The 72,089-nt window shown below is 35.0% G+C and overlaps 1 protein-coding gene across 2 annotated transcripts; it reads left to right on the top strand.

Annotated features, from left to right (window-relative positions):
• The first annotated feature begins 28,467 nt into the window (after window positions 1-28,467).
• Window positions 28,468-31,070, top strand: LOC139904011 (endo-1,3;1,4-beta-D-glucanase). Of its 2 annotated transcripts, XM_071885944.1 has the most exons (7): window positions 28,475-28,662; window positions 28,945-28,966; window positions 29,246-29,363; window positions 29,564-29,654; window positions 30,055-30,144; window positions 30,453-30,553; window positions 30,663-31,070. In XM_071885944.1, the coding sequence occupies exons 1-7, from the start codon at window positions 28,515-28,517 to the stop codon at window positions 30,798-30,800; spliced, it is 708 nt and encodes a 235-aa protein (XP_071742045.1). In that variant the 5' UTR covers window positions 28,475-28,514; the 3' UTR covers window positions 30,801-31,070. The 2 variants fall into 2 exon arrangements, with proteins under 2 accessions (XP_071742046.1, XP_071742045.1); XM_071885945.1 differs by lacking the exon at window positions 30,055-30,144 and having other exon boundaries at window positions 28,468-28,662.
• Window positions 31,071-72,089: the final 41,019 nt, after the last annotated feature.

Below are 72,089 nucleotides of genomic sequence, written 5' to 3' on the forward strand. Positions count from 1 at the left end.
ATGATATTATCATGTATGAATATCTCTTAATATGATATATATACATTAAATGTCTTTACAACGATAATCGTTACATATATGTCTCGTTTAAAAATCATTAAGTTAGTAGTCTTGTTTTTACATATGTAGTTCATTGTTAATATACTTTATGATATGTTTTCTTATCATAGTATCATGTTAACTATATATATATATATATCCATATATATGTCATCATATAGTTTTTACAAGTTTTAACGTTCGTGAATCACCGATCAACTTGGGTGGTCAATTGTCTATATGAAACATTTAATATATATAAACATGGAACTATATATATATATATAATCAAGTCTTAACAAGTTTGATTGCTTAACATGTTGGAAACATTTAATCATGTAAATATCAATCTCAATTAATATATATAAACATGGAAAAGTTCGGGTCACTACAGACGGCGCCGTCTACGTAGGTCCCATTACATGGTCATAAGTCTTTAAGACAAAGTTTGACCGAAAAATATGTCGCATTCATTTCATAAGTGGATGTTTCAAAGTTTACAAAAGTAGTTTCCATAACTAGTACATAACGATGTTTAAAGTACAAATGAAACACGTGCGACACAGTCTAAAGTAGTCAAAAGACGCTCCGCATATGCAAGTATACTCGACATCCAATGCAAGTATCAAAATAATGAGCGAAAGCATGTTTCACATATCGTTCAAAGACCTGAGAAAAACATAGAAATCTGTCAACGAAAACGTTGGTGAAATCATAGGTTTAAGTAAGTAAGTGAGTAAAAGTAAGTCGAACCACAAGATTTGCAATATTGATGAAATAGTTGTACATTCTAAAAGTTAATATTCACGAGCACCCAATTATCAAGGCTTAACATTCCGTCCGTTGAACCCCATTAATAGTGCTAGAACAACACTGTTTCTCGAAAATATATTTCATCTGTGGACGGTAGCGAACCGTCCGAGATGAGGGTTTGTCAAACCCATATGGCCATACAACATAAGTTCACGCCTACACTTACACACTGCAAGAGTAACTAATGATAATCGAATTGAGGATTTTGTTCTAAACTCGTATGTAGAATGTTTGTTTTCCTCTACTTGTGTTCACTTAGTTAAAAAGAAATGTTTATGTTTTCTCATCCCAAATGTAAGTTCAAAAGAGTAAAAGTGGGACTATGATCTCACCTTGAGCGCAAGAGCAAATAAGTACTTCGACAAGTAACATGTGCAAAGAACAATGCTAGTCTTGACCTAAACAAATAGGTTGTATCAATAACGATAGTCACGATTGGTCAAAAATGTTCAATTAGTCCTATGGCTCGTTACGACTCGATTATGTAGCATGTGAAACAATTTGTCAAGTTTCATGCAAGATACAAGTATAGAAACAAGTTAGGAAGGTTGCATAATCATTTGGTTAAGTTTGACAAAAAGTCAAACTTTGGTCGGTCAAAGTCAACGAAAAAGTCAACACGTTCGGGTCGGGTCCCGAACTATTTTTCTGAGGTTTTTATTCATATATAAGCATGTTAGAACAAGTCTCATGTGAATCGGAGGTCCATAGCATGCCAAACATTTTTCGTATTTTGACCAAGGAGGTCAGAAACTGGACACGGCTTATGCCGCGCCGCGGCCCCAAATTGTCGCGCCGCGACAATACACGGGAGCTGGTACCTGGCCAGTTTCAGTTTTTCTAAGTCCAAACCAAAATCTTTTCATGCACAAAACACAAACCGTAACCACTTAGAACTCGCACCTTATATCGTTGGAAAGCTCTTTTGACAAGGAATACAACTAAATACATTTCACCAACCGAAAACATTAATTGCAACAATCGACTTTTCAAATCAAATGATCAATCAATGCACACATTTAATGCTTCAAATTTTATAGGTGCACATTTATGATTTGGGCATTTAATGAATACATACAATACGCCGTTTTGTAGGTAATCGAGCATAAAATACAACTAACTACTTACCAATGACAATTCATGGCATTCAATGCATCAAATATTCATTTCAAGTTTATCAAACCCTAACCTAATTTCACCAAAATCACTAATCAAGTTTATGGAGTTTTCTCGAGCAACCTACCCATCAAATTGAAGTTAGTGATACTAGGAACACATTTAATACATGCATTTATAACATTTAACAACATTCACGCAACCAAATCACCAAATCAAACACACCAAAGTTCATATTCAAGCTAGTTACTTCAAATAACGAAATCAAGCATATAAATCATATAATCATGTTAGACTTGAGCCATAGACACTAATTAACAACTTTATAACTTAAAAACATCAAGAACACAAAATCTAGTGATTTTAAAAAGTTACCCAAACTTGATGAAATCGGTATGGAATCGAAGAGGAAGTTGCAAGGATTCCAAATATGTAATTTGTTTTGATTGAAGCTTGCTTGAACGAATTTAGATGATGATTCTTGAAGATGAAGATTGAGAGAAAAGTTGAAAGTATTAAATGAAAAGTGAAAATGAAAATGGAAAAATAATGGGTGGAGGAGATGGAGTGTTGACCATTTGACCTAGTCAAATGTTTGGCACTTGGGCAAGTTTGGTCCCTCTAGTTCCATTCGGGTGCGTGAATTACCTAACGAGATAATTTAAAACGCATGTTAACGGGAGATGTCATAAACATATAACGAAGTTTAAAATAGTATAACGAAAAGGTAAACGGAAAAAGGCGGGATGTTACAGAGTTCGTCTTTTTAAATTTTAATTTGATTTTGCTGTCTTCCTCTCGAATTGTAGTATTAGAGGATTATATAAAGGTTAACAGATAATATTCCATCTTAATATAACTCTATTTACATTTGTTTTGTAGCTTGATTGGCTGGACAAAGAAAATATTCTGTCAGAACGAAAGAAAAAAAAGTCAATTTAACAGATTTTGTTTGTTAATATGACTTAATTGAACTCATTCGTACCAGTTTGTAGGCAGAGAACAAATTACAACATAGTTTGATAATGATAGGGAACTGAATACTTAATTTTATATATATACATGTATTTAATCATATTTATATATTTATAAAAATATATATATATATATATATATATATATATATATATATATATATATATATATATATATACATGTATTTTGTATATGTATCTCTATTTGATCATAATCTGTATATAACAATATTCACATATCTGTATCTATATCTATATTAGTATTTTTATATCTCTTTTATTTATAATACTATATTATAATTAATCTTATTAATAAATATAACCATAATAATAATACTCTTAATATTATAAATAATAGTAATACAAATTTATAATATAATAATAATAATAATAATAATAATAATAATAATAATAATAATAATAATAATAATAATAATATTGATAATAATTACATCTAACACTGATTTTAATAATAATATTAAATAAAAATATTAATATTATTAAGGGTACTATTAATATTATTAGTTATAATAATACAAGTTTTATTAATGATAATAATAATATTAATAATAATAATAATAATAATAATAATAATAATAATAATAATAATATAACAACTTATATTTATCGAAATTCATATATATATATATATATATATATATATATATATACTTTATGTAATGATACTAATGATACAAATATTAATATTAATATTAATAATAATAATAATTAATGTTAATATAAAAATTATTCCTTATCTTGTATTTACATATAATATATTACTATTTATTATCTCATATCTACCAATACTATAATTCATCGATTCTTTAATATTTATATATTACAATATATAATATTATCTATGTAAAGAATTTATATATATCTATATTTTTATAGTAACTTAATTAATCTGTATATTTTTATATTTTTATTTCTATTGATTAAATTGTATCTTATTATTTAAAATTATTATATATATACCCTTTTGTTTATATATATATATATATATATATATACACACACACACACACATATATATATACATTTAATTACACACAATTGTTTGTGAATCGTCGAAGTTTGGTCGAGGTTAAATGAATACATAAATACAGTTCAACATTTTTGGAATTCAACTTTATAGACTTTGCTTATCGTGTCGAGATCATATAAAGATCAAGTTTAAATTTGGCCGGAAATTTTCGGGTCGTCACAGAGGGTATTGTTATGCCGAGTTGAAATGCCGAACCGAGAAGTGGTGACGGTACCAGCAGCATTCGGTTCCGGCTAAGGTGTCAGAGCTCTTAGCCTAATCCGGGAAGGTTTTGCTCTTCACTTGTCGCCATGACTGGCTACGTGATGCCAGTTATAGCTATCATGACCGGCTACAAGATGCCGGTTATATATGTGTTATCCGAGATCTAGATCTAGCCGTTCGTCCAGCGTGGTAAAGTTGCTGAGATGACATCGGATGGATGTTGGGAAAGGGTTCGTGTTCCGGGACAGACAATGCCGGGTAAAATCCTTGTCGGGACGCTTGCTTGTTTTGAGACGGATCGTTATGCGTATCATTAAGTCCCCCCAGTTTGGTGGTGGTAGCCAGAACGGTTACCGTCGTCAAACTTCCGAGACGAAGCCATGCTTCCGATTTGATGCGCATTTAATGTTTGTCAGCGTGAAAGGACAGTTACTTAGATGCCCTTTTCGTGTTTTTTCATTTTTCAACTTTTTGGAACGGCGTTCGAGAGATTTCTTTTTGCGATTTCAATCATTGCTTTTGTTGATCCATCTTTTGATCTGAGCCGTTGGATCAATTTTCTTAAAACCTATAAATAGCTTCCCTTTTCCAATATTTGCACTTTTTACATCCTTCGTGCCCTAAAAGTTTCTTCTTCAAAAAAACCAATAGTTTTTTTACGAACAAAGGTACCTTTTCTTGTTTCCTTCTTCTTTATTACTTTGCTTTTTGTATTTCCGTACATATGGCGGATCAGCGTTCCATCGGACCTTAACAATCGGAATTCGGCTTTGTTTCAATGTCTTGACGGAGGTGTCCACAATTTCAACCGGTTCCTCCACAAAATAAAGTTTGTCATCAATAGTAAGTTCCTCAAGAGGGATGACGATATCGGGTTCGGCAAGACACTTTTTCAAGTTAGATACATGGAAGGTAGGATGAGCGGAGTTCAATTGAGGCGGAAGATCTAAACGATAAGCAACGGTTCCAATACGCTCCAAGATTTCGAAAGGACCAATATATCGAGGATTTAGCTTCCTGCGTTTCCCAAAATGGATTACACTTTTCCAAGGTGCGACTTTTAACATTACTCGGTCACCGACTTGAAATTCGAGGTCGTTGCGTCTTTTGTCGGTGTAGCACTTTTGACGACTCCGGGCCATCCGAAGCCTATCTCGGATTTGTACGATCTTCTCGGTGGTTTCGTGAATGAGTTCGGGTCCGATGATTTGCACGTCGCCTACCTCGGCCCAACAAAGAGGTGAACGACATTTTCAACCATATAGCGCTTCAAAAGGTGCGGCTTTTATACTCGCGTGATAACTATTATTGTAAGAGAACTCGGCGAGAGGTAAGTGCTTGTCCCAAGCTTTTCCAAAATCGACAACACAAGCTCGTAACATATCCTCCAAGGTTTGTATTGTACGTTCACTTTGCCCATCGATTTGTGGATGATAGGCGGTGCTCATGTCTAAACGTGTTCCCAACGCTTCTTGCAAGGTACGCCAAAATCTAGAAACAAAACGGCCATCTCGGTCGGAGATAATCGATAAAGGTATACCGTGTCGGGCTACGATCTCTTTGATGTAAAGTTGTGCAAGTTTCTCCATTTTGTCGGTCTCCTTCATGGCGAGAAAGTGTGCGGATTTGGTGAGACGGTCAACAATAACCCAAATGGTATCATAACCGCCCGTTGTCTTTGGTAACTTGGTGATGAAGTCCATCGTTATTCTTTCCCACTTCCATTGCGGGATTTCGGGTTGTTGAAGTAACCCGAACGGTCTTTGGTGTTCCGCTTTGACTTTGGAACATGTTAAACACTTGGCAACATAAGTAGCTACGTCCCTTTTGATGTTCGGCCACCAATATTGTTCTTTAAGGTCGTGGTACATCTTATTGGCACCGGGGTGAATCGAGTATCGTGGCTTATGGGCTTCATCTAAAATAAGGTTTCGTAGGTCCCCATAACTAGGCACCCAAATCCTTTCGGCGAAATATCGGAGTCCGATCTCCCTAATTTCGAATCGAGAGACGAGAATGTTCAAGAGCTCATGTGAAACATTTTCATCCTTGAGAGCCTCATCTTGGGCTACCCGAATTTGGCTATTAAGGTTGGTGTGGATGGTGATGTTTAAAGCTCGGACACGAAGAGGCACCGCTCTTTCTTTTCGACTTAAGGCATCGGCTACTACGTTTGCCTTCCCGGGATGGTAACGAAGCTCGCAATCGTAATCGTTTAAGGTTTCAATCCACCTTCGTTTTCTCATGTTTAGTTGCTTTTGATCAAAGATATGTTGGAGGCTTTTGTGATCGGTGAAGATAGTACTATTGGTTCCATAAAGATAGTGTCTCCACATTTTAAGTGCGAAGACAACGGCTCCGAGTTCAAGATCATGTGTCGGGTAGTTTCGTTCATGAATTTTGAGTTGTCGAGAAGCATAAGAAATGACTTTCGTTCGTTGCATCAACACACACCCAAAACCATGTTTTGAGGCGTCGCAATACACAACAAAATCATCATTGCCTTCGGGAAGTGACAAGATAGGAGCGGTGGTTAGCTTCGTTTTCAAGATTTGAAATGCGGATTCTTGTTCGGTCGCCCAAACAAATTTCTTTCCTTTGTGAGTTAACGCGGTTAGAGGACGAGCGACCAAAGAGAAATCTTTGATGAATCTACGATAGTATCCGGCGAGACCCAAGAATTGACGAATGTGAGTAGGAGTAGTAGGAGTCTCCCATTTACTAATGGCTTTGATTTTTGATGGATCGACTTTAATACCTTGATCACTTACAACATGACCAAGAAATTGAACTTCCTTCAACCAAAATTCACACTTGGAGAATTTGGCATAGAGTCGTTCTTGTCTTAAAAGTTCAAGCACAAGTCGGAGATGTTCCTCGTGCTCTTCTTCGCTTTTAGAATAGACCAAGATGTCATCGATGAACACGATAACGAATTTGTCAAGATACGGTTTGCACACGCGGTTCATAAGATCCATGAACACCGCCGGTGCGTTAGTGAGACCAAATGGCATGACAAGGAATTCATAACTACCATAACGAGTTCGGAAAGCGGTTTTGGAGACATCTTCCCCCTTAACCCTTAATTGATGGTAACCCGAGCGGAGATCGATTTTCGAATATACACAAGACCCTTGTAGTTGATCAAAGAGGTCATCGATGCGAGGAAGAGGATATCAGTTCTTAACCGTCAATTTGTTTAGTTCACGATAATCAATGCACATTCGTAGGGATCCGTCTTTCTTTTTAACAAACAAAATCGGAGCGCCCCAAGGTGAATGGCTAGGTTGGATAAAACCACGATCAAGTAGTTCTTCGATTTGACTTTGCAATTCTTGCATTTCGGATGGAGCGAGTCTATATGGTGCACGTGCTATGGGTGCAGCTCCCGGAATAAGATCGATTTGGAATTCAACCGGTCGATGAGGTGGAAGACCCGGCAATTCGTCGGGAAATACATCGGAAAAGTCACTAACAATTGGCACATCATCGATATGCTTCTCATCGGACTCGACTTTCTTAACGTGAGCAAGGATCGCAAAATAACCCTTACGGAGTAGTTTTCTAACTTTAATGCATGAAACGAGGTTGAGTCCGGTGCAACTCTTATCGCCATAGACGATCAAAGTTTCGCCGTTCTCGATAGGAATTCAGATTGCGTTAAGATCACAAAGGATGTGAGATTTCATTTTGGCTAGCCAATTCATACCGATTATTACATCGAAGCTTCCTAATTCCATGGGTATCAAGTCAATTTCAAACTCATTACCCAAAATGTTTAATGTACACCCCCGGTAATATGTGTCGGCACTCAGTAGTTTTCCGTTGGCTACTTCAATGGTATAAGTGGTATCTAGTGGAAGTGGTGGAGTACTAAAAGAATGAGTCAAAGTCTTTGATACAAAACTCTTATCGGCACCCGAATCGAATAAACAAGTAACATAAGTGTTGTTGAGAAGAAACGTACCCGTGACTAGTTCATTGTCATCATGGGCTTCCTCGGTGTTAATGTTGAAGGCTCGGCCACGTGTGTTGGGGTTGGCCTTCTTCTTCGGGCATTCGTTCCTATAATGGCCCGTTTGGTCACATTCGTAACAAGTGACCGTTTTTGGAGGATTGGGCCCCTTTCGAGCGACGGGGGCAACACTTGTGCAATTGTTGGCCTTATGACCAACTCCTTGGCACCGGTGGCAAATTAGCTTGCCGCATTCACCCGAGTGGTGCTTGTGACATTTGTTGCAAAAAGGTTGAGTTTCGGCATAACCTTTCTTACCATCGTTGGTGAAAGGCTTTTTGGTGAAGGTGTTGTTGTTGTAGTTGCTTGATGGAGTGGCTTCCCATTTCCTTTTGTTGCCACCCGATTTGTCCTCGGCCTTAGAAGCCGGCACTACGATTTCATCAACCGTTTCAATCAATTGGCGGGCCATGTTCAAAGCGGCTTGGTGATTAGCGGGTTTTGATGACATCACTCCTTGTTTGACGCTCTTTGAAAGACCATCCATATAGAGTTTAACCCTTTGAGATTCGGGGTTCACGAGATTATGACACATCAAGGATAGTTCGGCGAAGCGTTGATTACAGGCTTTGAGATGGTTCCCGACCGCCTTTAAAGCTCTTAGCTCTTGTTCGAGCTTTCGAGTTTCTTCGCGAGGGAAATATTCAACAATCATCTTCTCCCTTAAATCGGCCCAAGAGAGGGCATGAGCTTCATCGGTACCCACCGATTGAACATAGGTGTTCCACCACGTGAGGACGACACCGGCGAAAGTGTGAGTGGAGTATTTGACCTTGTCTTGGTCCCGACAACCGCTTATGCTAAAGACGGCCTCCGTTTCTTCGAACCATCGAGTGAGTGTAACCGGTCCCCCGGTTCCATCATAAGTGTGAGGTTTGCACCCCATAAAAGCCTTGTAGGAGCACCCTTCGCTAGAGTTACCGGCTCCTTGGTTGTTGTTGTTGTTGTTATTGTTATTGTTGTTGTTGGAGGAGTGACCGGCCATGGCCGCCTCTACGGCGGTGGCCACCATTCGTTGTAGTGCTTGTTCGGGAGTTTCACGGCGTGGCACACGGCGAGGAGGCATTGTTCCTTCAAAGCAAAAGAATACCGTTGGTTAGTATTCTAAATAATACTAACCGTGATATGGAATAAAGATAGAGAGAAAATTTTCCTTGACTCGCCTTAAATTCTTTATGTCATAATGTCGGAACGTTCATATGAGTCACCGTAATATAATCCTGGAAATTATATTACCCTAATTCATATGTGCATTCGACACTATTTCATATAGTCAAGGTGGCGCATCAATTAAATCAAGTAACGTGAGATTAAGATTGAATAAGAATTAGATATGATAGAGGAGTTCGAGTATAATGCATAAGTAGTCAAGTAATTCCTACTTCAAGTCTATATGCCGGTTGTAGTCTAGACTCACCAATGTACCCTATGACTCGGGGTTGACACCAATGAACTCTAAATCCCAACAACCAATGCTCTGATACCATCTGTAGCGACCCGACCAAATCATGTTTGACGGCGCCGTCTACATAGGTCCCATTACATGGTCATAAGTCTTTAAGACAAAGTTTGACCGAAAAATATGTCGCATTCATTTCATAAGTGGATGTTTCAAAGTTTACAAAATTAGTTTCCATAACTAGTACATAACGATGTTTAAAGTACAAATGAAACACGTGCGACACAGTCTAAAGTAGTCAAAAGATGCTCCACATATGCAAGTATACTCGACATCCAATGCAAGTATCAAAATAATGAGCGGAAGCATGTTTCACATATCGTTCAAAGACCTGAGAAAAACATAGAAATCTGTCAACGAAAAGTTGGTGAAATCATAGGTTTAAGTAAGTAAGTGAGTAAAAGTAAGTCGAACCACAAGATTTGCAACATTGATGAAATAGTAGTACATTCTAAAAGTTAATATTAACGAGCACCCAATTATCAAGGATTAACATTCCGTCCGTTGAACCCCATTAATAGTGCTAGAACAACACTGTTTCTCGAAAATATATTTCATCTGTGGACGGTAGCGAACCGTCCGAGATGAGGGTTTGTCAAACCCATATGGCCATACAACATAAGTTCACGCCTACACTTACACACTGCAAGAGTAACTAATGATAATCGAATTGAGGATTTTGTTCTAAACTCGTATGTAGAATGTTTGTTTTCCTCTACTTGTGTTCACTTAGTTAAAAAGAAATGTTTATGTTTTCTCATCCCAAATGTAAGTTCAAAAGAGTAAAAGTGGGACTATGATCTCACCTTGAGTGCAAGAGAAAATAAGTACTTCGACAAGTAACGTGTGCAAAGAACAATGCTAGTCTTGATCTAAACAAAAAGGTTGTATCAATAACGATAGTCACGATTGGTCAAAAATGTTCAATTAGTCCTATGGCTCGTTACGACTCGATTATGTAGCATGTGAAACAATTTGTCAAGTTTCATGCAAGATACAAGTATAGAAACAAGTTAGGAAGGTTGCATAATCATTTGGTTAAGTTTGACAAAAAGTCAAACTTTGGTCGGTCAAAGTCAACGAAAAAGTCAACACGTTCGGGTCGGGTCCCGAACTATTTTTCTGAGGTTTTTATTCATATATAAGCATGTTAGAACAAGTCTCATGTGAATCGGAGGTCCATAGCGTGCCAAACATTTTTCGTATTTTGACCAAGGAGGTCAGAAACTGGACACGGCTTATGCCGCGCCGCGGCCCCAAATTGTCGCGCCGCGACAATACACGGGAGCTGGTACCTGGCCAGTCTCAGTTTTTCTAAGTCCAAACCAAAATCTTTTCATGCACAAAACACAAACCGTAACCACTTAGAACTCGCACCTTATATCGTTGGAAAGCTCTTTTGACAAGGAATACAACTAAACACATTTCACCAACCGAAAACATTAATTGCAACAATCGACTTTTCAAATCAAATGATCAATCAATGCACACATTTAATGCTTCAAATTTTATAGGTGCACATTTATGATTTGGGCATTTAATGAATACATATAATATGCCGTTTTGTAGGTAATCGAGCATATAATACAACTAACTACTTACCAACGACAATTCATGGCATTCAATGCATCAAATATTCATTTCAAGTTCATCAAACCCTAACCCAATTTCACCAAAATCACTAATCAAGTTTATGGAGTTTTCTCGAGCAACCTACCCATCAAATTGAAGTTAGTGATACTAGGAACACCTTTAATACATGCATTTATAACATTTATAACATTTAACAACATTCGAGCAACCAAATCACCAAATCAAACACACCAAAGTTTATATTCAAGCTAGTTACTTCAAATAACGAAATCGAGCATATAAATCATATAATCATGTTAGCTTGAGCCATAGACACTAATTAACAACTTTATAACTTAAAAACATCAAGAACACAAAATCTAGTGATTTTAGAAAGTTACCCAAACTTGATGAAATCGGTATGGAATCGAAGAGGAAGTTGCAAGGATTCCAAATATGTAATTTGTTTTGATTGAAGCTTGCTTGAACGAATTTAGAGATGATTCTTGAAGATGAAGATTGAGAGAAAAGTTGAAAGTATTAAATGAAAAGTGAAAATGAAAATGGAAAAATAATGGGTGGAGGAGATGGAGTGTTGACCATTTGACCTAGTCAAATGTTTGGCACTTGGGCAAGTTTGGTCCCTCTAGTTCCATTCGGGTGCGTGAATTACCTAACGAGATAATTTAAAACGCATATTAACGGGAGATGTCATAAACATATAACGGAGTTTAAAATAGTATAACGGAAAGGTAAACGGAAAAAGGCGGGATGTTACAGAGTTCGTGTTTTTAAATTTTAATTTGATTTTGCTGTCTTCCTCTCGAATTTTAGTATTAGAGGATTATATAAAGGTTAACAGATAATATTCCAGCTTAATATAACTCTATTTACATTTGTTTTGTAGCTTGATTGGCTGGACAAAGAAAATATTCTGTCAGAACGAAAAAAAGTCGATTTAACAGATTTTGTTTGTTAATATGACTTAATTGAACTCATTCGTACCAGTTTGTAGGCAGAGAACAAATTACAGCATACTTTGATAATGATAGGGAACTGAATACTTAATTTTATATATATACATGTATTTAATCGTATATATATATATATATATATATATATATATATATATATATATATATATATATATACCTGTATTTTGTATATGTATCTCTATTTGATCATAATCTGTATATAACAATATTCACATATCTGTATCTATATTAGTATTTGTATATCTCTTTTATTTATAATACTATATTATAATTAATCTTATTAATAAATATAACCATAATAATAATACTCTTAATATTATAAATAATAGTAATACAAATTTATAATATAATAATAATAATAATAATAATAATAATAATAATAATAATAATAATAATAATAATAATGATAATAATATTACTAATGATATTGATAATAATTACATCTAACGCTGATTTTAATAATAATATTAAATAAAAATATTAATATTATTAAGGGTACTATTAATATTATTAGTTATAATAATACAAGTTTTATTAATGATAATAATAATATTAATAATAATAATAATATAACAACTTATATTTATCGAATTTCATATATATATATATATATATATACTTTATGTAATGATACTAATGATACAAATATTAATATTAATATTAATATTAATAATAATTAATGTTAATATAAAAATTATTCCTTATCTTGTATTTACATATAATATATTGCTATTTATTATATCATATCTACCAATACTATAATTCATCGATTCTTTAATATTTATATATTACAATATATAATATTATCTATGTAAAGAATTTATATATATATCTATATTTTTATAGTAACTTAATTAATCTGTATATTTTTATATTTTTATTTCTATTGATTAAATTGTATCTTATTATTTAAAATTATTATATATATACCCTTTTGTTTATATATATATATATATATATATATATACACACACACACACACACACATATATATACATTTAATTACACACAATTGTTTGTGAATCGTCGAAGTTTGGTCGAGGTTAAATGAATACATAAATACAGTTCAACATTTTTGGAATTCAACTTTATAGACTTTGCTTATCGTGTCGAGATCATATAAAGATCAAGTTTAAATTTGGTAGGAAATTTCCGGGTCGTCACAGAGGGTATTGTTATGCCGAGTTAAAATGCCGAACCGAGAAGTGGTGACGGTACCAGCAGCATTCGGTTCTTGCTAAGGTGTCAGAGCTCTTAGCCTAATCCGGGAAGGTTTTGCTCTCCACTTGTCGCCATGACTGGCTACGTGATGCCGGTTATAGCTATCATGACCGGCTACAAGATGCCGGTTATATGTGTGTCATCCGAGATCTAGATCTAGCCGTTCGTCCAGCGTGGTAAAGTTGCTGAGATGACATCGGATGGATGTTGGGAAAGGGTTCGTGTTCCGGGACAGACAATGCCGGGTAAAATCCTTGTCGGGACGCTTGCTTGTTTTGAGACGGATCGTTATGCGTATCATTAAGTCCCCCCATTTTGGTGGTGGTAGCCAGAACGGTTACCGTCGTCAAACTTCCGAAACGAAGCCATGCTTCCGATTTGATGCGCATTTAATGTTTGTCAGCGTGAAAGGACAGTTACTGAGATGCCCTTTTCGTGTTTTTTCATTTTTCAACTTTTTGGAACGGCGTTCGAGAGATATCTTTTTGCGATTTCAATCATTGCTTTTGTTGATCCATCTTTTGATCTGAGCCGTTGGATCAATTTTCTTAAAACCTATAAATAGCTTCCCTTTTCCAATATTTGCACTTTTTACAGCCTTCGTGCCCTAAACGTTTCTTCTTCAAAAAAACCAATAGTTTTTTTACGAACAAAGGTACCTTTTCTTGTTTCCTTCTTCTTTATTACTTTGCTTTTTGTATTTCCGTACATATGGTGGATCAGTCTTCCACTTCTACCAGTGTAGATGCTCCCGAGACTTCTTCTAGGCCTTCTGTAGATGTTGGTGGTATTATGAGTCAAGTGTGTGTTGGATACCTTGACGAGATGGTACGTAGGTACCCGTTTTTGACCCGTTATACATTGATGGTGCCTGATGCCATCCACAGGGCCCATAAGCCTCCCCCAGGTATGGTTACCTTTTATGGCGTAACCATTAGTGTGGGCAATTTTTGATTGCCCTATTCCGAATTCATGTACCAATTCTTTACGCACTATGAAATAGCGCCTGCTCAGGTACATCCCCATGCGTACCAAAAATTGGTAATGTGGGAGATGTACCTTAATCATTATCATATTCTTCCTACCGTACGAATGTTTTGATTCTGGTTTTCCGTCTCGAGGTCTGAGGTTGGATGGTTTACCATCAAACGAAGAGCGCAATTCAATTTTATTGGAGACATGGACACTTCATTGAAGGAGTGGCGGGAGTCTTTCTTTTTTGTCGATAGCAAAGGGCTACAGCCACGATTTGTTGGGCTCTGCGAATGGGCAATTGACGTGAAGAAGAGAGCCAATAGAGTTCCGAATCTGAATGCTGCCGAGAAGGCGTGTATAGAAGCCATCCGGGAGTTCAAGTTTCCACAATGGCCATACCCGGAGGCCATGCTTGTGTTGGGGAAGTTAGCCGCCAATGGCCAGATCCGAATACCAAGCCTGTTCTTCGTTTTAATGAAGCAGGTGAAGACTGATCCTAGCCAACTGCTATGTCGCCTAGTTTATTAATCGTATACTGACCTTGTTTGTGTATGATGCTTATACAACAGTAATGGAGCTTGCTAGCGCAATGGCTTTTGGTGATCTGGCAGAGATCTGGGTGGAAAGCGTCCCGGTCAATCCGGGAGACGAGCCGGATGTCGCTCCTCAGGACCTGGAGCAAAATGCCGGCGATGGGTCCGAATTGATTCTTCCCGGTCCCGATGTGCCAGAGGGGCACACGATGGTGAAGAGGAGGATTCAGGAAGTTCCTCATCTTCAAAAGAAGGCCAAAGGTGATTCTTGTTTTAGTAAATCAATCTTATCCAAAATTTTGATTTTGTCTCATGCCTATCTTTAATAATTTTTTGTTTTGCAACTGCTGCTGAGCCATCTGTGGGTGGCGGTACGGCCGAGACAGAACCCATAAACTTGGATGAGGGTGCATAATTTACCCTAGAAAGCTTTGATGACCTGCACTTCAATGTCTCTGCATGCGATGTTCTTATCCGTGCCTTCTCTCAGCTGTATTGATTATCCCGGCTGTACGAGTGTTTTGGAGAAGGGGTCATCTTTTTCCCTCCGCCAAGCAGTTTCTGCCCTCCCCCGGGAGAATTCCAAGGCTATTCGAGCCCGGGCACTCATGGCGATGATTACCCTTATTCTGGATGGTTTTGACCGGGAGGGGCAGGTGACGGACCTGGAGCGCCAGCTGAGAACTGCCCAAAATGAGCTGTCTCAGGTACACACGGCCCGAGAAGCTGTTAAGAGCTTGGAGACCCAGCTAAGGGCTGCCAAGGATGAGCTTTCCCGGGTGGTAGAGGAAAAGGATAAGGAGGTTGTTGCCAAGGAGGCCGCCCTGGAAGAGTGTAAATGATTATGGGGTGGTCTTCCTTCTATTTTGAAGAAGGCTATCAATTCTTCCACCGTGAAGTCACCCTTTCAGGTTTATTTGGATAGCTTCGGGTCGGCCAATTTCACCCACACCGTTAGGTTGATGCAGAAGCATCATGTTAGTGGGGTTGTCCCTTTGCATCCGGATATTTCCGAGAAGGTGAATCCAACCGCTGTGCAGGAGGTCAAGGCTGCTGAAAAGGCCTTGGCGGAGATTCGTTTTAGCAGTTTTGAGGATCTTTGCGCCGATGATGGTACAACCGTGCAGCAACTCCTAGATTTTAATTTTTAGAAACTTGTATTGCACAGTTGTATATTTTTGAAGAAACTTGTAATGAAGCCACGTGTAATTAATGAAAGTTTAATTCCAAGTATTTTGTGTTGAATTTTCTTCGGTTGAACTAGTTCATTTCTTCGTATGTATGTCTAGAATAAATTTGTGTTAGTTTTGGCATGTACATCATGCAGTCACGCGTGTTTATGCCATCTACTCATTGGCCGTTTATCAGTATAAACTTGTACCGACGAGGACTAGACAATCACCTCTTAAGGGGGTCAAAATAACGTGCATGAGACTTATGTGGATGCCGGAATCCGTATGCCGCTAGCCAGTTATAATTTTTTGAACATCGTTGTAAATAACGTAATGACAAAGTTATTGTAAACGGTAGAATGCTTTTATTAGTTCCTTAAAAAGGAAAAACATACATGAGTTCTTTATTAAAAAGAAAAAGACAAACATCAAGATAACCATGAGTTGAAGTGATCAGTTTCAATCACGGTATTTATGTAACACCCGTTTTTCAGTTACACGTTATTTCGAGCGTCATTCGAAATACGAGGCATGTAAGTGTATATTTGGATCCCAAATAAAGTTGGAGTTGATGTTCTAAAACCTTACCATTGGATAGTAAATCTCATTACGTTTCCAACGATATTTGATTCGTCGAAAACGGAGTTACGGTTTGAAAGTTACGACCAAAACAAGTTCAGTTTCAGACTCAGTTCATTGGGACTCCATCCAGACTTCAGGACGCCGTCCAACAATGAAGGTTAGGACGCCGTCCAAGTTTTTTGGACGCCGTCCAGAAGGCCTGACGGGCCAGCAGCTCTATTTTACTCAAATTAAAAGGGGTATTTGGGTCTTTTCACTTGGGGTCAGTTTGGAGCCTCTAAAACTGATCCAACCTCATTTATGGATCACATTTCACCCACCAACACTCTCATCTTCAAACTCTAGAGAGAGGAGGTGTTTTTAGTGAGAGAAAGCTTAGTTTGGAGAAGAAGAAGAGCGGTTTGGGTCGGGTCGCTAGAGTTAAAGTTGTTTCTTTCGTTCTCGGCTACATTTTGATTGTTATGGTAAACTCTAACTCCGAATTTTATTGTTAAGATTCTTGTTCATATTTAGGGATTGAACTAGTTTGGATTATAAACTCCATTCCTCATGAATTTGGGGGTTTTGCTTTATGTATTGTGTAAGTAAACCCATTTATTGTGGGTTTAGGGTTTGAGGACAAATTTGGTCATGGTTTGGGTGTTTAACCACTAGATTGTAAATGTGTTAGTGTTTAGATGTTCATAAGAACATGTTTGTATGACAAAATGGGTGTTAACCTTTATTTAGTGTCAAACTAAGTTATGAGGTCAAGATTTAATGAATCAAGTATATAAAAGTTTGATTCATGTGTTAAATGGTATTTTGAAAAGTTAATCACTAGCCGTTAGTGATTAAAGATGTTTTTGGGACTTATGTCAAAATGGGTTGACTTAGATGGGTCAAAATTGATGATGACACTAATTTTGGATTTAATGAATGTTAAACGTTTTTGTTAGGTATTAAATGATGTTTTTGAAGGTAATTACTCGCGAGAAGTAATTTTTGGGTTAAAGTGATACTTTAACATAAGTCAAAGGTAGTCAAAAGCAATATGGGTCAATATTGCACGTGTTGGGGTTTTGGTGTAAGTGACGATTGAAATGATTACTACCTACGTACTAATTTAGTGTTAAGACCTAGGTTTGGTCTACTTGGTGTCGAGTACTATTTGGGCTAAATTGTACTTTGTTGCGTGGGTTTGAATTACCACCCGAAGTGGTAATTGGTTTGTGTCCATTAGGTGTTAAATGGGCGAGTTTTGGCGAGCAAGGTGAGATCCCTCGACTAAGGGATGTGAGTGTCGGGTTCTCTTTCAGAGAATTTCTATTTATGTACATATTGTGCCTATGTGTGATATAGGTGGTTGCTTGCTCGGATATGAGGACGGAGGTCATAATACACTACTTGTGCGGGCATTCCGAGGTGAGTGGAATAATTATGCATGTATGTATATAGTGTATTTATTTGTGAATGTTATGGCATGAACCAACGAGCCGGTAGTACCATAACATGTGTGTGACGAGTGTCATGATGTGAACCACGAGCCGGTAGCATCAAAGTGTGAACCAAGAGCCGGTAGCACTATAAAATGAGATGTGAACCACGAGCCGGTAGCATCAAAGTGTGAACCACGAGCCGGTAGCACTATAAAATGAGATGTGAACCACGAGCCGGTAGCATCAAAGTGTGAACCACGAGCCAGTAGCACTATAAAAGAGTATGACTCAAATGCGTAGTGGCGTGAACCAAGGAGCCGGTAGCATAATAGCATTGCGTACGGTGTGAACCACGAGCCGGTAGCACCATAGCGTTTATGGTTAACCATATGGTATTGTGTATGTGTTGTAGTGTAGCATGTTATATTGTTTGAGTATATGCTATTGGTTATGCTAGCTTGCGATATTGGAGGTTATTAGCTTGATACTTAAGATGGTTTGCTAATTATGTTGCTAGCATGTATGCGGTATGTGAGTAAGTGTATGCAAGTAGGTACATTATATATGTATATGTATAATTATTGCATTCACTAAGCGTTAAGCTTACCCCTCTCGTTGTTTACCTTTTACAGGTATTGTGTTATTGATGCTAGCTAGTTGTTAGACTAGACGTGCAGGAGCGGTTGGGCTTGATGGGGTAGCTTTCGGATAATTGGACGCGGATGGGGGTTTTGGTAGTCCCCGGGATTATGCTCTTGGTATCGGGTTGGGTTGTAGAGTTCTAATCCGTCTAAAGAGATAAATGGGTCGAAACTGCTACTTTATTTGTAAAACGGGTCATTGTGAGCCCGGAGTTGTAAAACTTGTTTTTATGGTGGCAATATCTTAGTTTTACTTAATATGTCATATTGTGAAAATGGTTTCGTTGAAAAGTGTCGGGGAGCGAGTTTTTTCGCTAGCGTGTAAACAAAAAAAACTGATCAGTACTTTTTAGTTCATTGGGACGCCGTCCCAAATCCTTGGACGCCGTCCCAGTTGTAAAGGCTGGACGCCGTCCCGATTTCTGGATGCCGTCCAGATGGGCAGTCACAGAATTTTTTTTTTTTTTTTTGTCGTGTTTTTGGTAAATCAATGTTGGGTTGTTACAATTTATCTAAATCTCAGTTGCTCCATTCTCTCACTTTCATTTTCTTCAACCGCTATCCTGTCTCGGTTGGAGCTTTCACAACTTTCAGTCCTTGAACGCTTGAGTGTCGGATTAAGGAGTTCAGCCTTTTCGCGCACACCATTAAATGATTTCTCCCATCCTGACCGGCGACGCCGGCCGGCAACTGCCTTCCCTGCTTCATTAACCATGACTGAATTTTTGCTACCTGGGTGTGCCGGCGGGGAGAAGAAGGTTAGCCTTTTGAGGACAGAAACACGCTTTTCCTCCATGACGTGTGGTGTCCTCCATGATTCAGCGTATTACCTATCTCGAATGCCTTCATTCCCGGGAAAAGGGTGTCGGGTGGATTGAACCATGGCCACGCCTTGCCGGGTTGGTAGCTTGAGTATGCCATGAGCGGTAGATGCTATTGTATCGAGCTTCTTGAAGAATTGTCTTCCTAGTATCACCTTTGTAGCAGTCACAGATTTGACGACATAAAAGTCGATGACTTCGCTACGGAGGTAGGGTTGAATACCCACCATGACCGTTGCCTTTAGTTTACCTGTGGGTTCTTCATTGGAACCCGTGAACCCATAAATGACAGCATTAGATTGTCTCATCTTCCTTCCGACACACTTTAGGAGCCGGAAAAGGCAATGAGCATATAAGACCTCAACTTCGCTTCCTGTGTCAGTGTACATTTCGCTGACCGGGAACCCGTCTATCATGCCGGTAATGACTACCGTTTCATCCCAAGAGTATTGTGGCGGTAGTCCCGGGAATGTGTGCATCTTTCCAGGAGCTCTGCGGGACAAACTCATCCTTCTCGACATTGATCATGTTAATGACAACTTTATCTTTAGCCTTCTCACATTTTTTACCGTCTTCCTTCTGCCAACTGAATGTTTTGTTAGGATCAGCCTTTTTGAACTTCCGTCCTGACAACAAGTGATTGAGTTCACCTACTTTGATTTTGGCAATGATTTCACGTATCAGCGCCTTGCATTCATCGGTGTCATGGCCATTGTCTTCATGGAACTCACAATACTTGTCTGACTTTTGACCGTCCCATTTTTCCAGTGGTGCCGGAGGGGTAAACTTTGCCTTCACGGGTTCCGTTAACAGTATCTCCCTTGGGGTTTTGGAGAGGCTGTCGATTAAGGACCCCTTATCATAAGGTTTCCGGCTGCTCTTGTCATGCCTATGGCTGTCATGGCTTTTGCCGTGGCTGTTGTGATCTTTGTTATAGCTTTCACTGTGTCTGCTGCTGTCGTGGCGGTGCCTGCTGTGATGGCCCCGTCAAAACACTTAACGGCTCCGTCACTTGGTCCCACAGCTTGATCGAACTTAAATTAATTTAGTAAATATCATTGCATTCTTTTATTTCAAAATTTTCCAAAAAGGAAATATACCAAAAATATGTAGTTTAAGTAACCCAACATTATGCTTGAAACTGATAAACGAATCCATCCTAGCTCTAATCTCGTCCATCACCTCGTTATGCGGCAAGGCACGCATACAGTCGCTAAGAGCATCAATACGAGTCTCATTCGTATATGCCATGGTCATGTGAGCGATGGTGGCCATGTAATAGTCAACTGGGTCGTCGATTAACGGCTGACGTGCACGGCGTCTATCCTCAGACGTCGGAGCAGGAGCAGGAGCAGGAATGGAATTGTTGCTGGAAGTCGACATCTGCAAACAGTAAAACCACAAACCACATACAACATAGAAATAACATAAGTAGTAACTTATAATTATTCCTCATGCGAAATGAAATGAAATGCATAATAATGCTATAACAAAAAGGGTCGGGCTGTAGACTAGACTCTAATGCACCCTAAAAACTACGGGTTGACCACATTAAGACTGCCTAGTTCCCTACAACCAGAGCTCTAATACCAACTGTGATGGCCCCGTCAAAACACTTAACGGCTCCGTCACTTGGTCCCACAGCTTGATCTAACTTAAATGAATTTAACAAACGACATTGCATTCTTTTATTTCAAAAGTTTCCCAAAAAGGAAATATACCAAAAATATGTAGTTTAAGTAACTCAACATATTAAATACCAAAGTTGACATAAAACATTGTCAACAAAACACAAGTTTAAATTATCCAAAAATAGAATGCAAGTTCAAAGTTTCATAAATGTTTAACAAAAATCTGCCCAGATGCATGCAGACTCTTCTAACACAGCGGAAGCATCAAACAAACTCAAGTACATGTGAAAACATGCGAGTAAACTGTCAACAAAAATGTTGAGTGAATTATAGGTTTAAATAAACGTATAAGCTTTAGACCACAAGATTTAAAATGTTATAAAACATAAAACATTATTCCATTATCAATGAGCCACCTGGTAACCACTTAACCCTTTATTTACCCTTGCCAAACACAATAATTAATATACACTGAACAAGTGTATCTACAACAAAATACGAAATACTAAACATTCCGATTATAAATTGTTAGCGCGACTAGCTCGAAATGGGGTCGTCAAACCGATAGATCTATCCGTAGGATTCGCGTTCACCAGTAGAAACCAGTGATTACAGTTACCAGACTAGGGAATATTTTTGTTCAACTCACAATGAATAATTTAATTTAATTGCCACTTGTGTCTAAACGTAAAATAAAATGCATGTAATCACATCCCAAAAATATACTTTGAAAAGTATGTAAAAATGGGACTATAACTCACCTTAATAGCAAACGAAGTAACCACACAAATATGCGAACAACAAACGATGTAAAGTGATCAGGAATGATCACAACGCCGACCTATAAATAAAGCATGTCGATATAAATAACTAACTTAGGTCAAGTCTTAGTATGATAGCTATTGTACATGTTGCAAGTATACATAGAACAACACTCAACATGCATCGGTTTGATCAGAACAGCGTACGGATACACACTTTCTATTTTTAGAAAGTTTCTATTTCTAGCAGGTTTCCATTTTTAAAAAGTTTCTATTTTAGGAAAGTTTCTATTTTAGGAAAGTTTCTATTTTAGGAAAGTTTCTATTTTTGAAAAGTTTTCATACTTAGAAAGTTGCTATTTTTGGAAAGTTTCCTTAATTAGAAAGTCAACAAAAGTCAACTGAAAGTCAAAGTCAACCGAAAGTCAACTCAAAAGTCAACCTTGGTCAAACATAGTCAATATTGAATTTTAAAGTATAAGTTATATTAATAATATAAGTTATAATTTTATTTAAAGTCATATATGTATAATTATGTCTTATCATAAGTTTAATTAAATTAAAATGAATTATTAAAGTTAACATAAGTTTAAATGATATAATTAATATATCATAAGTATTTAATTAATTAATTAAATATTAATCATAATATATATATATTATTAATTAATAATAAATTTTAATCATATCATAAGTATTATTAATTAATAATGAATTATTAATCATATCATAAGTTTCTAATTATAATCATTAAATCATAAGTATTTAATAATTAAATTATAATTAAATAATAACTAAGCCTTATAATAATTAAATAATTAATTAATCCTTATTATAAGTCTTATTATCAAGGTTGCAAAAGACGCGAGACGGGGTCGAGACGGTCGGGTCCTAAAAGGGTCGAGACGGTCGAGACGGGGTCGAGACGGAGGTCTAGACGGAGGTCTAGACGGATGTTGACTAACGTTGACTATTAAATAAAAATGTTATATATTATATATATATATATATATATATATATATATATATATATATATATATATTGTACATTACATTATTTCAAACATAAGCATTTCACACATGTTTAAATACTTCAACATTTCAAACATAAAAAAAGAAACCCTAAGTAATAGCACAACGTTTAATTTTTTTTTTTTTTAAAAAAAACTTTAAAAAAATCAGAAAAACCCGTTTTTTGCCGTCTCGGACCGTGTTTGACCGTCTTTTGACCGTTTTTTGGCCGATTTCCGTTTTTTCAAACGTTTTATGTATAAACGGGACGGGGCACTCCAAAATCCGTCTACACCCCCGTTTTTTCCGTTTTTTACAACACTGCTTATTATAATAATCTCATAACATAAGTTTAATACTTACCATAAGTATTTTTCATTAATAATAAAAGTATCATTAATCATAAGTTTAATTAAGTGTTTAATTAAATCATAATGTAATTAATAAATAATATAATAAATATGTATATCATAAGTCTTAAATTAAAATAATTACTTCTTATATCATAAGTAATTTATTAATAATGAAAATCATTATTTATATCACGAGTTAGATGTTATAGCCATAAGTTTTAATTAAAAGTTCACCGGGTCATATCTTGAGTCCCGGGTATCGGTTTTCGGCGAGTCTTATATATATCTTCGCCTAACCAAACCATCCGACATATTAGTACACTCAAGAACACCCCAAGAACAGCCAACAATTCGTGACCAACAGCCACCATTCAACTTGGAGCTTTAATCCGTTCAAAAACATGTTTTAGTCATAACGGGTGATCCGTGGCTCGAATTTCGATGACCCGAACATGAAAGTTCATCCAATCTTCAATACTAACACACTAGTACACCCTAGAGACTCCAAAAATGGTCACAAAGTGGGACCAAACCTGAACACATTCATTTTTATGTTTTAATTCCATGAAAACACCATTTTAATCATATCTTAAGCTCCGGGAATCGAAATAACATGAATCCGGAGCCTAAAATTAATGTCTTGATGAGAGGAACACATCAAAACACTTTAATTTAACATTTAAATCAGTTAATTTTACAGAAAATACCAATTACTCCGCTGTCCAAAATCAATCAAACCGAAATCATGAATTAACGAGTGATTCTACGCATACAATCAACAATACAACAACATACAAGCATCATACTATCATAATAACATATAAATACATAAAAATTAAAGAAAAATCAAAAATTTAGGGTTAGAGTTTATACCCTAATCAAGAATCAAGAAGAAGGATGTTGAAGATCGCGAGATGCAGAACCCGTATTTGCAATTGATCTTTATAGATGATGAATAATTGATATGTTGATGAAGAAAACCTAAAATGATGATGATGTGGCTGTATTGGTCGTTCAAGATGAGAGGAGAGGAGAATGAGCCTTTAGGTTTTGATTAAAATGAATGTATTAGTGAATTTTTGACTAAAAAGCACTAGTATGCAAAAATCACACATTACCCCCCTTTCTAAAGAGGGTTCGGCCAAAAATGGGTAGAGTGGGCCACTTAGTGGGCCAATTTTGTTAAATGACTAATAGCTTTTGGCCCGAATGCCCGAACGAAGCCCGAAATGCGAAAATGCTGTTACGCGATTAAATCTTCGGAGGAATCACGCACACGCGAAAAATAAAATATAGAAATACTTTATATACTCATATGATATAAAAGTATCATAATTAAAATAATTTGGATTTAAAAATCTCAAAAGTCTAACCGTTGATTTGAAAACCGAAATGATTCGCCGGATAGAAATCCACGACACGTAGAAACGTACAATTTAAAATATGAATAAAAATATTCATTTAACACATAAAAATTAATATAGTATTACTAAAATAATAATATAGGTGATAGAAATGACATGGCACGAATAACAATTAATGGGCGTTAAATAATAAACGGTAAAAGATAACGGAAAAGTAGGGTCGTGACACCTGCTGTCGCTTCTCCTCTCCTCTTCTCTTTCCCTCTCTTTCCGATGATACCCAGCCTGTCTCTCCCTCCCCGAGTGTTGGTATTGCCTTGCTACCATCACGACATCTGCAAATGTACCCGGGATGTTCCATCGGAGTTCAGAGACAAGCGACGGGTGTGCATCCTTGTCCAGATATGTTATAAATCCGAAAATCTGCTGTGTTTTCGGGAGTCCAGGGATTTTCTGGCATTCCAGCATATACCTTGTGATGAAGCTTTCAATTTTCTCTCCCCGGTACATTGGGATTTCGTAAGCATACAGGTGTGTATACGTGTGTCGCGGAGGTTATGATATTGCATGAGAAACTTTTCTCGCAAGTCTGCGAAGCATGTGATTCCATTAGGTGGTAACTTTGCAAACCACTCCCTGGCAGCCGACTGTAGTACAGTCGGAAAGAGATGACACGCCACCTCATCACTCCAGTGCTGAGTTTTCATGGCACCCTCAAAGATTTGTAAGAAATTATCCGGGTCAGTGGTGCCATTATACACCCCCAAAGTGACCGGTATGACGATGTTAGCAGGGAGTATGCAGCTAGCGATCCGTTCGCATAGCTTCTGGCTAGTAGCTGACATCTCAACGGGTAACTTTGCTTTGTTACCGGTGATTAGGGTGAACAGATTTTCGAGTGCAGTCCCCTGGACGGCGAGTTGCGACAGGGAGTGTTTGCATGCCGGCGGCGCAGCCTGCACGAGGAGCTCGGTCAGCCATGCGTTCACGGCAGCTTTGGTGACACCCTCGTTTCCTGCACCGACATTTAACATTGGGCTGGTTTTCAGAACGTCTAGAGTTTGTGATTGCTGCTTCTCTACTAGACTGTTATCGTTCAGCATGAACTTTAGCTTTTCGATCACTTGTTTCTCGACGTCGACTGAGATCATTTTGGTGATCATGTCGGTGTCGTTGTGAGACGATCCGATGCCGCTTGAACCACCAGTTTTAAGACCAAGAGTGCCGAGATTCAACCTATCTCCACCGAGTGGTGATCCCTTTTGTGTGTCGTCGTCGGAGACATTCATCTCATCTCCCGACGCGTCACCGGAGTGAATGTGAGTGATTGATTGTTTTTGAGGTTGAGGTGGCTCCACCGGTGGTGAGATTCCTTTATTCACAGGTGGTTGAACATCGTCGTTCGTTCCTTTCTTGCTTTCCGTTTCGCTACTTGGTTTCACTGTGTTGTTCGTACCTTTAGGTGGCGCCATTTGATCAAACCAAAATCGTTATGGTAAATAGATTTCGGGTTTGAGTGCTTGATTTGGGAAAAAAGTGAGTCGAATGTTTTAACTCCAATAATTGTGCGAACCCCGATTTGGAATCTGGATTCCAAGGGCGTAAAACAATCGATTGAATTAACCTTATTCGATCGGAATTGAATAAGTTAATATCTTAGAGTGAAGATTGGCTCTGATGATGATCGGAGCGTTGATCAGAATTGAGTTAACGACTGGAGTAATGCTATCGTGATTAACTTGGGTAGAGTAACATTAATGCATCCAGTGTTGTGTAATAAACGATCTTGTTCATGTATTTATAGATGTTAGGAGGGAATGATGACGTGACACATGTCTCTTTCATGGTTGTAACGAACTTTGCCAATCCCGATGGGTGACGTGGCACCTGTCTTTTTCATGGGAATAATCAAGCAGATCCTAACAAACTTTCCTAGATTCGTGGGCTGAGTGGTATGCAATTTGCTTGCATGCTTGTTCCGGGATGAGGTGTCTGTTCCGGGACAGTGCACTTTCTACGGGACAGCGTGCTTGTCCCGGGAGGGTATTGTTATGCCGGGTTAAAATGCCGAATCGAGAAGTGGTGACGGTACCAGCAGCATGTCGGTTCCGGCTAAGGTGTTAGAGCTCTTAGCCTAATCCGGGAAGGTTTTGCTCTCCACTTGTCGCCATGACTGGCTACGTGATGCCGGTTATAGCTATCATGACCGGCTACAAGATGCCAGTTACATGTGTGTCATCCGAGATCTAGATCTAGCCGTTCGTCCGGCGTGGTAAAGTTGCTGAGATGACGTCGGATGAATGTTGGGAAAGGGTCCGTGTTCCGGGACAGACATTGCTGGGTAAAATCCTTGTCGGGACGCTTGCTTGTTTTGAGACGGATCGTTATGCGTGTCATTAATCAACATACGTTTATTTTGTATTTCTAATTTAAGGAATAAACACGACACATATTGTGACCAAGAAACTTACTAAAAATTATGTCGAGTGTCCAAAGGCCAATTCAAAACATTCATGCGTTAATAAAAGTCACTTATTACACATAACTAGTATTCAATGTTCGTTTATCACATTGATATCTAACGTAACCTCAAACAACTTTTTACAAAATCCTAGCGTTCATCTGTTACTTATAAATTATACGAGTAGTCATTAACCCCAAAACTGACTAAATTATTACCACAACAGTACAACACCAAATCGACACCACCAGAGTGAATTAGAGATGCCAAATTACTATTACTCCCTCCGTCCCAGATTAATTGTCCCCAGACAAAAAACACACAGTTTAAGAAATGTCATTATCACACTGTACTTTTTTTGTACTTTTTTCTTACTTTACTGTTTTACCCTCAACTAATTAATTAGAAATCTCTCTCACCTTTGTAATTTAATTAATTCATTAGGGACAATATTGTAAACTTTATCAAATTTACTTTTCATATTTGGAAGTGGACAATTAATCTGGGACGTCCAAAAAGGAATACTGGACAATTAATCCGGGACGGAGGGAGTACTATATTATCTAAAGTAATTAGGGGCATTTTTGTCCTTTCACTTTTTTTTTATTTTAATTAAATTCCTCTATACTAACAAAGACCCCACACTTTTTCCAAATATCCAAATCGACCCCCAAATAGGAGTTAAAGTGTCAAATAACCATTTTCATAAAAAAAAATCTTAAATAAACTCCACTCAAATATTCAACGGGTCATATCTTCTCGCTCGCAACGAGTTAAATTTTTCCGACACCATCGTTAAACTCGAAATAATTTTAGGAACACAATGTCACTAACTATATGCAAAACAGACGCTTTTTAAAAAACGCTAAATATTTGGGGTACTTTTCATACACGTTGATTTTGCGTTAAATTTTTAAAAGTCGATAATTACATAGCTAAACACGGAGATGGACATATATTGTTAATTTAAAATAACATTTAAATCTTTCACGGGTTATACCTTTTAGTTCGACTCGAGTTGCGCCTCAACGACATCATTCTTTCACCACGAAATAATTTTACAAACTAAACGCAATAAAATACGTTGAAAACCGAACCCCAGCACGAAGCGACGATTCAACAACTAGTTCGTCACTATTTTTGAAAGCCTTAAAAATCACAAAAACTATGCGTATCAATTTAAAAAGTCTAAAACTTATGTGTATGATAGATATAGAAGACTGAAAACCCTGGGGTAGCAGAGTGAATTTATTTACCAAACCTTGCTTTCTCAAAGCCTCTAAAAATGGTTTGACTCGAAAACATACTCCAGAAACCACCCGAAATCCTGAAATGTCTGGCCCAGAATGCTGCGAAAACCCTCCGGCGCTTGCCGTCGGCGAACAAAATGGAGAAGTTAAGCAGATCGCTTCTCTCAATTCTTATGTTTCCGGCGATCCTAATTCGAAAATCGCTGTCGTTCTTATTTCTGATATTTGGGGTAATCTAATAGATTTCGATTGTAGTTACAATAATTAGTTATATTCTAGTGTTAATTTTTTTGATATTTAGGTCTTAATCCAAAAATAGTTGAGATTAGTCATCGTAGCTTGTTCGTTAAAAGTTACTAAAATTAGATAGTACTACTCTATGACGCCTATATTTATTTTATTTATTATCATCATAGATTTTTTGTCGTTTTGGTTACATATAACTTTATTGTATTAGACTTATATGAATATGAATATGAACATGATTGATTGATTGTGGTATTACTGTGCAGGTTATGAAGCTCCAAAGTTGAGGTACTTTTTATAGTCAACTACTTTATCATCATTATTTTTTAGATTAATGTTAGTTTTGAAATGTTATCTTTTCAACAACAAAAGAATAATTATTTATTTGTTGATATTCAACTATTCGATTGTTTATTATAGCTGTAGTTACATACTTACATGTACAAAAGTCTGATTTACTTGTAATTTTGTATAGGTTTTTTTTTTTTTTTTTTTTTTTTAAAAGATCAAAAGTTCATGTTTAGTTCTTGATTTAATGAATATAAAGTGATGAATCTAACTTTGCAGGAACATTGCAGACAAAGTTGCATCTGCTGGATATTATACAGTTGTTCCTGATTTCTTCCATGGTGACCCCATGACTCCTGGAACTCAGATTAGTGATTGGCTAAAAAATCATGCTCCGGTTCGTAATCTTCATAATTCATATCTTGTTACTCTTATGGTCAAATGCTTCTAATTACTTGAAGAGGTGCTGGCTTTTAAGAAGCAAGTGATGTTATGATATACTAATATTTTGGAGTATTCATAAAACTCTGCTCAGATATCTATATAGAAAATTAAGTACCATTATTACTTTTATCTTTGCTCTTTTCTTTACTGTAGGAGCAAGGAGTTGGATTAGCGAAACCGGTTGTTCAAGCTCTCAAAGAGAAGGGTGCATCTAAAGTTGGGGCTGCAGGTTTCTGCTGGGGTGGTAAGACTACCTTCTGAACAAGCCTTAAATTTAGAGGTGGCAAATTCGAGCGTTAGATATCAGTTGGTGGTTTGGTTATACATTATCTTTAATGGGTCAAGTAGATGATATAGATAAAAAAGAAACAAAAAGATAGAAAGACACTACAAGGGATATCTATAACTTTTAATGACTAAAATCTCTTAAATCATTATCATTATATTCATTATTACTGAAATATTTATAATTTGTAATGTTTTTCAAAGAGTAATGAATAAAATTGGACAGAAAGTGTGTCTGGGTTAACACAATGTACCCATGTTGTGGCGTAAGCGTAACCATCCCTAGCCGGCCATTTTGCCACTTTCACTATTACGTTATTTACAATTGTTTGACTCGAGTGCATCTTTCTCTTTAATAGCCAAGGTCGTTGTAGAGCTAGCAAAGGATGCTGATATAGAAGTTGCGGCACTATTGCATCCTTCATTTGTCAGTTTAGATGATATCAAGGGTATGTTTTTTTTTTAGTTTTTTTAAAGGGCTGCATTCTATCCCTTTTAAAAGTACCCTAATTTGATTAAGTAAAAGGTCGGCTGATTTCTGTTAGTATTATTACTATTCTTTGTTGAATCATTTGTTGTTATCCCTATATTTTTAATCTAACTATCATCTTTCCTTTAAGTTGGATGATGTCATTTTAGTTTGAACGTAAAGAATTAGTAATTGACTTTAATTTTTTTTCATTTATGTTTTTGTTCAGTTTGTATCCGCTAATTTTAAACTTTTCTAATTTTTGTCTGATTGATGTGACAATTATAGGAGTTAAGGTCCCTATCGCAATACTAGGTGCCGAGATCGATAAAATGTCTCCGCCAGAGGTCGTGAAAGAATTCGAGGCTGCGCTGAAAGCCAAACCTGAGGTAATTTCCTTTAACCGGTGTGAAATGCACACTTTATTGGTATGCAGGTTGATCCATACATATGGTTAATGTATTTTGACCCATTATGGTGTGATCTATGGGTATGCAGGTTGATCACTTTGTGAAGATATATCCTGGGGTGTCACATGGTTGGACCTGTCGATATAAAGATGAAGATGAAGCAGAAGTGAAAACTGCAGTAGAGGCTCATCATGATCTTGTCGAGTGGTTTGGCAAGCGTTTCTAGACAAACCATTTGACCCTGTATAAACTGTATCGTGTGATGTAATATGCGGTGTCAGATATTTGAGGACCTCCGTTTATTTAGCTAAATAAATAAATCGCATTTGAACTCTTTGTATTTGTGCTTATTAGCTTAATACAAAGTTAAGTTTAGCTCTACTATGAGTTTGTAAGGTGATCATTTTAGCATTATACTGCGCATCAAAGGTTCCAAAATAGTCGTAGTACTGTGTTATTTTTACATTTTTATAAAAAGAATAAATTACTATCCATTTATAGCATTTTTTTTTGAATAATCATTGATTTGGAATACTAAAATTTATGCTGATACTACATGTTTGTACATAAGTTTTTTCAAACGCAATAATTTTAAGTTTTTTCAAACACAATAATTGATTAACATTTCACTCTAAATAAGATGTTGCCATAAGTAGTGACTTAGTGGTAGTTAAGAAAAAAAAATTGGAGAAACAAGAATTCATAGTTGTTTAAAATTCAATATAATATTGAGGATTCAGTTTATAAAAGAACCATCATAAAAGGGTAAAAGATAGAAGGTTTTTTATGTTTGGACTACTAGGAGGGCAAAAATCCGACCTCATACTCTGATATACGCAGTCATTATTTTGAGTTGTTTGTCATGTATAACATCATATTCAATTTACTTTCAAATTATAGTTCTCCTTAAACAAATATATATATACATATAAAAATTTTTAAAGGGGGAAATAGTATAATACGCCATCTCAAAAAGAATGTCTCATAAAATTTTTTGTTACAACTAAAATAAATGTTGTTATAATTCAGTAGGCTTATAACTACCTTTAGTGGTTTGATTCTTGATGTTATAATTCAGTAGGCTTATAACTACCTTTAGTGATTTGATTCTTGATTAAGAATACTAATAATGAAGTGTAAGAACAAAGATGATAATGGAGAGAAAGAAAGAAACACTTTGTAAGTGTGAGAAAATGGTGCAAGTTTAATGCTTGCATTCATGGCTATTTATAGCAAAAATATCACAAGTTTAGGTAATACAATAATATTACTTTTGTGTATCAATAATTGACTATCCATTTATATATATATATATTTATATATTATAACACTCCCCCTTGGATAGCAATTTTGTTTGTTGAAGATCAACCGTAAGTTACTGCCTCGTTAAAAACCTTGCTAAAGAAAACCCAGTGGGAAAAACTTTAGCTAAGGAAAAAAGAGTGCAGCATGGAGTTGACTCCCCCTCAAGTAGACATCGCTTCGGTTGTTACATCTTTTGAACATGTCTCATGCCAATGTTATGAACGTGTGTTCTGAAAATAGCAGTTGGAAGTGCTTTCGTGAAAAGATCAGCAGAGTTTTTGCTGGATTGAACATATCTCATTTCAATCTCGTTGTCCTTAATGAGATTTTGAGTGTATGAGAAGAATCTAGGAGGTATGTGTTTGGTTCGGTCACTTTTGATATACCCTTCTTTCATCTGTGCTATGCAAGCTGCATTATCTTCATAGATAATTGTTGGACTTTTATCGCGTTCTAGTCCACAAGAATCAGTAATGATTTGTGTCATTGATCTCAACCAAAAACATTCCCAAGTAGCTTCATGTAATGCAATCACTTCGGCATGATTTGATGATGTAGCAACAAGTGTTTGTTTTTTAGAACGCCATGATATTGCAGTACCTCCATTTAGGAATACATATCCAGTTTGAGATTTAGCTTTATGTGGATCAGATAAATAACCTGCATCAGCATAACCAACCAAATCTTATTTTGATTCGTTAGAATAAAATAATCCTAAATCAGTAGTTCCTCGAAGGTATCGAAATATGTGTTTGATCCCATTCCAGTGTCTTTTGGTAGGAGCAGAGCTGAACCTTGCCAACAAATTAACTGCAAAAGAAATGTCAGGTCATGTACAATTTGTAAGATACATAAGAGCTCCAATTGCACTAGGATATGGTACTTCTGGTCCAAGAATATCTTCATGATCTTCACATGGACGAAATGGATCAGTTTCAACATTGAGTGATCTAACAACCATAGGAATACTTAATGGTTTTGCCTTGTCCATATTGAAACGTTTCAAAATCTTTTCAGTATATGTTGTTTGATGTACAAGTAAACCATTAGGCATATACTCAATTTGTAAACCAAGGCAATACTTGGTTTTTCCGAGATCTTTCATTTCAAATTCTTTCTTTAGAAGTTGAATGGCTTCATAGATCTCTTTATTTGTACCTATGATGTTAAGATCATCAACATAAACAGCTATGATCACATATCCGGATGTTGTTTTCTTAATAAAAACACAAGGGCAAGTAAGGTTATTTGTATACCCTTTGCTTATCAAGTAATCACTTAATCGGTTATGTAACGACCCGGCTTTTTCGACTTGCTTTTGTGCCTTGTGTTTTTGCGAAACTGCGTATTTGTGCGTACTGTGTTACTTTATACTCTGGAAACTTGATTTACGTGCTTTACTTCCATTTATATGTTAAAACGTGCCTTATAGTACGTAGGATACATAACTTGATCATTGGAAGCCTTTATAACCGTTAGTGTTATTTGACGTTTCGAATAAACCGCGAACTTGCGCGCACGTTTAACTTTTGTCATAATCGGAATATTATGACTGCGAAATATTAATTATTATTTTATAATAATAATTACCTGAATTTTTGGATGCTTAATTACGCGTAGTAATTTAATTATGCACAATAGTTAGTCTTGTTGGACTTTCTACCTTGTTGGGCTCAAGCCCACCCTACTCTAGCTGGTGACCCAATTAATTAGCCCTTGTCCATGTCATCAATCCTTGTCAAATTCCTTGCTTATAAATACTAGCCCTTGTCCATGTCATCGATCCTTGTCAAATTCCTTGCTTATAAATACTAGCCCTTGTCCATGTCATCGATCCTTGTCAAATTCCTTGCTTATAAATACTAGCCATTTACCTCTCATTCAAATCACTTGCTCATTTTGGTTTTCACACACACTTGTTCTTTCTTTCTTTCCTTTCTAGTATTGCTTGTTGACGACCTTTCGGACCGACTTACTACTTGCGTACTTTCATTACCGACTTTACCGCTTTTATCACTGTGAGTTATAGCATTCTCTTTTTACTTTAACTTATTTTGGGAACTGAGAATACATGCGGATTTTATGTTTTACATACTAGGCACGAGTACTTAAACTTATATATGTGTGGGTTATATAACGGCAGAAACATTCCCTTTAGCTCGGTAACGTTTAATCATTGGTTTATGAACCGGTGAACGCGAATCTTAGATATGGATCCATAGGGTTTGACATCCCCACTCGGGCTAGTCGCGCTAGCAGTCAACGAGTGTTTAATACTTCGTAAACATACGCACTCGCCAAGTGTACTTTCAGGGGGTATTTTAAACGTTAAGTTAGTTACCGAGTGCCCACGGTTGAGCATATACTTAAACATACTGATTTGGATTACTATTTTGAAACGCTCGTTGTAGCACTGAAATCTCGTGGCCTACTTACATTACTGTTATACTTAAACTATAGCTCACCAACCTTTGTGTTGACGTTTTTAAGCATGTTTTTCTCAGGTGCTTAAGGTTGCTTCCGCTGTTGTACTAGTCTTGCTGTAGACAACCCGCTGCTTTAGAAATGTCCCGCATGAACGTTTACTTTTGCATACAAACTTTATTACAATTATTATTTGCTTCTACTTAGTGAAGCATGCTTTTGGGTTGTAAAACATTCGATGTTGGTTATGACATCACTATTTATATGAATGCAAACTTCTTTTGAAATCGCATATAGTACTTAACCTTGTAATGATACTGTTGTTGATGGTCCGTACATGATGATTTAGTACGGGGCATCACATTTGGTATCAGAGCATTGGTTGTAGGGAATTAGGTTGCATTAGTGAGTCTAAGACCGACCCGAGTAGGATTCACTAATAGGACTAATCTACAACTTGTTAGTTTACTTGTTTTCGCTGAACTTACTGCATGCTGCTGCTTACTTTTACTGCTATATGCAGTATGCTACTACCTGTTTTCACTACTGCATGCTATTATTTGCTTTCGATTGCATGCAACTGTGTTATATTACTGCATGTTACCGTTTACTACTACTGCCTGTCACTGCTTACTTCTACTGCTGTATGAACTTACTGCATGCTACCGTTTCCTTTTACTGCTATGTAAACTCGCTGTATGCCTTTGTTTACTCTCGCTACTGCAAACTACTATCTGCTTTTAACATGTTACCTCGGTATGATACTGTTACTATTGCCATGTTACGTGCTATCGTAAACGATCTAGGCTGCTGTAGTTGATATGCCTGATTACACTCTTGCTACATGCCTATTGTTCGCTATACCGACTTGGAGAACTCATCCTTCCGAGTTCAGATGTTTTCCCGAACTACTTTCCCACTCGTCTAACCATAAGAACTAATAGTGTAATCGACCTATTACTACTGCTCCACCGTTCCAGAGATCGAAACATTACTTCACGCGATCTAGAAGATTGTACAGTTGACACATACCCTGTACGCTTTTGTGACCGTCACTTAACTCTTTCATTCCTTACCACAGCTCGACGGTCTAACGACACTTCTGGACTTAGGTCCCTAACACTTCTATATTTAGGCATTGAAGAAGTCGGGAAGGCATTCCCTTTAACGAGGTCATAGTGTCTTCTACTGATGCTCAGCCATACCCACGGACTTGGGAGTCGCCTCGAGACATATCGTATCACTACTTGCTACACGTACAACTTGGCACGAGACCCAGATTGAATTTCTAGAAAGGAATCTAACGATGTTACTTGAACCCGAATATTTTGAAGAAATTTCGGAGCACTTAGGCATTGATGCATGACCTATGGAGCTTACGCATCCACACCGAGAAACCGTGAGATTGATTATGTAGATTTTATTTTAAGACAACACGGGTAAAGCACCGTTAGATAAAATTGAGTAGAACTTGAAGTGATCACGTTACATTGACAATATGAAGTGATATTGGAATGAATGTACGATTTAGTACAATATAATGACGCCAGGCCAGCGTGATTATATTGAAGTAAATCATGCAGAAGTTCCAATGTTACTACATGAGGAATATGAGGTGGTCCAGGGAAAATTTTGGCAGGGATCACTTGAGCATACGCATTATAGTCTGTTAAGGGTAGGGAAGGAATAACCACGTAGCCCAGATACTGTACAAGAGGGGCCTTGATTACAGAATTGATAACCCGAAAATTTGTTATAGATATCGACACCCTGGGCATTTAATGAAAAAGTTCTCATATAGGAAAAACTTTAAACTTACCTGCGGTAAAGAAATCATTATGGAAACTTGCATGGATCCTGATTCTTGTTAGGGTACGTTTCGGCACAACGTTTTATTGTTTTGGAGTTGTTTAATACTAGAATGATAGAAACCTTACATCTAAGAACCTTAGCATTATCATGAATAGTAAACCATCAACAACAATGGGAATTAAGTATTCTATAGGACACAAGCAAATGGTAAACTGAGGAAGATAGAGGAATAATTTAAGGTAGTACTTTAAGATTAACAGGTGGGTCATTGGAGATGACCTCGTATTAACCAAACTTGGAAGTTTTAATGTAGTAGTTGAAAAGGGATTAGTTACCTACGTACAGGCATACGCTATTCGAAAAGATTGATAGAATTTTTCACAGTAGTACAGTAAGATTTGATTTGGGATGAACTTTAAGCTTAACCTAATACTCATCGAGCCAGGAAGCTTTGATGAAATAGTTGGAACGAACTGACTTTCAAGAAGGAAAGCGGAATTTATTTATAATGGGAAAAATTTATTTGTATACCTCGCAAGAATGGTGAAACTATTTTGGGGAGAGATGTAGCCCGAAAACGGAACCTTATTAGTTACATGACAACACCCCGAAATCCCATAATGGAAATGGGAAGAAATTCATCATTAACTACCAGAGACGGTATGCGGATAGGACATCATCTCGGTTATTATTGACCATCTCGCCAAAACTGCTCACTTTCTAGCCATGAAAGAAACCGATACAATGGACAAACTTGCACAGCGATACTTAAAGGAAATTGTATTCCGTCACTTCAGCAATTCAAATTCTATATTGAGGATTACCCAAGAATCTCATTTGATACTCATTCTTACGCAACTCTAAATCCTAATTTATTACGAGAAATTTCTTATTTGATGATAACCACAACCTCATCCTTCTCACTTCAATATTAGTCATACCAGTTCGAAATTTTCCTAAAATCAATGAGTGGTTAACCCTCATCCTCATACTGTCCTATTCGTACCTCACTCATAAGCAACAGCTTCACGCTTAGGCATTTTTGGTCAAGGAACTTATGCCCTACTAATAGTTGTCAATCTCATCTAAATTTAATGGTTTTTATTACCTCAAATATCACTCGAAATTTTTAAAAGTCTTTTACTCGATTCTCATCAATCTTTTCCAACTTGTAACCTCCGAAATATGAAAAATTTTGTTTGCCAAAATTTTACACACATTATTTTACTGTGCTATCCTCTCAAAGCTTTATAAAAATAAATTTATTTTATCTGCCATTCATGCAAATTTTTGAAATCGTATCCGTTATGTAAAATAAAGTAAATGATTACTTATTTTTGCAAATACATATGAAACTTTACTTTCACTTTTACAAATCAAATCTTTTATTCAGAAGATATTATACTTTGAACGGTACGTGTTGTACATAACCCTAATTTACTAAGAACTTCATTTCTTCTCTTGCATTGTCACCATAAACAATTTCTATTAAACTTTCGTTGCGTATTATACAAAACTTTTCGTGTTATTCGTATCCAAGTCATCCTAAAAGCTTTATAACCGTCGAAATCGAAAGATTCATGTGTATGTGATAAAGGCACTGACTACCACGTCATGCAAGGCTTTCGGGCATCCGCTAACACTTAAACCATTCAAAACTATTACGTTACCCCATGTATTTATTTCACCACACGTGTTGGAACAATGTTCTTTCTTACATGGCTCTAAGTCCTGACTCATTCCAAGGAATTCTCATTTAGTGGTATTAATACCATCATTATTCCGGCTTTAATACTAGTGATAACCTGTTTGGCACTTTGTAAATTCAAGAAGCAATTAACTTCTCATCCTCGTGCTTTATCCTTCGTACCTCACTTTTAGCAACGGCTTCGCACGTAAATATTTTTGGCCCAAAGACTTGTGTCCTGATAATTACCAAAACTACATTTATGTCATTAGTTTTCATTATCTAGTAACTGGTCACCCGAGGATTCCAAGCTTTTTTTTTTCACTCAATCTTTTTCAACTCGTAACCTTTGAAATACGAAAAACTATGTTTATCAACTTTTTTTTTATTACACGTTGTTTATTTGTGCTAAAAACTTTTCGGTCACAAGATTTACAGACAATGAAAGTACTAAAAACTTTTCGGTCACTTAAACGATTTATAAAATCATATATGTATAAATTTATACTTACTTATTTTGATACTAAGTTATATCTTCAAAATATTTAAAAACCGCTCCTTTACCGAGTTATTCAACTTAAGTCAAATAGTTTTAAGCAAAATGGTACACGTTGTACCTACTCCTAAATTTACTAGGAACTTCGTTCCGTCTACGTTGTCACAACAAGCGTTTAAAGGTTTTGTTTTTCAAAACCCCCTTAGTTGATTTTATTAAAGGTTTTCATATTAGACTACACCATGTATGGATCACACTTTTCTCGCCCTCCGTTAGAGATGAAACTTACTATTAAGATCTTTGTTAAAAAAAAAAAAAACCCTTGAGCCACTTTGGATGGCGGTTTTATAAAATTTGTGAGAAAATCTTTGCGCCCATAAAATGTTCTTTTAAAAGCTAAACATGACAAAAACGCGGGCCAATAAATCAATTTTTTTTTAGGTACACTCGTTGGCCACCCTATTGTAGGAAAGGTACTAGGTGGGTTACTGTTCTCAATACTTCAAGGCAAATCACAACACCCTATTAAACCTCATCTCTATGAATCAGTATGTTGAGACACAAGAATCATATTTGGAGATTCTTTTCACTCGGAGTAAACCATTCGTTAGAACCAAGGGTTCACGTATCTTCTCATCCGCACAACCCCTTAAGTACACGGATAAATTCGGAACAAACCACTCAAAGAGTTCACTCTCGATTCAAAGACCACACCTTTCGTGCGACTTTCCTTCGGAAATATAATATAAGATACTTTGAGAACCTATGAATCTTGTTATCCCTTGGGAGGGGACTGCTTAAAACATTTACGACACTGATGTGGATACTCTATATGTTCCTTCCTTCATTGGTTGCAACTGTATGTTGCTCTAGTTAACGTTAACCCTACTTCAACATGTAACTGAAAGGATGAAGTTACATTACAGAACTGTGCTTTCATTTCATCCAAGGGTAGGTTCACCTGCAGTATGGTAAACTAGGTGATATTCCTCATTGTTCGTTCAGACCGTTCTGAAGGCACTATGAATAATTATGGCTTGCAAGTCCGATTGATCACTTTTAGCTAAAATCTCAATTCACTTATTCAAATGAAACGTTCTTAAATATCGAGTTCCTATGCCTATGGCCTCCTTCCGAAACCAAGAGATTGGTAAAAATTCGTGGCTAACGCTATCCAGACATCAAATCGCATGGTTGTAATTACTATGTTTTCCATTCTACCGTCAGCTTATATTACGACATTCACGCTCAATGTTTTAGATGAGCTTAGAATCATTCATGATGCATTTCACGCATCCAACTTACCGAAGATGCCTGTAAGCCTAGACACACCATCTTTCTTTTTGTAGATATACATTCAGATGACATACTCAGGTTAATCAGAAACGGAATCGATTTGTTGATCTCTTAGGACAAGAGACTTAATTAATGGCATGTACCCATTCTTACTTTCATACACCGAAATACCTTTCAGGGTAAATAACTTACTTATGAGCCTACGGGTCTCACGGAACTTTGATACACCCCTCTTAATCGATTACGGTACCATTTTTTTTTCACTCCTCAAATTTCGGGACGAAATTTCCATTAACAGGTGGGTAATGTAACGACCCGGCTTTTTCGACTTGCTTTTGTGCCTTGTGTTTTTGCGAAACTGCGTATTTGTGCGTACTGTGTTACTTTATACTCTGGAAACTTGATTTACGTGGTTTACTTCCATTTATATGTTAAAACGTGCCTTATAGTACGTAGGATACATAACTTGATCATTGGAAGACTTTATAACCGTTAGTGTTATTTGACGTTTCGAATAAACCGTGAACTTGCGCGCACGTTTAACTTTTGTCATAATCGGAATATTATGACTGCGAAATATTAATTATTATTTTATAATAATAATTACCTGGATTTTTGGATGCTTAATTACGCGTACTAATTTAATTATGCACAATAGTTAGTCTTGTTGGACTTTCTACCTTGTTGGGCTCAAGCCCACCCTACTCTAGCTAGTGACCCAATTAATTAGCCCTTGTCCATGTCATCAATCCTTGTCAAATTCCTTGCTTATAAATACTAGCCCTTGTCCATGTCATCGATCCTTGTCAAATTCCTTGCTTATAAATACTAGCCCTTGTCCATGTCATCGATCCTTGTCAAATTCCTTGCTTATAAATACTAGCCATTTACCTCTCATTCAAATCACTTGCTCATTTTGGTTTTCACACACACTTGTTCTTTCTTTCTTTCCTTTCTAGTATTGCTTGTTGACGACCTTTCGGACCGACTTACTACTTGCGTACTTTCATTACCGACTTTACCGCTTTTATCACTGTGAGTTATAGCATTCTCTTTTTACTTTAACTTATTTTGGGAACTGAGAATACATGCGGATTTTATGTTTTACATACTAGGCACGAGTACTTAAACTTATATATGTGTGGGTTATATAACGGCAGAAACATTCCCTTTAGCTCGGTAACGTTTAATCATTGGTTTATGAACCGGTGAACGCGAATCTTAGATATGGATCCATAGGGTTTGACATCCCCACTCGGGCTAGTCGCGCTAGCAGTCAACGAGTGTTTAATACTTCGTAAACATACGCACTCGCCAAGTGTACTTTCAGGGGGTATTTTAAACGTTAAGTTAGTTACCGAGTGCCCACGGTTGAGCATATACTTAAACATACTGATTTGGATTACTATTTTGAAACGCTCGTTGTAGCACTGAAATCTCGTGGCCTACTTACATTACTGTTATACTTAAACTATAGCTCACCAACCTTTGTGTTGACGTTTTTAAGCATGTTTTTCTCAGGTGCTTAAGGTTGCTTCCGCTGTTGTACTAGTCTTGCTGTAGACAACCCGCTGCTTTAGAAATGTCCCGCATGAACGTTTACTTTTGCATACAAACTTTATTACAATTATTATTTGCTTCTACTTAGTGAAGCATGCTTTTGGGTTGTAAAACATTCGATGTTGGTTATGACATCACTATTTATATGAATGCAAACTTCTTTTGAAATCACATATAGTACTTAACCTTGTAATGATCCTGTTGTTGATGGTCCGTACATGATGATTTAGTACGGGGCATCATAGGTTATACCACATACGTCCCGATTGTTTTAACCCATATAAAGATCTTTGTAATTTAATCGAATACATTTCTTTGGGTTTTGCATTTGATGCTTCTGGTACCTTAAATCCTTCAGGTATCTTCATATATATATCACTATCAAGTGATCCATATAGGTAAGCAGTCACAACATCCATGAGATGCATTTCTAAATTTTTAGAAACTGCCAGGCTGATTAAGTACCTAAAAGTAATTGCATCCATAACAGGGGAATAAGTTTCTTCATAATCAATTCCCGATCTTTGAGAAAAACCTTGAGCTACAAGTCTAGCTTTATACCTTGTAACTTCATTTTTCTCATTTCTTTTTCGGACAAAAATCCATCTGTATCCTACAGGTTTCACATCTTTAGGAGTGAGAATGATGGATCCGAAAACTTTTCTTTTATTGAGTGATTCTAATTCAGCTCGTATTGCTTCTTTCCATTGAGTCCAATCATGTCTATTTTGACATTCAACCATAGATGTTGGTTCTGGATCATCATCATTATTCATGATGTCATATGCAACATTAAATGAAAATTTCTCATCAAGATTTTTCATTTCATTTCGGTTACATAATATTTTTGAATATGCATAATTGATTGCAATTTCTTTATTGACATCATCAATCTCCTCTGCAGTAGGAGTACTGATTTGTGGTTCTTCTTGAACACTTTTGATAAGGTTAAAAAGGAACATATATTTCATAGCATTATCCCCCAAGAAAGACAAGATTTTAGTTGTAATTGTTCCATATTCAAGTAATATTCGTTTATATTTAATAAGTGCGAAGACAAAAGGCGTAAACGAAGATTTGAAGACAAAAAGGTCCAAAATGCTCAAATGTACAAGATTCAATCAAAAAGGTTCAAAATATTTATGAAGGACGTCTAAAAATGACAAGAGTACAAGTTGCGGAACGCAAAGTACACGATATAAAATAATACGCGAAGACGTCTGAAAATCCGGAACCGGAACCCGAGCCAAGAAGAAACGCCCGACGCAACGGACCAAAAATATCTAGTCTACTATGCACAAGAATAAAATATAATATATAAATAATTATATTAATTATTTATATATTTATATTTATTTTATATTATGTCGGCAAAGCTATGTGACAAACGTATGTGAGCTGTCCAGCATAGCCATGCGACTCGCATGGATTTATGCCTATTTCCCATGCGAGTCGCATGAGGATCAGATTCAGCTCAGGTTCTATAAAAGGCCAGTTTTCTACTCGTTTTTAAGAGACCACACACACAAATAATAATAATAATACTCCATAAGATAATAAATATATATATATATATATATATATATATATATATATATATATATATAGTATAGATTAGTGTTATATTAGATTAGTTCGGGTTATGTAAAGGTTATTTTACGGGTTTTTGAAGTCGAAATTCTGTCCGTTTAACACTACGCGATAAATACTCAATGTAAGTTATGTTCTCCTTTTTAAATTAATGTCTCGTAACTAAGTTATTATTATGCTTATTTGAGCCGAAGTAATCATGATGTTGGGCTAATTACTAAAATTGGGTAATTGGACTTTGTACCATAATTGGGGTTTGGACAAAAGAACGACACTTGTGGAAATTAGACTATGAGCTATTAATGGGCTTTATATTTGTTTAACTAAATGATAGTTTGTTAATGTTAATATAAAGATTTACAATTGGGCGTCCCTATAAATTACCATATACACTCGATCGGACACGATGGGCGGGGTATTTATATGTACGAATAATCGTTCATTTAACCGGACACGGGAATGGATTAATAGCCACTAGAATAATTAAAACAGGGGTGAAATTATGTACAAAGGACACTTGGTATAATTGATAACAAAATATTAAAACCTTGGGTTACACTCAGTCGACATCCTGGTGTAATTATTAAATAAAGTATTAAAATCTTGTTACAGTTTAAATCCCCAATTAGTTGGAATATTTAACTTCGGGTATAAGGATAATTTGACGAGGGCACTCGCATTTTATATTTATGACCGATGGACTGTTATGGACAAAAACCAGACGGACATATTAAATAATCTAGGACAAAGGACAATTAACCCATGGGCATAAAACTAAAATCAACACGTCAACCATCATGGTTACGGAAGTTTAAATAAGCATAATATATTTTATTTCATTTTTTTCTCGTACTTTTATTTATTGTCATTTTAATTATTGTTATTTATTTTATTGTTATTTAAATATCATCATTTACTATACGCTTCGCTTAAAATATAAATCGACAAACCGGTCATTAAACGGTAAACCCCCTTTTATATATTATTATATATAATTATATATATTTTGTACAAATATAGTTGTTTAAAAATATAGTGTGCAATAAGCCCGCTCCCTGTGGAACGAATCGGACTTACTAAAAACTATACTACTCTACGATTAGGTACACTGCCTATAGTGTTGTAGCAAGGTTTAGGTATATCCATTTTGTAAATAAATAATTAAAACTTGTGTAATTTGTAACGTATTTCGTAGTAAAATATAGTACTATCACGTACCCCTCCGCTACCACATCAAGTTTTTGGCGCCGCTGCCGGGGAGTCGGCGAAACTATCTATTTTTCATTTTTGTATATATATATTTATTATTTTTAGAAAAACAATATAAAATCCTAAAAATTAAAAAATTTAAAAATCTAAAAATTTAAAAAATTAAAACCGAAAAGAAAAAAAAAATATATATATATATTTTTATATAATTTTAAGATTTTTATTTATAAAATTATCAAATATTTCTATTTTTAGTTTTATAAAAATATTAAGTTTTTATTTAAATTATATATATATTTTATTTAATATTTAAAACAGAAAATATAAATAAATATAAATAATACGGTTGAGCCTGTCATTTGACCCCACTCATTTGAACCGGCTCTGGAGGTCATGCGACTCGCATGACCCTTAGCCTGAACCCCATGCGAGTCGCATGAGGGGTCTGACAGGGCCACATACAACCCTACTTTCGCATTAAATACGGTATTTTATTTATTATTATTAATATAAACCCTAATTAGTTTATTAATTTAATATTAATTAGTTTTAATTCTTAATTAATTTGTATTTTACTTTTAATTAGTTTTATTAATATATAAATTAATATCTTTAATAAATAATAATATAAAAATAATATTTTTTTTATAAAAATTATTCTTTTTCTCAACTTTTTATATATTTTTATATTTTGTATCTTTTAGTCGTTTAGCGTAATATTTGTATTTTGTCGTTCGTACTTAGTTTTAAATATAGATTTTGCCGTAGTTTATTTTTATATTTCTAGATTTTTAGGTTTGCCGTAAAATCCCTTAAGTACTTATTCCTTAGACTAAGATTTAGGTGCTTTAGAATTTTGCGACGCCATTTTTCGTACGACTTTCTTACTTTTATTTTTCGACGTCTATTTTTCTACCTTTTTATTTTTCGACACTTTTCGACGCGCAATCTATTTCTTTCTATTTTCTCGACACTCTAGTTTTTAGGACCTAGAATTTTCTCTATTTCTTATCTAATATCTCAAACAGAAAGAAAAATTATTTAAGCGGTTAAATTAATGGACGTTGACATTTTTCTGGTTCGTAGTAATAGTTGGATTTGTTAGTGGCTAGTTGTGGGCTTCCGATTTAAAGGGTCCTGGCTACCTACTGCATCTTTTGGCTATTCGAAACGTGGGCAAAATCAAAAAAGTCTATTAATTGGACAACTTATATAAGTTTTTCTATTTTTATAACTAATAGGATAATTCGTGAATGCACCACATTGTAGCTAAAATTTGGCCATCGCAATAAAATGGAAAATTTTGAAAACAAGGCCTTGGAAACTCTTTTTGAACTCCAAAATCAATTAAATCAATACTCTCAACCGAGTGTTGATGACAATTCGGTCAGTCAATCTTGGATCGCGAACGACGAAACAATAACTGGTTGTGAAATCTGTGGAGATTATCACTCAACATGGGAATGTTACTATTACGTTCCTACTGAAAATTACGCACCCACAGAACCTGAATGGAACGATTATGAAGAACACAATTCTAATTGGGATTATTCCCAAGAAGATATTCAAACTCAACAACCAGAAGAACTTGAAGATTCTTTAGATTATATGAGAATCAAACTCGAAGAACTTGATGCTCAAAAGGAACAAATGAGAGAGTTTGTAAATAGGCAAGCTGAAACTCTATCAGATTACACACCTGTTGATCTGAGGAGTATTGTGCAAGAAAATCTCAAATCATCGAATTTTGATGAATTCGAGAGCTCCGAAATCACCAACTATCCCGATGATAATTCTTATTCAGCCTTACCAATTTCACAACATATCGACACATTAGCCTCTACCGACGAAGAAGATGTAAGGGTGACAAATTGGTACTCTTGGGAAAACGATAATGTTGAAAATTTTACCCCCGAGACCAAAATGGTGAGACCAATAAGTACCGTTAATGAAGAAGAATCTACTCCAATCCCGAAATTCACCATTCCACAACCTTCCAACCCAATATTCTCAAAAGACGAGTCATCTACCGAAGATGAACTACGAGCTTTAATAGATAATGACACCTCGGATTTCACCCAATTGGGTAATAGAGGTGAAAACTTTGATCCCGAGAATAAACGGAAGGAAATGTTAGGAATTGTCCACCCTATAGTATGTATGTCGGTGTATATCGATCCATTTGACCAAGAACCAGAAAAGAGACATATACATTTACTAAAAGCTACATTTAAAAAAGAATTAGGTAGTGACGATCGGGTGAGTCTAAACTTTAAACCCATTGATATATTATACACCACCCGAGATATAAATAACTGGCTCACTATTCTAATTCGTGGAACTTATTCTACCGACTTCACATGTCGTCAGCTAAGTGTGGGGAAGTCTAACCCCACTTAACGTTAAAATAGGGGTTCGGGTTAGTGCATAACTCGTTAATAACCATGCATGATAAGTTAGGGTAAAATATGTATTTTCAAAAAAAAATTAGCAAACAGTTCAGAAAAGCAACCATTTTTGAAGAAAAACATGTGTGATAAAACAAAAAGGAAGGAACGATGAGGCGCGCCATCTATCATTCGACGAGCTTTGTAAGTACAAACTAGGTATTCTTAATCACTTTTCTACACTAATCACCCTCATGAATTTATAATTAGAGTCTGATTTCATGCAAATGAGGGCATTGCATGATCTCAAGTGTGGGGAAGGGTTATAAATTCTCTCGGGTTTACACTTGGTTTATTTGCCAAATTTTGTGAAAATTTGAAAAATTTTCAACTAAATAAATTTAAAATCATGTTTATACATATTTATGAACGATGAAAACTAGGTGTTAATACCGAAATTATCGTTACCTAGAAAAGGACATAAATTGAGAAACAACCCAAAACGCTTGAATTCATTTAAAATGGAATAAAGGAAAATAACAAGGCAAAGAAAGAAACTAAGTGTGGGGAGAATATACCAAGTTATTAAAAACTATCTATCATATGTTTCTGTAAAGTTATTGCAGGTGTTTTTGTTTTGGACTAAATTAACTGTTTTACCCGATTTACTGTAATGAAAGATGGATCTACACGATGAATCAATTCCATCATTAAAAGGAAGTAAAGTCTTCTGAAAAAGACACGCGCTTCTTGATTTAGGTCATGAAGTTGTCGTCCAGACCAGCTGTAGGTTGACGAAAAATCTAGAAAAGTCATCACTAAAATCGGCTGGAAATCCACGGACCTCAGCATCAAACAGGGTCGCCAAGTGATCAGATTTATCCTAACCATGAGAAGGATTTATCTCGTACAATGGGGGGGCACCGTGCAAATTAGCTTGATAAGACTAATGAATCAGATCCCCAGAAAGGATAATCTCCTTAAAGATTAAAAATCAGCATTTAAGCCTGATATTCCTCAATCCTTGAGATTGACCTTAAAGATTGAGAATTCAAACTCATAGAATTCAATGATATCTAAACTCGAGCTTGAACGAGAAAATATTTTGATCAAAATTATAAACCGATTTGTTTTCTGAAAAACCCATTTTCAATGCGTTCATTACCATTGAACGTAAAATCCTAGGAATTCACCTGGAATTCATTAGGTCACCTGAACCAAATCGGGTGTCAACCGTAAGAACGGTGGTTGCATAGCATGGTCGAAGACAGGACCTTGTGCCAGACCAAAAAATTATAGGATGATCTTTACTATTGCTCCTACAAAGGATAGTACTAGCATCCGACACGTTTATAGACCATAATCATCTGCATGTCACAAGTGATAATGCTAAAAACGAACATATATTTCATAGCATTATTCCTCAAGAAAGACAAGCTTTTAGTTGCAATTGTTCTATTTACAAGAGATATTCGTTTAAATAATAAAAGGTGAAGACAAAAGACAGATTCGACGAATTGAAGACGTAAACGACCAAAAAGCTCAAAAGTACAAAAGACAATCAAAAAGGTTCAAAATATTGATGAGGAACGTCTCAAAATGACAAGAGTACAAGTTACAAGACGCAAAGTACACGATATAAAATAATACGCGAAGACGTCCGAAAATCCGGAACCGGGACCTGAGCCAAGAAGAAACGCCTGACGTAACGGACCAAAAATATCTAGTCTACTATGCACAAGAATATAATATAATATATATATAATTATATATAATTATATATTATATTATATATTATTATTATATTACGTCGGCAAGAAGAAAACAAACCAATTTGGCTGGATCCAGGGTGGCCATGCGACTCGCATGGCCAGAAGCACAAAATCCATGCGAGTCGCATGAAGTGAAAATGATGGTCAGGTCCTATATAAAGCCAGTTTTCTGCCGAGTTTTACACACAAAAAAATATCTATCTCTCCCTCAATATATACGTAATATATATATATATTTTATATTTTAATTTTAATTTTTATTTTAAATCCTAATAATAAGGGTATGTTAGCGAATTTTGTAAGGGTGTAAGTCGAAATTCTGTCCGTGTAACGCTACGCTATTTTTAATCATTGTAAGTTATGTTCAACCTTTTTATATTAATGTCTCGTAGCTAAGTTATTATTATGCTTATTTTAAACGAAGTAATCATGATGTTGGGCTAATTACTAAAATTGGGTAATTGGGCTTTGTACCATAATTGGGGTTTGGATAAAAGAACGACACTTGTGGAAATTAGACTATGGGCTATTAATGGGCTTTATATTTTTTTAACTAAATGAAAGTTTGTTAATGTTAATATAAAGATTTACAATTGGACGTCCCTATAATTTATCATATACACTCGATCGGACACGATGGGCGGGGTATTTATATGTACGAATAATCGTTCATTTAACCGGACACGGGAATGGATTAATAGCCACTAGAATAATTAAAACAGGGGTGAAATTACATTCAAGGGTAATTGGTGTAATTGTTAACAAAGTAGTAAAACCTTGGTTTACACGCAGTCGATAACCTGGTGTATTCATTAAACAAAGTATTAAAACCTTGTTACAATTCGAATCCCCAATTAGTTGGAATATTTAACTTCGGGTATAATAATAATTTGACAAGGACACTTGCAATTTATATTTATGACTGATGGACTGTTATGGACAAAAACCAGACGGACATATTGAATAATCCAGGACAAAGGACAATTAACCCATGGGCATAAAACTAAAATCAACACGTCAAACATCATGATTACGGAAGTTTAAATAAGCATAATTCTTTTATTTCATATTTAATTTCCTTTATTTTATATTTAATTGCACTTCTAATTATCGCACTTTTATTTATTGTTATTTAATCGCACTTTTAATTATCGTACTTTTTAATTATCGCAATTTTATTTTCTCGCACTTTTATTATTCGCAATTTCATTATCGTTATTTACTTTACGCTTTAAATTAAGTCTTGTATTTATTTTATATTTTACATTAGGTTTTAACTGCGACTAAAGTCTTAAAATCGACAAACCGGTCATTAAACGGTAAAAACCCCCCTTTATAATAATAATATTACTTATATATATGTTTGTATTTTTATAAAAGTAAACTAATATAGCGTTGAGCTTTGTTTAAAGATTTCCCTGTGGAACGAACCGGACTTACTAAAAACTACACTACTGAACGATTAGGTACACTGCCTATAAGTGTTGTAGCAAGGTTTAAGTATATCCATTCTATAAATAAATAAATATCTTGTGTAAAATTGTATCGTATTTAATAGTTTTTCCTAGTAAAATATAAGCTATTTTATATACACCCCGCTGCACATCAAGTATTTTTGGCGCCGCTGCCGGGGAACACTCTTAAACGCCGGAAGCGCAACGCTAATATAAAAAAAAAAAAAAAAACATATTTTAAAGTGTATTTTAAGTTTTTCTTTATTATTTACAAAATATTAAAGTATTTGTATTTTATTTTAGTATTTTATTAATTTTTTATATAAATTATATATTTATATCTTATATTATATATAAAACAGAAATTAAAAATAAATATTAAATAATTACGTGACCTGTCATTTGAACCAGTCCAATTGAACCAGTTCAGGGTGTCCATGTGACTCGCATGACCCACCCCCTTATTCCATGCGACTCGCATAAGGAGTTTGACCAGGCCACCAATTTGCCCTAATTCTGCATTTAATGCGGAGTATAATATATTATTATTATTATTAAACCCTAATATTATTATTATTATTATAATTAAGTTTTTAGTTTATTTTATTTATATTACTTTTAAACTAGTTTTATTTATTATAAACTTAATACTTTTATTATAAAATATAAAAATAATATTTTTATAAAAATTATACTTTTTACAACTTTTTGTATATTTTTATATTTTGTCCCTTTTTAATCGTTGTAGCGTAATATTTGTATTTTTTAGCTCATATTTAATTTTAAACTTAGTTTTTGCTATAGTTATTTTTACTCCTAGATTTTTAGGCTTTGCCGTAGAATTCCTTAAGTGCTTTTTCTTTAGACTAAGATTTAGGTGCTTTAGAATTTTGCGACGCCTTTTTAAGTTTTAGTTTCTTTTTAAGATATTTCCATTTGGGATTTAGTTTTTCCTGTAAGCTTTAATATTTTTAGACACCTTTTACTATGTACCAATTATCATTCCAATTAGTAATTTCAATTTGCGATTATAATTTTAAGTTAGTTGTAGTAATAAGGTTAGGTTAGTTAAGTATTTTTTTTTTATAAGTTTCTTTTATTTTTCCGTCACCTTTTAATTTTCAACCATTATTTTTCCTTTTTCGATTTTTTTTCGACGAACTCTTTTTCTTTCTTATTTCTCGCTATTCTAGTTTTAGGACTTAGAATTTTTTCTACTTCTTATCTAAATTTCTTAAAATTACGAAAATTTATTTTAAGTGGTTAAATTGATAGACATCAAAATTTTCTGGTTCGTAGTAATAGTTGGATTTGTACGTGGACCGGGTTATTGGAGCCAAACAGTCCTCAATTATATTGAGACCAAACGAATCCTGCCCCTCTGCTGCATCTTTTGGCTATTCGAAACGTGGGCAAAATCAGAAAAGTCTATTAATTGGATAACTTATTATAATTTTTCTTTCCTTTTAAAAACTAATAGGATATTCAGTGAATGCACCGAGCAAGACGTTCATCACCTTTTGTACGTTCACCACCTGTAACTCGATCAAGACATCGTTTAACAAATATAACCGCCGTTGATTTTTCTTTAGAATCGTCATCCAGTAGACCAAGTACTTCAGTTCAAATTTCCGATAATCCATTTTTTGAACCCAACCTCACAATTGAGAATCCGGAAAATTTTCAGGAACGGTTCATAGATCCTGAACCACTAAACTTTCCTCCGGAACCACCAATCATTCAAACAGAGATTGTTGAGGAACGAACTATTAAATCAGAATCATTTAGTGATTCCGATTCAACAAATTCAATTATGGAGAATCTAGAACCTTTAAGTATGGAAGACCGAATGAGAGCTAAACGCACTGGCCAAGGTCACGCAATTACTCATCCGGACATTAATGCGCCAGATTATGAAATCAAAGGACAAATTCTACACATGGTGACTAATCAATGCCAATTTAGTGGTGCGCCGAAGGAAGATCCAAATGAACATCTACGTACCTTTAATAGGATCTGCACACTATTTAAAATCCGAGAAGTGGAGGATGAACAGATATATCTCATGTTATTTCCCTGGACTTTAAAGGGAGAAGCCAAAGATTGGTTGGAATCGTTACCTGAAGGGGCGATCGATACATGGGACGTTTTAATTGACAAATTTCTTAAACAATTCTTTCCTGCATCTAAAGCCGTAAGACTTCAAGCAGAAATTGTTACGTTCACACAAAAGCCAAATGAAACTCTATATGAGGCGTGGACAAGATATGGAAAGTTGTTAAGAGGATGTCCGCAACATGGTTTAGACACCTGTCAAATAGTACAAATATTCTACCGAGGATGCGACATCACTACAAGAAAAGACATAGATATAGCAGCTGGTGGTTCTATTATGAAGAAAACCGAAACTGATGCTTACAAAATTATTGATAATACTGCTTCCCACTCACATGAGTGGCACCAAGAAAAAGACATCATTAGATCATCTAAAGCAGCTAGAGCCGATTCTAGCCATGACTTAGATTCCATTTCCGCAAAGATAGATGCTTCCGAGAGACGAATGGAAAAGATGACTAAGGATATTCACTCAATACGAATTAGTTGTGAGCAGTGTGGAGGACCACATTTGACAAAAGATTGTCTCAGTATTGAATTAACAATGGAACAAAGAGAGAATATTTCATACATAAACCAAAGGCCTGGAAATAATTATCAGAATAATTATCAACCGCCAAGACCGATTTACAATCAAAACCAGAATTATAACCGAAATATTCCATACAACAACCAACAAGGTCCTAGCAATCAACAAGTATCCAATAATACTTATAATCAGCAAAGACCAAATTTTCAAAACAAACCACCACAACAAACCGATGATAAAAAGCCGAATTTAGAAGATATGATGACGAAGCTAGTTGAAACTCAAACGCAGTTTTTCACATCTCAAAAACAAACTAATGAACAAAATGCTCAAGCATTTAGAAATCAACAAGCTTCTATTCAAAATCTGGAACAAGAAGTAAGTAACCTAGCAAGGTTAATAGGTGAAAGAAAACCGGGAAGTCTACCTAGTGATACAAACGCTAACCCCCGGAATGAAACAGCTAAAGCTATTACCACAAGAAGTGGTACAACACTTAAACCACCTGAAATACCTGTAACTTCTGATGAAACTATTCCTACTCCACAAGAACCACAACCTGATCAAGATAAGGAAAAAGAACCGGTAGTTGAAAAGGGTAATGAAAATAACACAGTTAAGGATAAACCTTATGTTAAACCATACCAACCACCACTTCCTTACCCGAGTAAAATGAAGAAAGAGAAACTTGAAGCCGAGCAATCCAAATTCTTAGATATGTTTAAACAGATAAATGTAAATCTTCCTTTCATTGATGTAATTTCAGGAATGCCAAGATATGCTAAATTCTTGAAAGATCTAATCTCAAATAGAAAGAAAATGGAAGAACTCTCGGCTGTTACTATGAATGCTAATTGTTCAGCAGTGCTGTTGAATAAGATACCAGAAAAACTATCTGATCCAGGAAGTTTCACAATTCCATGTTTTCTGGGTAGTCTTAGTTCAATAGAAGCATTGGCAGACTTAGGTGCTAGTATAAATCTAATGCCGTATTCACTATACGCTAAACTAGACCTTGGAGAATTGAAACCAACCAGAATAAGCATACAACTAGCCGATAGATCAATAAAATATCCTAGAGGGATAATGGAGAACATGCTAGTTAAAGTTGGTACTTTAGTATTTCCAGTAGATTTTGTTGTTTTGGACATGGAAGAAGATTCTCAAGTTCCTCTCATATTAGGAAGACCATTCTTAAACACGGCTAAAGCAATGATAGACGTGTTCGGTAAGAAACTGACCCTAAGTATAGAGGATGAGAGTGTTACCTTTTCAGTGGATAGAGCAATGCAACAACCACAATCTGCAGATGATACATGTTATTATATTCAAACTATAGATGCACATGCAGAATTATTAGAAGAATTTCCAGAATTACAAGGAACAGGAGAATGTTCTTTAGGAGAAGGTAATGAACCAATTGATGAAGCTGAAATGTTAGCTACACTTATAGCTAATGGATATGAACCAACAACAGAAGAAATTCAAATGCTTAAAGAAGAAGACAGATATCGATATAAATCATCGATAGAAGAACCTCCGAAATTAGAGTTAAAGCCACTTCCAAACCATTTGGAATACGCTTAATTACATGGTGAATCTGAATTACCTGTAATAATATCGTCTTCTCTTACTGAAAATGAGAAATCACAACTCATTTCTGTGTTGAAAGCTCATAAACCAGCCATTGCATGGAAGATTCATGATATTAAAGGAATAAGTCCTTCGTATTGCACACATAAAATCCTTATGGAAGAAGGTCATAAAACGTATGTGCAACGCCAACGAAGACTAAATCCTAATATGCAAGATGTTGTTAAAAAGGAAATTATTAAACTGCTAGATGCAGGTTTGATATATCCAATTTCTGATAGTCCATGGGTAAGCCCAGTTCAATGCGTACCTAAGAAGGGTGGCATGACTGTTATCACAAATGAGAAAAATGAGCTTATTCCTACTAGGACTGTAACAGGATGGCGTGTATGTATTGATTATAGAAAATTAAATGACGCCACCAGAAAAGATCACTTTCCCTTACCTTTCATAGATCAAATGTTGGAAAGATTAGCCGGAAATAGTTACTATTGTTTTCTAGATGGATTTTCCGGATATTTTCAAATTCCAATAGCACCCGAAGATCAAGAGAAAACCACATTCACGTGCCCTTATGGTACTTTTGCTTACAAACGCATGCCATTTGGACTTTGTAACGCCCCTGCAACCTTTCAAAGGTGTATGATGGCGATTTTTCACGACATGATAGAAGAATGCATGGAAGTATTCATGGATGACTTTTCAGTCTTCGGTGATACATTTAAATCATGTCTAGTTAATCTAGAACGAATGCTAACTAGATGCGAAAAATCAAATCTAGTACTTAATTGGGAGAAATGCCATTTCATGGTTAAAGAAGGCATCGTTCTTGGACATAAAATTTCAAAAGAAGGAATTGAAGTGGATAGAGCTAAAGTAGATGTAATTGCTAAACTTCCACATCCCACCAATGTTAGAGGAGTTAGGAGTTTTCTAGGGCATGCCGGTTTTTACCGACGTTTCATAAAAGATTTTTCTAAAATTGCCACTCCTATGAATAAACTCCTAGAAAAGGATGCTCCATTCATCTTTTCAGATGAGTGTATCAAATCTTTTAATATTCTTAAAGAGAAACTCACTAATGCGCCGATCATGATAACACCAAATTGGAATCTACCATTTGAACTAATGTGCGATGCAAGTGATTTTGCAATGGGAGCCGTTTTAGGACAAAGGATTGAAAAACGATTTCAACCTATATATTATGCTAGTAAGACGTTACAAGGAGCACAAACGAACTATACAACTACTGAAAAAGAACTCCTTGCTATTGTCTTTGCTTTTGACAAATTTCGATCATATCTCGTTCTAGCAAAAACGGTGGTCTATACCGACCATTCTGCTCTTAGATACCTATTTTCAAAACAAGATGCTAAACCAAGATTAATCCGTTGGATCTTACTCTTACAAGAGTTTGATATTGAAATCCGAGATAAAAGAGGAGCAGAAAATCTCGCCGCTGATCATCTTTCTAGTCTTGAAAATCCTGAGTTAGAAGTTCTAAATGAATCGGCCATACAAGACAACTTTCCTGATGAATATCTATTGAAGATAGATTATAAAGAAATCCCATGGTTTGCAGACTATGCAAACTACTTAGTTTGTGGATTCCTTGAAAAAGGATTATCGTACCAAAAACGAAAGAAATTCTTCAGTGATATAAAACACTATTTCTGGGAAGATCCACATCTGTTTAAAAGTTGTCCCGATGGAATAATATGCCGATGTGTATTTGGAGATGAAGCTAGTAAAATTTTAAACCATTGTCACCCAGGACCAACAGGAGGGCATTATGGGTCTCAACTAACAGCAAGAAAAGTTTATGAAGCTGGATTCTATTGGCCTACAATTTACAAAGACGCACACCTTCTTTGCAAATCCTGTGATGCATGTCAAAGGGCCGGAAAAATAAGTCAACGTGATGAAATGCCACAGAATGTCATCCAAGTATGTGAAGTATTTGACATTTGGGGTATTGACTTTATGGGTCCATTTCCAAAATCTCATAATAATCTATATATACTCGTAGCCATTGATTATGTATCTAAATGGGCGGAAGCACAAGCTCTCCCAACTAACGATGCACGAGTTGTAGTCAACTTTTTAAAACGTCTTTTTGCAAGGTTTGGAACACCGAAAGCTTTAATAAGTGATCGGGGTACTCATTTCTGTAATAATCAACTTGAGAAAGTTCTTAAAAGATATGGAGTAACTCATAAAATCTCCACCGCATATCATCCACAAACAAGTGGACAAGTTGAAAATACCAACCGAGCTTTAAAACGTATTCTAGAGAAAACCGTAGGATCAAATCCGAAGGAATGGTCCATTAAATTGGAGGATGCACTCTGGGCTTTTAGAACAGCCTACAAAACTTCAATTGGAACCACACCTTTTAGACTTGTTTATGGAAAAGCATGTCATCTTCCAGTAGAAATTGAACACAAAGCATTTTGGGCTTTGAAGACATGTAATCTTGATTTACATGAAGCCGGACGTCTACGATTAAGTCAACTAAACGAATTAGAAGAATTAAGACATGAAGCATACGAAAATTCGTTAATCTATAAAGAAAGAACGAAGAAATGGCATGATAAAAGAATCAGAAGTTCAAAAGAATTTAAAGAAGGAGACAGAGTTCTTCTTTTCAATTCACGATTCAAGCTATTTCCTGGAAAATTGAAATCAAGATGGTCTGGACCATTCATAGTCAAAAGAGTTTTCCCATACGGAATGATAGAATTGATAAATTCAAATGGGATTGAATTTAAAGTTAATGGTCACAGAGTTAAACATTACATACATGGTCCGATGGAAGTCGACAACGAAGTTAATCACAATTTCGACAACACAGCTAACTAAGTGTGGGGAGAATCAAGTCTTTAAAGGATAATATGTATTTCTGTTAGAGTTAGATTGTCTGTTTTCGTGTAGTTCTCGAAAATGGAACACGTATGGTCTTTCCCTAGCAGACCCTAAAGAACTAGTCTTCTTCCCCCATTCTGAATTTTTATTTTTTTTTAGGTTTTTACGAAATGAAGACTGCCTGTGAACTAAACCATGGTCTAATGCTACACGCTTTGATCACTAAACGTAATAATGACATACTACCGAGCGAATTAGTATCAGTAATCAGAGAAAGAATGGACGGAGTTAGAAAAGGATCCAGATGCGAAGATAATAAGTTACAATTTGGTAAAGGAAAATCAAAATCCGCAGCGAAAAGAAGAGCACGACACCTAGAAAGATGTCACAAATGCGGAAAATGGTCACATGGAGGTAAATGTTCAAATAATCAAACCTATTCAAATACCGAATTTGTTACTTTATGCAGAGACGGACCGTTCATATGTTTAGAAGAAAAGACACTGAATGCTCGAGGTTACGCCTATGCAGCCATGGAAAATCAATTAAACCGACTATCTTATGAATGGAATAGATCATATAACTAAGAAATCTATTTCACAGGTATGTCTGTACAGTTTTTATTTTTATTTTTATTTTTAACCTTTTGATAATAAACGCTAATTTGTTCGCTAAAAAGTATTAAATTGGTATTGAATAAAATTAGGTTTGGCGACCGAAATTATTGATATCATTCAAAAAAATTTATTACATCACTGCGAAATTTAACGTTTATTCTTAAGGTATAAATATCTTTAATCAATCAACCCAAAATATTTCAAAAATTCGTCATGAGTCAAATTAGGTCTTGGAACCGAAATTACTTTACCGAAAAGAGGGGCGCATATTTTTGATAATATTTGATTGATTAAAGTGGGATAAAAAGACAAAAAGATTTTTAATTTTATTTTTACCATATTTTTAAAATTGATATATAAATCTTAAATTAATATTGTAAATTTTGTAAAAACAATATATTTAAAATTGTAAATATTTGAAAAATTAATATAAGTTTGGTATGAATTTATAATATGAATTTTTAAATTAAGTTTGGTGTGAATTTTTAATTTTTAAAATATGAAATTTTAATTTTATGCATTTCAAATTTTAAGTTTGGTGTAAATTTTTAATATTAATTTTGAATTTTATATTTAAGTTGTGTGAATTTAAAAACAAAAATTTACTTTATCTCATTAAGTTAAAAATATGATTTTTAAAATTCGTCGTAAGTTGAAGACTAGGTCTTTGAACCGAAATTGCTTTACCCGAGGGAGGGACGAGAACTTTTATTATCATTATTTTTAATCTTATTGATTTAAAGTATGCCAAAAAAATTAAAAAATTAAAAAATCTAAGCTTTTAAAACAATCGCTTGAAAATGACAAAATTTTAAAATTTTGTCGAGGGACGGACTAGGGCATCGTCCCGAAACGACCTCGTCTTAAAAAGAAACAAAATTTTTAAAATTTTATTTAATTTATGTTTTAAAAGTTTAAGGTTTTATAGTTAAAAAAAAAAAAAAAAAAATATTAAAATCCAGAAAATACACCCCATGCGAGTCGCATGGGGGTAAGGCTTATACCATGCGACTCGCATGGCTAATAAAAACTGGCCATGATCAAAATTCCAGTCGCCCTGCTTCTGTCTCTCACAATACACACACATACACGAACTTACTCCAAAACCCTCTCAAAAATTCATCATTTTTCACCAAATTTCTTGCAAAACTTCACAACAATTATGCCTAGATTCAGTAGTCTCAACCCTTTCAGGAGAAAGGTAAAGATTTCACCCCTAATCTCTTTAAATTCGAATTTTTGTGTTCTTGAGCTAGAAATTTTATATTTTGATTTTGTTAAATTTAGGTGTAATTAGAGCTAAATTGTTGTTATATTATGCATGTATATCCTAGATAGAAGCTATTTAACATGAATTGAAGCTAAAAACTTCAAATTTTTAAGAATCTAGGGTTTGTGTTCTTGAGCAATTTGGGGCTTTTTGATATAAACAGGTTATGGCCGATTTTTGTCATGAATTGTTGCTAAATTAAGTAGTGTAACATGTTTAGGTAGTTAATTGATCCAAACTTTGAGCCTAAACATGTTTTTGAGAATTAAAGTGGACTTTTTAAGTCTAAAAATTCATGAACTTGGATAATTTGATATAAAGGCCATTTGAAACTTGTTTCATTGCTAGTAGTGATTATTTTGGCATGTTATTTAAGATAAATGCTTATGAACTTGATGTACATTTTTCATATGTACTTATTTGAAAAAATGTAGAATTGACAAAAATATGAAAATGAACACTAGTTTGATATGAATGCCATGTAACAAGTGTTTAATTGCTATAATGATTATTGTTGACATATTTAAGAGTTTAAATGTGATAAAACATTGTATACATTTTCGTATGTAAAAGTGTAGAATTGTTATTGTTAAGAAAATGTGTATAAAATGTGTTATGAATTGAACATGTCATCATAATTGTTTCAAGTTATTATTTTGCTAACACTAATGCATATTTGGATGCACAAATTTTGTGTTTAATGTGTTTTGCAGAGAAATACAGATACGGACGGTGCATCATCGTCCAGACAACCAGAGCCCGAACCGGAAATGTTTTATGAACAAGAACATATGCAACAAGAAGAAGAACAACATGAGGATCAACATATTCCATATCACGATCAAGATCAATTATTCATGAATCAGTTTCGTCAATTCGCTCCACATCAAACGATTCTGAGCTTAGACATTAATGAAGATCAGTTACACCCAAATCTGAGATTTGATCGATGTTGGATAGAGTATCCAGATTATCAAAAGAACATGCACATTCTCTACTTTAAGGTTGTTGAAATGCCAAGGGCAATTGACTGGGTACCTTTGGAAACAGTTGACCTTGCCGAACCGATTCGGGAATTATTGGTGCAAAGGTATGGTAATTCTCAGTTTAACGATTGGATGCGCCTATTTTCCATTCGTAGAACCATATATAGGGAATGGTGTATAGAATTACTTAGTACTATTAAGTTAAACAGTGATGTTAGGAGGATAGATGATAGAAGCTTTATTAGATTTCTGTTAGGTGGACGCATGTACAGAATGTCCATGATAGATTTAGCCAGGGCCTTACAGATTTACACCCCTGCTGAACTTTTGAGCCCCGACTGTAATAGCCTGATTGCCCAAGGAGAAAGGATAGATAGGGAATTTGATATTAACGCCGTCTGGAGGCGTATGTCCTACTTTAATGAATTTCACGCCAGTGGAAATCATACATACTTAGATATAGACAGAGCTGAACTCCGGGTGATTCATAGATTCTTAGCAAACACAATTACACAAAGGGGTAAGAATAAGGAGAAATTGACCGTAAACGATTTGTTTTACCTCAAGTGTATTAGAGACCCGAGGAGTTTCGTTAACATTCCCTATTGTGTTGGTTATTATCTCGCTAATGTAGTTTCGGGGATGAAATCGGGGAGTATTATAGGTGGTGGTATTTTCATTACTCTCATTGGAGAGTATTTAGGTGTGGATAAGCACCAAGGGGGTCCAATGAACGAAATAGAGGACGAAGGTGAAACTATAAGTTCAAACCTTTATCACAGTGCAAGGGTATTATTGATGAGACGTGGTCGGGTATATCGATACGAGGGACCTCAGCGACAGGTAGAGAGAGGTTCGGATGACGAAATGGAAGAGGCGAACAACATTATAGGAGTTGTTCGGGAGACTGCTCTTGATTTAGGCGTTCGTATGGAGGATGAATACATGACGAACTATGATAGGCATATGCAGTACGAGGCATGGCAACGTCGGAATGACTACGAGCATTCCCGGCAACGAGAGCATGGCCGATGGGATTATCATCAGCGCCAAATTATAAGCCAGTTGCAGCCTGGCGAGATGTATTATCCGACCCGACCCGCATACTATCCTGCACATCAGCCAGAAATGAGACCACCCTATGATTCATATGATTATGACGCAGCATACCAGTTCACCTATAATCAGCCATGGAACCCGGACGCGAACATGAATTGGGATCCATATCCTAATTTTCCTCCTAACCCACCTCCTGAACAGTAGAGATAAGTTGGTAATTTATAATTTTTATTTTTATTTTAAACACTTAACATTTTATTACGTTTATGTAATGTTTGATATTCTTATTATTATTGTGTACTAATATTTTTCTTATAGTTTGAAAGTGGGATGCCAAAGTTCCATTTCAAATTACATGTATGATTATATTTGTATTGTATGTATTCTATTTTATGCACAAAACAGGGTAAAACAACGCGTTTTCAAAGACTGGCATTAAGTTCAGCAAAAGCAAGTAATTTTTGACGACAATGATGCAAAATATATGTGAAATAACAACAAGACGGAATGAACAAATGACGTGCACCATTTATCATTCAACAATCAAACGACAATATGTTTGAAACTTTGGTAAAATTTAATCATTTTTCTACGCTAATAACCCTCAATAATTTAAATTGTTACTGATTTCTTGCAAATGAGGGCATTGCAAGATCTTAAGTGTGGGAAGGGGTTAAATTCTTTCGGATTTTAAAATTTTTTACTTTATACACTTGGTTACCATTAAAAATACTAGTAAAGCAGTAGTTGTATTAGAATCTAGTGCTCTCTGATAAAAAAGAACAGCCCTAGTCTTATATACTGACTACCCAATTCTAGTAAAATTTTTCAATTAAATGAATTCAAATCATGTTTATACATATTTATGAACGATAAAACTAGGTTTTAACACCGAAATTATTGTTACCTCGGAAAGGACATAAATTGAGAAACAAACTAAAATGTTAAAATTCATTTAAAATGGAATAGAGGACAATAAAAAGGAAAATAAAAGCCAAGTGTGGGAAAATTTACCAAGTTATTTTAAACATATGTCACATATATCTGTAACCAATAACTGAAAATACTTTTGCTTTGAACTAAACTAAACTGTTTTACCCAATGAAAGAAAAGAAGAGATGGATCTACACGATGAATCAATTCCATCATTAAAAGGAAGTAAAGTCTTCCGAAAAAGAAACGCGCTTCTTGATTTAGGTCATGAAGTTGTCGTCCAGACCAGCTGTAGGTTGACGAAAAATCTAGAAAAGTCATCTCTAAAATCAGCAGGAAATCCACGGACCTCAGCATCAAACAGGGTCGCCAAGTGGTCAGATTTATCCTAACCATGAGAAGGATTTATCTCGTACAATGGGGAGGCACCGTGCAAATTAGCTTGATAAGACTAATGAATCAGATCCCCAGAAAGGATAATCTCCTTTAAAGATCAAAAATCAGCTTTTAAGCCTGATATTACTCAATCCTTGAGATTGACCTTAAAGATTGAGAATTCAAACTCATGGAATTCGATGATATCTAAACTCGAGCTTGAACGAGAAAATATTTTGATAAAAATTACAAACCGATTTGTTTTCTGAAAACCCATTTTCAATGCGTTCATTACCATTGAACGTAAAATCCTAGGAATTCACCTGGAATTCATTAGGTCACCTGAACCAAATCGGGTGTCAACCGTAAGAACGGTGGTTGCATAGCATGGTCAGAGACAGGACCTTGTGCCAGACCGAAAAATCAAAGGATGATCTTTACTATTGCTCCTACCAAGGATAGTTCTAGCATCCGACACATTAATTAGACCATGAACAAATGCATGTCATTAGACATTGCCTTAACAGTTGCTTGTTCAACGCTTTCCTTTACAACCGGACGGTAGTTTGCCGAAAGGTAATATACGGAACAAGTAAACTGGACGTGTTGCTTTCCAAATACAAGGTTAGCAAGTGGGTGACACAAAACAGCAATTTTTGAACTAAAATTTTCAAATCTAAAACCCACCAAACCCACAAAAATATTTTGCAAACACCGGTAAAGGGTTATTCCGGAAAACTTATCTAGGGTAAAAACTAGATTTCAAAAGATCAAATGTTTTCATAAAGATCCAATTTCCTTAATGGATCTAAATTTTTATAGTCATGTGGGACTGTAAACCATATCGTTACTACCATTGTTTATACCGCCGTATAGAAATCACTGATGTACAAAGTGTGAAGAATAAAGAAGTGATTCTAGTATTTCAAGACGATATTGCTTGAGGACAAGCAACGCTCAAGTGTGGGAATATTTGATAATGCTAAAAACGAACATATATTTCATAGCATTATTCCTCAAGAAAGACAAGCTTTTAGTTGCAATTGTTCTATTTACAAGAGATATTCGTTTAAATAATAAAAGGTGAAGACAAAAGACAGATTCGACGAATTGAAGACGCAAACGACCAAAAAGCTCAAAAGTACAAAAGACAATCAAAAAGGTTCAAAATATTGATGAGGAACGTCTCAAAATGACAAGAGTACAAGTTACAAGACGCAAAGTACACGATATAAAATAATACGCGAAGACGTCCGAAAATCCGGAACCGGGACCTGAGCCAAGAAGAAACGCCCGACGTAACGGACCAAAAATATCTAGTCTACTATGCACAAGAATATAATATAATATATATATAATTATATATAATTATATATTATATTATATATTATTATTATATTACGTCGGCAAGAAGAAAACAAACCAATTTGGCTGGATCCAGGGTGGCCATGCGACTCGCATGGCCAGAAGCACAAAATCCATGCGAGTCGCATGGAGTGAAAATGATGGTCAGGTCCTATATAAAGCCAGTTTTCTGCCGAGTTTTACACACAAAAAAATATCTATCTCTCCCTCAATATATACGTAATATATATATATATTTTATATTTTAATTTTAATTTTTATTTTAAATCCTAATAATAAGGGTATGTTAGCGAATGTTGTAAGGGTGTAAGTCGAAATTCTGTCCGTGTAACGCTACGCTATTTTTAATCATTGTAAGTTATGTTCAACCTTTTTATATTAATGTCTCGTAGCTAAGTTATTATTATGCTTATTTAAAACGAAGTAATCATGATGTTGGGCTAATTACTAAAATTGGGTAATTGGGCTTTGTACCATAATTGGGGTTTGGATAAAAGAACGACACTTGTGGAAATTAGACTATGGGCTATTAATGGGCTTTATATTTGTTTAACTAAATGAAAGTTTGTTAATGTTAATATAAAGATTTACAATTGGACGTCCCTATAATTTATCATATACACTCGATCGGACACGATGGGCGGGGTATTTATATGTACGAATAATCGTTCATTTAACCGGACACGGGAATGGATTAATAGCCACTAGAATAATTAAAACAGGGGTGAAATTACATTCAAGGGTAATTGGTGTAATTGTTAACAAAGTAGTAAAACCTTGGTTTACACGCAGTCGATAACCTGGTGTATTCATTAAACAAAGTATTAAAACCTTGTTACAATTCGAATCCCCAATTAGTTGGAATATTTAACTTCGGGTATAATAATAATTTGACAAGGACACTTGCAATTTATATTTATGACTGATGGACTGTTATGGACAAAAACCAGACGGACATATTGAATAATCCAGGACAAAGGACAATTAACCCATGGGCATAAAACTAAAATCAACACGTCAAACATCATGATTACGGAAGTTTAAATAAGCATAATTCTTTTATTTCATATTTAATTTCCTTTATTTTATATTTAATTGCACTTCTAATTATCGCACTTTTATTTATTGTTATTTAATCGCACTTTTAATTATCGTACTTTTTAATTATCGCAATTTTATTTTCTCGCACTTTTATTATTCGCAATTTCATTATCGTTATTTACTTTACGCTTTAAATTAAGTCTTGTATTTATTTTATATTTTACATTAGGTTTTAACTGCGACTAAAGTCTTAAAATCGACAAACCGGTCATTAAACGGTAAAAACCCCCCTTTATAATAATAATATTACTTATATATATGTTTGTATTTTTATAAAAGTAAACTAATATAGCGTTGAGCTTTGTTTAAAGATTTCCCTGTGGAACGAACCGGACTTACTAAAAACTACACTACTGAACGATTAGGTACACTGCCTATAAGTGTTGTAGCAAGGTTTAAGTATATCCATTCTATAAATAAATAAATATCTTGTATAAAATTGTATCGTATTTAATAGTTTTTCCTAGTAAAATATAAGCTATTTTATATACACCCCGCTGCACATCAACAAGACATTGCCTTAACAGTTTCTTGTTCATCGCTTTCCTTTACAACCGGACGGTAGTTTACCAAAAGGTAATATACGGGACAAGTAAACTGGACGTGTTGCTTTCCTAATACAAGGTTAGCAAGTGGGTAACACAAAACCACAAGTGTTGAGCTAAAATTTTCAAATCTGAAACCCACAAAACCCACAAAAATATTTTGCAACACCGGTGAAGGGTTATTCCGGAAAACTTGTCTAGGATAAAATCTAGCTTGAATTTTCAAAAGATCAAATGTTTTCATAAAGATCCAATTTCCTTAAGGATCTACATTTTTATAAGTCATGTGGGACTGTAAACCGCCTTTCAAATGTGCACTTTGCTTTGGAAACCGAAAGTAAATCGGCTATTTAATTGCCAGTGTCGTTGACCTAAACCCGAGGCAACTATAAAAGACACACCCACCTTTAACCACATCGTTACTATCATTGTTTATACCGCTCTATCAAAATCACTGATGTATAAAGTGTGAAGAATAAAGAAGTGATTTGTATTATCCTATTTCAAGACTGTATTGCTTGAGGACAAGCAACGCTCAAGTATGGGGATATTGATAAGGTTAAAAAGGAACATATATTTCATAGCATTATCCCCCAAGAAAGACAAGATTTTAGTTGTAATTGTTCCATATTCAAGTAATATTCGTTTATATTTAATAAGTGCGAAGACAAAAGGCGTAAACGAAGATTTGAAGGCAAAAAGGTCCAAAATGCTCAAATGTACAAGATTCAATCAAAAAGGTTCAAAATATTTATGAAGGACGTCTAAAAATGACAAGAGTACAAGTTGCGGAACGCAAAGTACACGATATAAAATAATACGCGAAGACGTCCGAAAATCCGGAACCGGGACCCGAGCCAAGAAGAAACGCCCGACGCAACGGACCAAAAATATCTAGTCTACTATGCACAAGAATAAAATATAATATATAAATAATTATATTAATTATTTATATATTTATATTTATTTTATATTATGTCGGCAAAGCTATGTGACAAACGTATGTGAGCTGTCCAGCATAGCCATGCGACTCGCATGGATTTATGCCTATTTCCCATGCGAGTCGCATGAGGATCAGATTCAGCTCAGGTTCTATAAAAGGCCAGTTTTCTACTCGTTTTTAAGAGACCACACACACAAATAATAATAATAATAATACTCCATAAGATAATAAATATATATATATATATATATATATATATATATATATATATATATATATATATATATATATATATATATAGTATAGATTAGTGTTATATTAGATTAGTTCGGGTTATGTAAAGGTTATTTTACGGGTTTTTGAAGTCGAAATTCTGTCCGTGTAACACTACGCGATAAATACTCAATGTAAGTTATGTTCTCCTTTTTAAATTAATGTCTCGTAACTAAGTTATTATTATGCTTATTTGAGCCGAAGTAATCATGATGTTGGGCTAATTACTAAAATTGGGTAATTGGACTTTGTACCATAATTGGGGTTTGGACAAAAGAACGACACTTGTGGAAATTAGACTATGAGCTATTAATGGGCTTTATATTTGTTTAACTAAATGATAGTTTGTTAATGTTAATATAAAGATTTACAATTGGGCGTCCCTATAAATTACCATATACACTCGATCGGACACGATGGGCGGGGTATTTATATGTACGAATAATCGTTCATTTAACCGGACACGGGAATGGATTAATAGCCACTAGAATAATTAAAACAGGGGTGAAATTATGTACAAAGGACACTTGGTATAATTGATAACAAAATATTAAAACCTTGGGTTACACTCAGTCGACATCCTGGTGTAATTATTAAACAAAGTATTAAAATCTTGTTACAGTTTAAATCCCCAATTAGTTGGAATATTTAACTTCGGGTATAAGGATAATTTGACGAGGGCACTCGCATTTTATATTTATGACCGATGGACTGTTATGGACAAAAACCAGACGGACATATTAAATAATCCAGGACAAAGGACAATTAACCCATGGGCATAAAACTAAAATCAACACGTCAACCATCATGGTTACGGAAGTTTAAATAAGCATAATATATTTTATTTCATTTTTTTCTCGTACTTTTATTTATTGTCATTTTAATTATTGTTATTTATTTTATTGTTATTTAAATATCATCATTTACTATACGCTTCGCTTAAAATATAAATCGACAAACCGGTCATTAAACGGTAAACCCCCTTTTATATATTATTATATATAATTATATATATTTTGTACAAATATAGTTGTTTAAAAATATAGTGTGCAATAAGCCCGCTCCCTGTGGAACGAACCGGACTTACTAAAAACTATACTACTCTACGATTAGGTACACTGCCTATAGTGTTGTAGCAAGGTTTAGATATATCCATTTTGTAAATAAATAATTAAAACTTGTGTAATTTGTAACGTATTTCGTAGTAAAATATAGTACTATCACGTACCCCTCCGCTACCACATCAACTTTCTTTTACTTCATTATCAGCTGATTTTCTTTTTCGAGGATTTTTATCCTTTGAACCAATTGGTCTTCCACGTTTCTGACGTGGCAAAGATTCATGAGTGACGTTATTGCCAGCTTTTGGAATTTCAATTCGAGCTGGAGTATTTACTGCTGGTATATATGATTTTGTCACCGTTTTTGTATCTGTAAATGCATCAGGCAATTGATTTGCAAGTTCTTGTATATGCATTATCTTTTGAACTTCTGTCTTGCATTCTTTTGTGCGAGGATCAAGATACTTTAATTGAGGTTCACACCATGAAACATCATTTTCTTTATTTTTTATTTCTCCCCCTAATCTAGGGAACAATGTTTCATTAAAATGACAATCAGCAAAACGTGCTGTAAAAACGTCACCTGTCATAGGTTCAATATACCTTAATATTGAAGATGTTTCATATCCAACATATATTCCCAACCTCCTTTGAGGACCCATTTTTGTACGTTGTGGTGTCGCAATTGGAACATACACTGCACAACCAAATGTTCTAAGATGGAAAATATTTGGCTCTTGACCAAAAGCAAGTTGTAGGGGGGAATATTTATGACTTGCACTTGGTCTGATGCGAATCAATGCAGCAGCATGTAAAATTGCATGACCCCATATAGATACAGGGAGTTTTGTTCTCATTATCAATGGTCTAGCGATTAACTGTAAACGTTTAATCAATGACTCGGCTAAACCATTTTGTGTATGCACATGAGCAACAGAATGTTCAACAACAATTCCTATAGATATGCAATAGTCATTAAATGCTTGAGATGTAAATTCACCAGCATTATCAAGTCTCACCCTTTTAATGGTGTAATCAGGAAAATGAGCTCTCAATTTAATAATTTGGGCAAGAAATTTTGCAAATGCCACATTACGGCTTGATAACAAACAAACATGAGACCATCTGCTAGATGCGTCTATTAGAACCATGAAATATCTAAATGGTCCACATGGTGGATGAATTGGTCCACATATATCACCTTGAATTCTTTCAAGAAACATTGGTGATTCTTTCTCAACCTTAAGTGGTGAGGGTCTAGTTATCAATTTTCCAAGAGAGCAAGATGTACATGGAACCATTGTATCATGATGGATTTTTCTATCCTTTAGTGGATGTCCATGAGTACATTCAATAATCTTTTTCATCATTGTTGATCCTGGATGGCCTAATCTGCTATGCCATAAACTGAATACACCAGGATCAATATATTTTTCGTTAACTACCATATGTATTTCTGGTACATTTATATGTGTATAATGTAATCCAGAACTAAGTCTTGGCAGTTTTTCAACCACATGACTCTTGTCAGTGATACTTAAATATTTCTCATTTTCTGTTGTCACTGACTGATAATCATACCCGTTAAGGTATATGTCGGAGAAACTCAATAAATTTCTGCTTGACTTGGGAGAAAATAAGGCATCATTTATTAAAAATTTTGTACCATTTGGTAGTATGAAATTTGCCTTTCCTATCTCTTTTATCAAGTTAGCAGGTCCTGATATTGTATGTATAGTTCCTTCCGTTGGTTTTAGATCAATAAAATATTTCTCGGATTTAAGTATAGTGTGTGTAGTTCCACTGTCTGCTATACAGAGATCTCCACCACTTGATTGATGTTGTATTCCAGCAAAATTCATATTGAACTTCATATATAAGAAATAAATATTGAGTACATTAATATTACACAATATTTTACACGCAAATAGATAGTACTGAAACATTTAGCAAACATAATGACAAAGACAGACGATATTAAATCGTTTATTTTTCGAAAGACACACAACTTAAACATTCAAGAAATCTTCATATAAATCAGATGGTTTCTCAGTGACTGTTGGATCGACGTTATCCACAAAGTTTACTTCCTTTTCTTTATCTTTCAGCGAATCCTGATACATCTTAACAAGATGTTTAGATGTTCGGCAAGTATTAGCCCAGTGGCCCATTCTACCGCATCTGTAGCAAGATTCTTCAGAATTTTTAGAAGAATTTTCTTCAACATCTTGTTTAGTGGGCTTGTTTTGTGGTTGATATTTATATTTTCGTGGATTATTATTTCTTTGACCACCACGGCCACGACCACGACCACGTCCTCGCCCATTACCATTACCATAAGGATGGTTTCTACCATATTTATGGCTTTTGGCATGATGATGGTGATGGTTATTATAACCACGACCTTGCCCGCGTCCTTGTCCCTGTTTATAATTATTTGCAGTATTTGCTTCAGGGATTGCAAGTGTACCAGTAGGACGGGATTGCTGATTTTTCATTAATAGCTCATCATTTTGCTCTGCAACTAAGAAATATGAATTAAGTTCAGGATATGTTTTGAACTTTAGCATTCTCAAATTTCTTTGCACTGTGATGTTTGCAGCATTCATTGTGGAGAAAGTTTTCTCCATCATGTCTGCATCACTTATTTCATGTTCACAGAATTTAAGTTGTGAACATGTATTATACAGAGCTGAGCTATATTCATTTACTTTCTTAAAGTCTTGGAACCTTAATGTTCTCCATTGTTCCATAGCAGCTGGAAGTAAAATTTCTCTTTGATTATTGAATCTGCTTTTGAGACCTTCCCATAAAACATGGGGATCTTCTACAGTCACATAATTATTTTGTAAGCATTCATCAATATGTTGATGAATAAAGCAACATGCCGTTGCTTGTTCTTTTTCAGAACAAGTGTTGTTTTCATTTATGGCTTCAAGAATGCCCATTGATTTAAGATGCATTTTTACTTTTATAACCCATGGCATGTAGTTGTTTTTAGTTGATTCTAAAGGAGTAAATTTAAGCTTTTCCAGATTCGACATTTTCTATTAAAACAAACAACATGATAAATTATAGTCACTTTATATTCATAAGTATATAAACATTAAACATAAATTTAATATAACATAAATGATAAGTAGGCGACAGTGTCGACCATATGTAAGCAATCATTAATAAATGTTATATAACATAAATATAAATATTAGTAAACATAAATGATAATTAGGCGACAGTGTCGGCCATATAAATGTTAGATAATAGAAATATAAATGTTAGTAACATAAATGATAATTAGACGACAGTGTCGACCATATATTATTCAGGTGGTATAACCGACCATATATCATTTAGGTGGCAGACTCAACCATAATTAGTATTAAGATTATCGTGCTGATAACGTGTTATAATTCAGTAGGCTTATAACTACCTTTAGTGGTTTGATTCTTGATGTTATAATTCAGTAGGCTTATAACTACCTTTAGTGATTTGATTCTTGATTAAGAATACTAATAATGAAGTGTAAGAACAAAGATGATAATGGAGAGAAAGAAAGAAACACTTTGTAAGTGTGAGAAAATGGTGCAAGTTTAATGCTTGCATTCATGGCTATTTATAGCAAAAATATCACAAGTTTAGGTAATACAATAATATTACTTTTGTGTATCAATAATTGACTATCCATTTATATATATATATTTATATATTATAACAAATGTCACTTTTACGAACATATTCAAGGTTTAAGAAATAGATGATTGAAAGTTGAAACTAATAAATAAAGGTAATTTTTTAAGTTTGATCATTGATAATGTTCGGTAGTAGTTTTTTTTCGTCTTTTTTTTTTTTTTTTTTTTTGCAAGTGATTAATTGTAATAAGAGAAATATAAATAGTGATGAAATTTTTATTCCAGACGAAGTTAGTATCTAAATTATGTCTTAGAAGGTAACTAGTTGTAGAGCCCTCGCTTCGCGCCGGGGGCTCCGTTTTGAATGAGAGTTAAAAAAAGTGTTGATCTATTTTGTAAAAAAAAAAAAATTCGACATCTAACATTGAAGGGCTGTTCCTTTGTGAAAGTTGCTTCTTTTAGCGTTCGGGGTTTTTTTTTTTTAAAAGTTAGTTGATCTATTTTGTAAAAAAGAATATTTTTCGACAACTTTTGGTATCATTGAAGGGTTGTTTTTTTTATGAAAGTTGCTTTTTTATCGTTTGAGACAAAAAAAAAGTAGCACAGTAGTAGCGTGATGAGTGTTATTATTCAATATTTTTAGTGTTAGGGATGAGATAAATAATATTTTAGCATATAGGTATAAAATGAGGGGTTCGATTTGTATTTTAATGAAAGTTAGGGGGCTGGGTGTGTGAAACATGAAATATTAAATAGTACTATAAAATGAGGGGTTCGATTTGTATTTTAATGAAAGTTAGGGGATTGAGTGTGTGAAAAAGAAATATTAAATAGTACTATTCATAACTAATAAGACAAATTTTGTCTATTAGTTATATTAGTAATTTACTTAAATAACATTTATAATAATACTTGTTTGTATTATATAATAATTAAAATTACAAGGTGATAGTAAATGAAAGTTAACAAGCATGGTCAACTCAACCGCGCTTCGCTGCAAGCGAAAACTTTTTCGTTAAACATATCTATATATTTTAAATTAAAAGAAATATTTTATCGTTTAGAGTCTAGTAAAACAAAAAAAAAACAATAACTTATTTCAACATATCAAACCAACATAATTTAAACTTCAATAATCAAAGTAACTAAAATTTACATTAGTGCTTTTGTTATTGTATTGTATTGTACTACAACCTAAAACACATGGTCAAATTGGTCGTCCCACCATCACAAAACGACATTAAAAAAAACACACAAAACCACA

Source organism: Rutidosis leptorrhynchoides, chromosome 4 (genome assembly GCF_046630445.1).
Source record: "Rutidosis leptorrhynchoides isolate AG116_Rl617_1_P2 chromosome 4, CSIRO_AGI_Rlap_v1, whole genome shotgun sequence".
In the NCBI taxonomy this organism is placed as follows: domain Eukaryota; kingdom Viridiplantae; phylum Streptophyta; class Magnoliopsida; order Asterales; family Asteraceae; genus Rutidosis; species Rutidosis leptorrhynchoides.

Coding starts and splice junctions, on each gene's coding strand:
- LOC139904011 (XM_071885944.1), top strand. CDS start 28,515: ATGTCTGGCCCAGAATGCTGCGAAAACCCTCCGGCGCTTGCCGTCGGC. Junction 30,145..30,452: donor CAGTTTAGATGATATCAAGG/GTATGTTTTTTT, acceptor TGACAATTATAG/GAGTTAAGGTCCCTATCGCA. Junction 30,554..30,662: donor CGCTGAAAGCCAAACCTGAG/GTAATTTCCTTT, acceptor ATGGGTATGCAG/GTTGATCACTTTGTGAAGAT.